Source organism: Punica granatum, chromosome 6, assembly GCF_007655135.1.
Source record: "Punica granatum isolate Tunisia-2019 chromosome 6, ASM765513v2, whole genome shotgun sequence".
In the NCBI taxonomy this organism is placed as follows: Eukaryota; Viridiplantae; Streptophyta; class Magnoliopsida; order Myrtales; family Lythraceae; genus Punica; species Punica granatum.
In genome coordinates this window covers 21,526,594-21,583,110 of record NC_045132.1, presented here as the reverse complement: position 1 = coordinate 21,583,110, position 56,517 = coordinate 21,526,594, and the positions used below count along the sequence as shown (strand labels likewise).

General features: G+C 40.0%; 6 protein-coding genes and 1 pseudogene across 8 annotated transcripts; 1 reads left to right on the top strand and 6 right to left on the bottom strand.

Moving 5' to 3' along the window:
• Nucleotides 1-211: 211 nt before the first annotated feature.
• LOC116212250 lies at nucleotides 212-1,659 on the bottom strand (annotated as a pseudogene).
• A 537-nt stretch (nucleotides 1,660-2,196) lies between these two features.
• Nucleotides 2,197-4,289, bottom strand: LOC116212379 ((R)-mandelonitrile lyase-like). The gene is made up of 3 exons (XM_031546959.1): nucleotides 4,157-4,289; nucleotides 3,407-4,051; nucleotides 2,197-3,259 (listed from the first exon to the last, which is right to left on the bottom strand). The coding sequence occupies exons 1-3, from the start codon at nucleotides 4,245-4,247 to the stop codon at nucleotides 2,409-2,411; spliced, it is 1,587 nt and encodes a 528-aa protein (XP_031402819.1). The 5' UTR covers nucleotides 4,248-4,289; the 3' UTR covers nucleotides 2,197-2,408.
• A 264-nt stretch (nucleotides 4,290-4,553) lies between these two features.
• Nucleotides 4,554-6,487, bottom strand: LOC116212380 (myb family transcription factor PHL8). Of its 2 annotated transcripts, none has more exons than XM_031546961.1 (6): nucleotides 6,073-6,487; nucleotides 5,892-5,968; nucleotides 5,726-5,816; nucleotides 5,551-5,629; nucleotides 5,390-5,459; nucleotides 4,554-5,297 (listed from the first exon to the last, which is right to left on the bottom strand). In XM_031546961.1, exons 1-6 carry the CDS (start codon nucleotides 6,206-6,208, stop codon nucleotides 4,704-4,706), a joined length of 1,047 nt encoding a protein of 348 aa, XP_031402821.1. In that variant the 5' UTR covers nucleotides 6,209-6,487; the 3' UTR covers nucleotides 4,554-4,703. The 2 variants fall into 2 exon arrangements, with proteins under 2 accessions (XP_031402821.1, XP_031402820.1); XM_031546960.1 differs by having other exon boundaries at nucleotides 5,551-5,632; nucleotides 6,073-6,479.
• An 11,260-nt stretch (nucleotides 6,488-17,747) lies between these two features.
• Nucleotides 17,748-19,687, top strand: LOC116212052 (cyclic dof factor 1-like). Its single transcript, XM_031546635.1, has 2 exons — nucleotides 17,748-18,217; nucleotides 18,617-19,687. The coding sequence occupies exons 1-2, from the start codon at nucleotides 18,044-18,046 to the stop codon at nucleotides 19,562-19,564; spliced, it is 1,122 nt and encodes a 373-aa protein (XP_031402495.1). The 5' UTR covers nucleotides 17,748-18,043; the 3' UTR covers nucleotides 19,565-19,687.
• A 2,758-nt stretch (nucleotides 19,688-22,445) lies between these two features.
• LOC116212050 (transcription factor MYB3R-3-like) lies at nucleotides 22,446-25,364 on the bottom strand. 2 transcript variants are annotated; one of them, XM_031546634.1, is made up of 3 exons: nucleotides 24,677-25,364; nucleotides 23,237-23,758; nucleotides 22,446-23,026 (listed from the first exon to the last, which is right to left on the bottom strand). In XM_031546634.1, exons 1-3 carry the CDS (start codon nucleotides 25,041-25,043, stop codon nucleotides 22,839-22,841), a joined length of 1,077 nt encoding a protein of 358 aa, XP_031402494.1. In that variant the 5' UTR covers nucleotides 25,044-25,364; the 3' UTR covers nucleotides 22,446-22,838. The 2 variants fall into 2 exon arrangements, with proteins under 2 accessions (XP_031402494.1, XP_031402493.1); XM_031546633.1 differs by having other exon boundaries at nucleotides 23,186-23,758; nucleotides 24,677-25,359.
• A 13,259-nt stretch (nucleotides 25,365-38,623) lies between these two features.
• On the bottom strand, nucleotides 38,624-39,848 carry LOC116211620 (transcription termination factor MTEF1, chloroplastic). The gene is made up of 2 exons (XM_031546078.1): nucleotides 39,384-39,848; nucleotides 38,624-39,224 (listed from the first exon to the last, which is right to left on the bottom strand). The coding sequence occupies exons 1-2, from the start codon at nucleotides 39,797-39,799 to the stop codon at nucleotides 38,744-38,746; spliced, it is 897 nt and encodes a 298-aa protein (XP_031401938.1). The 5' UTR covers nucleotides 39,800-39,848; the 3' UTR covers nucleotides 38,624-38,743.
• Nucleotides 39,849-47,894: 8,046 nt separating this feature from the next.
• Nucleotides 47,895-49,822, bottom strand: LOC116211347 (expansin-A15). Its single transcript, XM_031545686.1, has 4 exons — nucleotides 49,721-49,822; nucleotides 49,461-49,601; nucleotides 48,942-49,254; nucleotides 47,895-48,715 (listed from the first exon to the last, which is right to left on the bottom strand). Exons 2-4 carry the CDS (start codon nucleotides 49,585-49,587, stop codon nucleotides 48,409-48,411), a joined length of 747 nt encoding a protein of 248 aa, XP_031401546.1. The 5' UTR covers nucleotides 49,588-49,601; nucleotides 49,721-49,822; the 3' UTR covers nucleotides 47,895-48,408.
• Nucleotides 49,823-56,517: the final 6,695 nt, after the last annotated feature.

The following is a 56,517-nucleotide window of genomic DNA, read 5'->3' as shown; positions in this document are numbered from 1 at the left end:
CATTAATTTTTGGAAGTAATTTTGACTGGTTTTTCAAATGGATCAGCCTGGCTGTCTGCAGGTTCAGCATGCCTGCCGAAAACGAAGCAGAGAAGAAGAGAAGAGGAGAGAGGGGTCAAGAGTGAAATTTGTATCAGCTCTTTTTCAATTTTGGGAGCCAAGAGACTGATGAATCGAATGAGTATCGGAATGATTCAATCGCCGCAGTGCAGATTCAAGTTCAAGACCGGATCATGAAGTAGAGATCTAGCTCCAGTGTTCAATTTCCATGGCAATTTTTAGATTTTTATTCTTTTTCTTCGTTCCCTTTTTTTTTTTTTTCGCCTCTAGTGTTGCAAAATTTGAAGCTTTTAGGAGATTGACTATTAAAAGCTATGCTTTTTTCATTTCCATCTGAGTAACTGATAATTCGATTAGAACTTTGTACTAGAGAGCTAAAAGGATTTGGTTCGAGACAAGAACAGCAGATTGGAATCTAAGGGTAACATCGAAAATCAATTATAACATATCCTGAGCTTATATAAAACAGTTAATTCCAGCAAGTACTGAAAAGAGATAAACTAAGGAACCCTGAAATTGTTATGCGGAGTCCCTTTCCTGCAGAATTTTCATGCCCTGATACCTCCCAAGCATCATGAGAGTGGCCATCGGGTTCGTCCCTGGTGACTCCAGGAAAGTGGAGCCGTCAACGACCCGCAATCCGTTTACTCCATAGTCTATACACTCTGTAATCGCTGTCTATGACTGACCCAACGGAGCACCCATCATGATAGTGGTAGAATGTCCTCACATTCTTCTTGCATAAGCCTGGAAGGTCCTCCGAGCCCACCAGAACATCCTTTTTGTGTTCAGCCCCAAAGAAGGCTGTGACCGCCTGAGAGTTCACGACCCGTTGGAGCAGTTCTCCCATCTCCACACACTGCTTGAGGTCCTCTTCCTTGCTGAGGTAGTTGAACTTCACAGTAGGGTTCTCCCTCAGGTCCACGCTGTTCAACTTTAGCCTGCCCTTCGATTCCGGGTATGCGAGTTTGGCTGCTACTGGAAAGAGTGCGGAGTTGGCGCTTATGGGAAGGACTCCCGCCTCAATGATAAACTTGAGATCCTCGGATATTCCCGCAACTTGGGGAGTGTCGGCTGGGCAATTCAGTGGCCGAGAGTCAGCCATTAGGGAGATGCAGGGGTCATCCTTCATTTGCCGCCCAACATCTTTCAGGGCAACTACTATGGGAATGTCGAACTTCTTGAGATGTTTAGGAGGGCCGACACCACTTAGCAATAGGACTGCTGGACTTCCTATTGCCCCTGCAGCTAAGATAACGCCGCCCAATGGAGAACTTGAATCATTTGCCCCATTAAGGAAAGCTTCGAAGGTTTCAGGTCCCTAAAGAAAGGTTAGGAGCTAGAGACACCCTCGGTGCCGTTTCTTTTTCAGGTCCCTTGCGACACGTAAAATCATCAAAATCATCAAGCAATGGTTGGATTTCAATTTATTCCGCTGCGTAATATATTATTAATATACTTAAAATTAATCTTACAGTGGAAAGTCCACACATTCTTCCTGCAAAGGCCTGGAAGGTCCTCCTCACCTTCATTAATTTTTGGAGGTAATTTTGACTGGTTTTTCAAATGGATCGGCCTGCCTGTCCGCAGGTTCAGCATGCCTGTCGACAATGAAGCAGAGAAGAAGACGGAATAGGGGGGAGGGGTCGAGAGTGAAATTCGTTTCAGCTCTCTTTCAATTTTGGGAGCCAAGAGACTGATGAATCGAATGAGTATCAGAATGATTCATCTTTCAGTGCAGATTCAAGTTCAAGACCAGATCATGAAGTAGAGAGCTAGCTCCAGGGTTCAATTTCCATGGCAATTTTTATTCTTTTTCTTCGTTCTTTTTTTTCTTGGTATATTGCATCATATAGCCTAACGTTGATAGATATTCTTAGATCTATCCCAACGTTGATTTTTTGCCTAAGGCATTCCAACGTTGCTAATTTGATGTCACTATCTAACCCCAGGAGATAGTTGGTGAAACAAAACTAGCAACATTGGGATACCTTAGGTAAAAAAATTACGTTGTGATAGATCTAAGAATATCTGTCAACTACGCAACATTAGGCTATATAGTGCAATAAACCTTTTTTTTTTCGGGATCTAGTATTGCAAAATTTGAAGCTTTTAGGAGATTGACTATTAAAAGCTATACTTTTTCATTTCCATCTGAGTAACTGATAATTCGATTAGAACTATGTACTAGAGAGCTAAAAGGATTTGGTTCAGGACATGAACAGCAGATTGGAATCACGGGGTAACATCGAAAATCAGTTATCACATACATGTCTTCCTGAGCTTATATAAAACGGTTAAATTCCAGCAACTACTGAAAAGAGATAAACCAAGGAACCCTGAAATTGTTATGTGGAATCCCTTTCCTGCAGAATTTTCATGCCTTGATACCTCCCAAGCATCATGAGAGTGGCCATCGGGTTCGTCCCTGGCGACTCCAGGAAAGTGGAGCCATCAACGACCCGCAATCCCTTTACTCCATACACTCTGTAATCGCTGTCTACGACTGACCCGACGGAGCACCCACCATGATAGTGGTAGAATGTCCTCACATTCTTCTGGCATAATCCTGGAAGGTCCTCCGAGCCCACCAGAACATCCTTTTTGTGTTCAGCCCCTAGGAAGACTGTGACTGCCTGAGAGCTCACGACCCGTTGGAGCATTTCTACCATCTCCACACACTGCTTGAGGTCCTCTTCCTTGCTGAGGTAGTTGAACTTCACAGTAGGGTTCTCCCTCGGGTCCATGCTGTTCAACTTTAGCCTGCCCTTCGATTTCGGGAATGCGAGTTTGGCTGCTACTGGAACGAGTGTGGAGTTAGCGCTTATGGGAAGGACTCCCGCCTCGATGATGAACTTGAGATCCTTGGCTATTCCCGCAACTTGGGGAGGGTCAGCTGGGCGATTCAGTGGCCGAGAATCAGCCATTAGGGAGATGCAGGGGTTATCCTTCAATTGCCGCCCAACATCTTTTAGGGCAACTACTATGGGAATGTCGAACTTCTTGAGATGCTTAGGAGGGCCGACCCCACTTAGCAATAGGATTGCTGGACTCCCCATTGCCCCTGCAGCTAAGATAACATCGCCCAATGGAGAACTTGAATCATTTGCCCCACTAAGGACAGCTTCGAAGGTTTCATCTGCGGTTCCATCACTTCTAATGAATGAGATTCCACTTGCGCAGGTCTCATTTTTATCACCTGCAACGGAATGTGGAAATCTTGTCTCAGTTCCTTCTCGTCAGCTCGGCATGCATTAGGTCATTACTTTGTTTTTGGGAACAAGAAAATGGAAATATGACACTTTCTAATGAAAAACAAAAGAAATAGATAGAAACGATCGCATACTATTGTTGTGAAATATGATGTTCTTTACGGTTGCATTCAGTAAGACTATGATATTCTCAGGATTCCCTCCCTGTAGAAGGTCTGCCGAGGTGTGTCGTGTCCCAAGCTGATCGAAAACTGTCCCTCCAATCTTTGTCCCCTCAACATGTTCCAGGGTATATCCATTGTAGGGCAGAATTCCTGCCTCGAGTAGCCCAAACTCAGCTGTAAACTGCCATGGAGTAAGCATGGGCGGGAAGACGACTCTCGATTCCACCCACTCATAAGCTTTTGCCACCATCTCTTCATTCCATCCAGCTTTTTTAACAAACTCCTTGCTCGCTCTGCTATAAAAGCCTCCATTGATAGCTGACGATCCTCCAAGGACCCGCCCTCTGAGGTTTCTGACCCCATCTACCGAAACAAAGCTCTGTGCGACCGATGAGAACTCGTCGGTTTCAAAAAGTGAGTAGCCGTAGTATTTCTTCTCCATTACCAAAGGGTTCTCGAAAGGAGACCCACCCCGTTCAACCAACAGAACAGAGAATTTCTCAGAGAGAGTTGCAGCTAGTGGACAGCCTGCAGTGCCTCCCCCGACAATAATGTAATCGAACGACTTCCCTGAGACTTCCTCTACATCAGAAGTCATGTGTGGGAGATTTTTTCCTGATACAGGAGGAAGATTTTCATTCTTTCATGTCTTTCCATTCAAGTCGCATTTCTGACAACACAATGCGATTAATCATATTGAATAGGAGGAGATATACTTACTTTGAGGCGGCGAGAAAAGAAAAGATGACGAACCGTGGACCAAGAAGACAAACAAAATGAAGAGACGCACAATTTTATGTGGAGCAGTCATGTTGGCTACCTTTCCCAGCTCCGGTATTACGAGGAGACAACATCGAAGGGAATGGCATCGATTTTATTATCTCTACTGGTTGTTTCTGTATCATTACTTGGTTTCGAGTGCTTACCGGTACTAATTGAGTAGCACTTTCCTTTACTTCATATAATTTACCAAACGCATGGTCTTGACAAATGATTCATCCCAAATTCTTTGTCATTGTGGGTCAATGATTATACTGCAATTGCAAGTTTCCGAATTCTCTAATCACAGAGTCAAAAAGGATCGGCACACTCTATATCCACACAATAATAGATCGACTTCCGTTATAATGTACTTTACCACTTCTTTTTCATTCCCATTTTCGCCTTCTGGGTCCATGAACATACAAATTTACATAATCTATAAACAAACATTATCTCTAACATAACAAACTAAGTATGTTTTCCTGTATATAAGATTCCCATAGCATTAAAATTGTCCACTGGAGCAATGTTCTGTTCCCTGGCAGTTCAAGTCTATTGCTTTTGGATCCAAATCAAGCTCGTTCTGATACTGCCTGTTCAAATCAAGCCTCTCTGGCATTTCATACTTTCTTAGCTTAGAACTGTCATTCTCATGGGGGATCATGCTGCAGTTTCTCTTCCTCGAGTTATTAATGCGGGGCACTTCACTGGGATGAATGTTCATCAAAGAGAGCTCGATGGAATCCGTAAAACTTTGCTCTTGAGTGACGCGGTTCTCAATCTTTGGCTGCTTATCTTCTTCTTTCCTCCCAGAGCTTTCGGAAGAAGTCAATGAGCTCTCTACAGAACACATTCCTTTCAACTGTCGGTTCACTACATCGCTTAGCTCGGGACCACCCAGCTCAGTCAACTCGGAGAGGGAAGAGCTCGTGGGCCCGGAATTAACCAAGGACAGTAACTGGGAAAGCTCGGCTTTTGCAAGCTCTACACTGACAGGGGAAGAAGAGCAGTACCCAGCTAGTGTCTCCTGAGCTTTCTTTAGAACTGAATGCAAGTACTTCCCTTGAGCTTCTATTCGAAGCTGCAGATGTTTCTGCACCTGAAGAATCAACAAATTTGAGATCAACTAGGATTGCAAGAAAGTCGAAATGCTTTTGCTGTTTTCATTCAATTTGCGTATTCTAACTCTACCTCGATCTGCTCGTGGAGTTTCCTCTGCACTTCCATTTGCAGTTGAAGAGCCTGAGCTATCTGCAGGTTTCTGATGAACACAATTATAAGAGGACACTTTTAGCACCGTCTTCAATCAGAAATTTATCACAGAAAAGACATTGAGTATGCTAAGTAATTACTGATTTATCGGATTGGCTTGCGCTTCTGTATCTCTCACTTCCAGGGCGAAATGCTCATCTCTGCTTTGAATTTCTTTATCTTCTACAATAAAGTGATCAAAGCAACGGGATCAATATGATATGAGAAAAACAAGAGAATGAAAGACCATTCGTATTTGCCAAGATATAATCAAACCTTCGACTTCTTGCTTCTTCTTGTTGGTATTGTTGCTGCTATCCTCGGCGCACGATTCCACTGACTGTTGGCTCTTCCCAAGCCTATATTTCTGTAGACAAGAAATTCATCGGTACATGTCCTCTTCGAGAAATGTAAGTGTCCTAGTTGTAAATTGAATCCTTACCTGCAAATGGCTCTTCAGGTGGTACAGAGTCAGCCCGGGAATGCCCATCACTCTCATCAAGCTCTTCGGTGTCGCCTCTGCCCAATACACAATCACACGAAATAACATATAAGATCAGCATCCATTTCTCGTGTTTTTCCCGGCATGAGATGGGGTGTGTAAGGTTATGTAGCGACTCAACTGTCTGCGCCGCCCAAGTGGCAGACTGCTTCAACGAATCTCTGGTGTAGCTCGGGAGTCCACTTAAGCCTCGGCTTTGCATCAGTGGACAGGACCAAGTTCATGCTCTGGTGATTTTGCATTTTCTGCAGGCCCATTCCTGGTCTCTGACTGATGACACCACAGTTGTGGGAACAACAGGGGACTGGAACATAAAAATGAGGAAGATCAGCTTTGACCCTTTTCCGTTAGGTTTGCTGTACCAAGTGGGAAGCTATTGCTTGAATTTATAATTTTTGGGGGGGGGGATCATAGGAAGAACGGTTAAGGAAGGGCAATTGATTGAAGTACTATGTTCTCTCTCTCTTTCTATGTCACCAACACATACATACATACACTCCATATCAGGAAACATGAGTGGGGTAATGTTGAGGGAGGGAATATATTCCATGAGCTATGGCTTTTCTTCTCTTTGCTTTTCTCTCCCCTATCTATCTATCTCTCATTTCATACCATTACCAACTTTGTTTTTCCTTTTCCCTTTCCTTCTTTTTTTTTTTTTTTGGGTTGAATTGTTTTTGCTTCTTTGACTTGAAAGGGGGGGTGGGAGGGAAGGAGAGAATCTCTGTGATGCAGAGGAAAAACAGAGAAAGCAACACACTTGAAATTGGGGGGTCTCTCAAAAGGAGAGAAAAAGAAAAGAAAGTGTAGGGTTTGTTTTTTTTGTTGGCTGTTCTCTTCTCTCTCTTTCTCTATGGATTCCCTAATGAATTAGGATTGGCCCACAACCACTCCATGAGATTGAGATAGTGATGACCCCAATCTAAATGGTTTATTAACATAACCTCGTATTCATATATGAGATGAGAAGTATTAGGAAACCTGTACCTTGTAGAAAAACTTTGTTTTCTTTCTTGGCATTTGTTAGGAAGTACACAATCGAAGCTTCGATGGTCGGGTATTTTGTATTTACCTTTGCTGCAGGGAATTCCTTCAAGTAATATTTCATCTAGCTGATAATGACTTCAAGAAGTGTGGAGTCCCAGCATGTTAGAACCAATTTGCTTTCACAGTAAGGTTTTAGGACGCACAAGTTTTCTCCTAGGCATAGCAATGCCGTGCAATACTTCTGGACAATTCTCATGCCAATACAAACATTATTGTCGAGAGTAGAGTTCTGTCACTATGGCCTTTGTTGTTCTTCCAGATAACGAACACGTATTATTATCATTGCCTTGTAGTTCCACATCGACTGTATAAAGGGGAAGATCTAGAGTGATTGTCCCGTGTCATGACATATGATATCATAGTCGACCCAAAGTGTTAGTTGACCATGGCCCGAATAGGCTATGTTGGATGCTATCCACGAGCTCAAAAGTGTTAACTGGTAATGTGGTCATTAGACCTTATATTTGAATCCTAAATCTTCCTCTTACACATTGATGTGGAATTGGGAACGGCTTCAAGTCATCCAATCACTATCATATATAGGCGCCCAAACAGGGGACTTAGTTTGCCTAACTGTCACAAGATTGAAGTCATAATACTCAAACCATTCACTACATTAATTCACAAGGGCTTTCATTCTTGTGTATTCATGATTTTCTTTATTATGAATCCTTTGTTAGGAATTTTTCTGCTCATAGGAATTATTCACCCTCTGATGACGATCATCGTTATAATAGTCTGAGTATAGAGTTTGATAGCAAGGCTGTGGATTTTCATTCTCTCTGGGTTTTTCTTGTCCTTATTTCTTTTTGTGAATTCCATATATTCTTTGAGGGAAGGGGCTGTGCGGTGCTATTGTCAGATTCTATTTGTTGTTTGTAGGAGGGAAGGAATCAAAGGATCAATCCCTTCACATTTCTTTGTCATATATTTCTAACAAAGAAAAATACATTCAGGAAACAAACGAATCAAACTCCAATTTATCTTATCGAAATTGAATTTACCTTTTTATCTTCTTTCTCATCTTTTATCATTTTCATGTATTTTTCTTCCCTTTGGAAAAAGAAACCAAAAATACCCAGAAATAGAGGAATCTGACCTTAGGTTCTCCTTCTTCTTTTATAAAAAACTACAGGCTGTCAATGAGGGCATATTTATTGTATTTTCTTTCAATTCGGTCTTGAATTTTTCTATTTTTTCAGTTACAAATGGAAGCCGATGGATTCAATAAGGGATTAGAAATTAATGGAAAATAAAAGAGTACAAAAAGTCTCATCAATGAAAATGAAACTCAGTATCTATTGATTTTAGGTCGAAGGCGATTGCCGCTTTCTTCCTTATTTGCTCTTCATTATTTAAAAACGAAGACACATGCTACTCTTCTGTACCAAACATTGGCAACATCACCAGTCTATTTCTTGTCACAATTTCGACTCACACCATGGCCGTGTGGAGACTTCACACCCGTACCATAAAACCTAGAGGAATCACTTGCAATGGTCACCTAAGAATTATTCCGTATCTGCCGTCCATGGATTCTTCTTCTTTTTCTAACTTACAGGAATAATATGAAAATCATAAACCAGGTTGTATGCCACTTATTTTGTGTCCTTTTTCCGATATTCTTTTATCCCGAATCAATAGATGGAGTTGTGTAGAGCACATATAACTGATGAAACTACATCCCAGATTTCCTGTGACATATGTACGAAGTGAAAGCAAATCCTTGGTGAGTCGGTTTAAAATCATAACGAAAAATTTTGACTAGCTTCGCTTTCAACATTGTTCATTCATCGCATAACCGGTCATTATGGTCACTATAAGTTGCTTGTTATGCTATTTTTCTTATACTTTTCCAGGTTGATCACAAGGTTGTCTTGTTTTCAGCAAACCAAATCAAATTTGAAGTCTCGCAATATTATATTTGTGGAAGTGTCCAAACAGCCAATTTTTCTGGACATGTGTGTGATTAAGAAATCTATGATCTACATTGCCATGTCTACTCAAATGATTGATTAGAAATACATGATCGCAAGGGAAAACCCAAAAAAAAAAAGAAAAAACAAAAAGAAAAGTGGGAACGCTAAGGGGAAATGACAAAAAGGTCCACATCCATAAATTATATGACTTTCCACTTTTCCTTGAGTATGAAAGCAATCAATCAACAAAACACACCCACACTTACACTTCATAAAAGACCCCTACCCCCCCGCAACACGCATAAAAGAAACATATTCCAAAGGATAATATGTTGTTTTGCTTTAAAGCCTGTATTCCATATTCAAGTGCCCCCCAAGTTTATGAAGAAAGAAGAAGAAAATTCACCCATGAAAGAAAAAGAAAAGGCAAAGAAAGAAGACGGAGAAGGACACAAGGAAAAGAAAGCTATCGGGGTGGAGGTGGCTATATCAATGCCGAACATCAAATCGCGAAAAGGTTCAGCGATCTTCTTCGTTCGATACTATTACCTCGGGCTGCGGTTCAGTTTCTTGCTTTATTTATTTTCCTTCCTCGGGTTGGCATCGAAATCTAATGATTGTATTGCCAAAGCGCTGCCATCTCAGTGCCATACATTCACTTGGTCTGCTGAATATATTAGTATATCAACAAGTGTGTGTTCTCCAAGGATTAGATTTGGAAGGGTGCACACACATATTATTAGATGCCAAAGACTAATTAATTAATCAATTTAAAGTAAAGAAAAGCAAAACTATGAATTATAATTAAAGGGCAAAGATATCAACAACAGTAATAACCCATTGAATTAATTAAATAGTGGAACATATATGCATCATGAAAGACATGCACATGCATGGGGCGTGGTCTGAGAGAGAGGTTCTTATGTCTTTTTGAGTTGTGCCTTTGATCAATAGAAAGGTGCAGTCTCTGTTGACCCGTGAAATTTAGTACGAACTTACTTAGGGCATGTTGGACTGATCATAAGGATAAAATAGTAGCTAGGGAGGTCGTGTGAAGCTAAAATATTATATGCATCAGATGGAACCGGAGATTTCGCACGCATTATCATTAGGCTTTTCTGGCCTGTCCTGCGACATATCTGTTGCTGTCCGGGTAGTCCTTTTTTTTTTTAGGAATACATATATACTTCAAGACAGTACATGAGTCGATAATGAATGTTGATGGCGCATATATGCACTTAACACCATGAAAAAACTCACATAATTTCGAAGCAGAATTTGAAGAATTGTTGTCACCATTTTGTAAGAAACTTCATCAAGATGAAACCAATCATGGTGTTTGATATATAGTCATACTGCAACAATATAGGGATCATTTTAGCTCACAAAATCTTTATTTGCTGGCAGAAATTACAAGGGTTATGACCAAGATATAGAATGGACTGACAAGACGAGCGGATTGTGTTCACTGGATTCAATATGTAAATGAAGATTTTCTCATATAACTAATATTGTGCCACGATATCTGATATGTAATTGGATAAGGTGTCTGTTATTCTATCATTTGGAGCAAGCACATTTCAAAGGTCGTACTTTAGGACCCACGATGCAAACTAGTCCGATATATCAGAATCAAGAAGAGATCAGGAGCTCTTCCTGAGCAATATCATGCATGTTATAGTGGCAAATAATGTGTCGTGTTCCACACTTGAAAGAAAGGAATTTCCTTTTTCTCTCCTATTCTTTCTTTTTCTTTTCAAGATTGACAAGTTTCCTTGCAACAAGATGGTTCTGTGGCCAGAATAAGTTCGAAAAACTAGAAAGTAGAAATGAATAAAGATTACACGCTACCGATAAATATACCAGTGGCGCATTAGACAAAGAAAAGATTAGAGCATCATAGGTCATGCAAGATTCTCCTCCCTTTCGTATAATCCAACATAAACTCGTGACTAGATCGTCTGTTGTGGAGTAATTCATCAATATCTTCGTCTATATACTTCGGTATTAGTGAAAGTATTTGCTCTAATTAAGCAACACAAGCTAAAAAAATTTCTTATTGAAGAGGAGGAGAACATTTATTTGTGTCAATCTCTTTAAACTGGTGGTGCTGTACATGAAGGTTCCTTCTCCCTTTGCTTTAATATATTCCACAAGGGGTAAAGTAGATTCTAGGATGATGCCAAGGGGACCCACCTCTCCCTCCTAATATTTCTTTTTTTTTTTCCTTTTTCTTAAACAAAAACTTTCTTTTTTTATAATATAAGTCAGTATTGGAGGGGGGAGAAGGTATAGTGAACTAAAAGTCATATAATAGAAAAGAAATTAAAGGTGCCTTAGCTCAATCAATTATTATTCTCAAAAGGGGGACCCAATGCTGTAGTAGTATAAGTAGATCTCACAAATCCAAAGGACCAAAAGCATATGGAATGGAAAGAAGCTGAGAGAAGAATATGGCCTCAGGAATCAGGAAAAAAAGAGGAACAAAAAGGACCTGCAGTCACCATCCCAACCGAAAAAAAAAAAAGATCAAGGGAAAATAAAAGATGATTTGAGATTTTATTGCTTTTTAAAGTTGGAAACTTGTTGATCTTGCGCCAACCCACTTGATCATTACGCAAGCATTATGTCACTTTGTGTTATTTTAATTCGACAAACATTAAGATGGAAAATTTGTTTTTTTGACTGTTATAGATGCTTATGGTAGTTATACAAGAGGTGATGGAATGGAAGAAATCTATTTTGAAGACTAATAATAAGATGCAATCCCTAGATTAGGATAAAAAAAAGATGACCGCAGGGAGCCTCCAGCGATAAACGTCAATTTCGTGTAAAATTTTCATTTGACCTACAAGAGATTAGATTCATCTCCAACTAAAAACTCAAATAAATAGAATAGTGAATCGAAACATCTTTTTTATATGCAGAATTTTGTCTTTTGATTTTCCAATATGGAACACAATATACTAGGGACACATTCTTGGAAGCAGTATATAAGGTACAACAATAGGTCGTTTATTACAACATATATTACTTATGGTGGTTTTGACTGATAGCTAGAAAGTTCTTCACATTTCACATACTTAATTTAGCCGGATTAGAGGAATTCTCAAGAATTTGGGTATTACGACGAGTGCTGTGGCTGAGGTATCTGCCCTGCGACAAGGGCTGCTATTAGTGCTGGAGCTGGAAATTGATGAGATTCATGCTAGAGCTGGAAATTGATGAGATTCATGTAGAATTTGATTCTGTGCTGCTGATGGACTGGACTTGGGGAAAGGGGTCGACTAATTTGTCATTGAAACCTCTTACCGATGATTGCAGGATGCTGAGCAGCCGGTTCATGGAATTTAAGGCCACCCACACGTTTCGAATGGCTAATTGGATGTCCGGACCTTCTAGCCAAGAAGGGCCAGTGCCAACACGAACAATTGTCTACTTATTAGTTAGTTAAATCATTAATTTTTAACTTTCTCTAGAGATGTTACTACGGTTCTAACACCTCAATTTGCATCAAACCTTGATGCAACTTGAATGAATGAATGATATCCTCAAGCCCAAGCCAAAAAGCACACAACTAGGAAATGTTTTCGACAAATGCACTAGAAAGGATTTGAATTTTCGACCTTGAAATTACCAAATTACATGGGAGTAAACTTGTTGACCACTAGACCACTACCAGGTGGATCAAGTTGCATGTTATGCATCTAAAAACAAGTTGCAAAGCAATATGCTCCTTCACAAGGCCCCTTATCAAATTCGGTTGCTTGATCTCGTGCGTATTTTATTTCATTTGTTTACTAGTATCTCTGCAAAGGAATGATGGAATTTTCTGTCTAAGACATGTGAAGATAGGGCGATGATGCAATTATTCGAAATGTACGTAAACACTGTCCAATTGTGCATGTAAAACTTACCCTAACGGGTCATGTCTAATGTCGAGGAACCATGTAAAAAGGAAGAACACATGCATGATGGCTTTGCAAAGGCCCCACACATTCATATACATACAGCTTTGATACATGGGGACAAAATAGAATTATGCATGCATTCCCCCTTCCAATTATCTTACAGAAAACCCCCTCAATGTCAATTTGCTTATCATGTAAAGACAGTGAATGTATATATAGTCCAACATTAGATTCCTCTTGTTATATATAGCTGTTATCTCTTTGGGTGGGATGTGATGACATGACTCAACCAAGGAGAAAAAAGCATTTTATTCCAAGATTGCTGTTCAAACACACAATTCTCTGTTGGAATGCATACATGAAAACGATCGTCATCTTTGATCATAGCTCGATGTCTATAATTCGAACCGAGGGATCAGGGAGGAAGGATTTAAAGAAAAAGTATTCTCTTTCGAAATTGTTATGTTTAAACCGAAATTTTTCTCGTTTAATTCGTGAAGAATCACTTTTCTTTTGGATTTAGGCATAATAATCATCCTTCTATCCCTCCTCTTGGTTTCTCAAAACTTGTTCGGATACGGAATATTTGATCAATGAGAAGAAAAAGATCATGTACTTGTACCGGAGAATACTTTTGAGAAGATTCCTCACTTTTGGGCAGTAAAAACGAAAATATTTATACGACGACTGGGTTATTTCCTAATTACAAGTACGGTAGAGTCTGAGCTAACAAATAAACTTTTAAAATAATTTTTAGCACAATGTTTGGTTTTATCTGTCCGTTATTGGCACGCACATAATGCACATGGCATGGAAGCACTTGCGCAATACCTGTCAGGCTGTCACAACATAAGGTTCGAACTGTTCCTAATTATCATTAGCGTAATTACTGTTACGTCCAATCTGAATTTCAAACGAAAAAAAAAATCGATATTAGATAGAGTTTCACATCAGAGTACAAACAACTTTAAGTCAAGAAACTTAAAATATTCTTCAACGTGTACAAGCAAAGAGCACGAATGATGTAAGCGATATATTTTTTTTTCGATTACAATAGGAGATTTATTGCCTAGTACAAGTAAATGAAAAGGAAATCTAAATAAAAGAGTATAGATAGTCCCACTGATGAGAATCGAACCTGAAACCTCTAGGTTATCAGGTGAAAGTATTAGTCACTGCATTACACTCTATTTCTCTGTAAGCGATATAATTTGTAATGATGCCTGCCGAGTAAAAATGGATGGAAACTTCCTTCTTTTGGAGGGCAATGGTTATTTCTGGTTACGCTTTCGCACGTACGTGTGGGCTCACACAATTTCAAGTCTAATTTCGAGGCAACCAAATTGCGTCCCATCTTAGTATGGTCCAAATGTGGCCTCATTATCAATTATCCTCCCTCCTCTCACTCGAGGTGTAAGAAGAAGTTCATCTCGTGGTTAAATCTCGAGCACGGAAATCTAGTCCCGACTCGTAGTTAGTTCTTGAGGGTGGGTATTCAAGTTCACGTGACACGTGTAGGTGAAGTATCAAAGCCACATGTTATCACGTGAAGGCGGGTGTTAAAGATATATTGTCCCACACACTGAAAAACTAAAGAGAATTCAACAGATTTATAAGTGATTTGGTACTACAACTTATTACCTCGAGCGTTTGAGTTATAGATGGATCTAATCGCTTATAGGCCTAATGAATATTTTACAATATGTGTGCATGTAATGATGAGAAAACAAAGCAAAAACTGGAATGGAAGACAACCTCATCGACTCAACACAACAGAAAACAAGAAAAGGCCGTTGTTGGATCAGTCCACAAGTAAGGATTCGGCCCAACAACTGATATCATGAGCTCCACTCATATTCTTTTTATAAGTTCGCCCTGAAATTTTGGATGTCACATCGATCCGACACACTTTGGTAGCCAGTCAACTTGAATGAAATGCATAGGGCCGGAATCAGTCCGCTAGTTCCACGTCCATTTGCTACATATTTCTCTCTTCTACCCGGTTCGACTATCCAAAACTCGGCTCTGATCTGTCTTATATATGTTGATGTGAGAAGATCGGTTCGAATCTGCTTGTAAGTATCCTTCCATTTGTTCCTTTTCTTTTGATTTTGATTTTGATTTTTTTGTTAGTTTTGAAAATATTTTACTTTGAAAAATTAGAATTCGCCCTGGAAAATGCTCAGGCAGTACATTTTAAAAATAAATTGATAAGTAAGTCCGGGGGTCGGGGGAAATTTGCTTCGCTTATAAGTCAAATTTTCCTTCCTTTTGTATGTTTGAAGGTTATCCAAACCTCGATGTACCTTTTATGCATTAATATAACCCCTATCTTATTTATCAAAAAAATATCTCATCTTGAAAGGGCGGAACCACTTGTTCTGCCAGCACTAAGTTTATAATATGTATGGCCACTATAGAAGAAGCAATTGGGAATTCGTCTCCCTCTTTATTGCTCCTCTCTATTTTTTTCCATTTCATTGTTCTAAAGATGCATTATCATACGTACTTTGACAATGCAGATTGAATTCAACTCTGTCGTTAGTGCTTTCCTCTTCTTTTTTTGTAAAGTTCTGACCAAAATTTCTTACTCAAATGGGAGAAAATCGAAATTAAACCATTTTAATAATTTAATTAGTCTTAATCGACTTGATTCTAAGTACAAAAGAGCCCAGACTACATGGTAATCAAGCTATAAAGTTAACTCATAAATTCTTACGAGTCCATGAGTCTGCCAAATGTACACCAGTAGAATCTGTTCAAATTCTAAAATAGAAGTAGACTTTGCATGCTCTCGAGTGGCTCATCAAAGGGCTCGATATTAATCCACCGGAAAAAAATTGATATTATTTCATCATTTTGATTTAAACAACTATAATTGATTCCAGAAATCGTGACATGGCTTCTCCCACTTCGGAAAACATAAAAGTTTTATTTCCCCTTGATTTGCATAAGCATGTATTTCTCCATTATTCTAACCTATTTGACAATTCTTTTTATCGTAAAAGAAAAACATAGACATCGTATTATGGTACATGAGATTTTTCTACCGAATGTTTAGTTTTCAACAATATATAAATTGATTTCACTCACAATAAAAAGTGGTCCTTGTTGGTTTACTTGGTCGCATGGTCAATTTTTCATCGGTTGAACTTTTATAGTCCCGTAAGTCTCTCGAAAGAACGAAAGGGAAATACACTATCACATAATCACGATTCAAAAAAAAAATCACGCTAGGTAAATAAAATATTTAGATATATGAAGATGAATTTAATTTAATATATCTAATAATAATCTAATATAAAAGTAGTAAAGATCAAATATGTCTGCTTTCACTTTCGCTGGTAGGTTTAGAAAAATCAGAGCGGACACATTGGATAAGAGAAAATGATATGGTCCCTGCCTATCCCTTCCATCAGGGCGACACGTGTCAATGTACTAGATTCAATTGGGCAAACGACAGCCACAAGAAAATATAAAACAGGACAGCGTTTTATATTATCAATTGTTTATTATCGATTATGTCGTTCGTTAATTCGTTCGTTCCTCCTCAATAAGAAGTGACAGGAAGAACTGTTTTTCCCACATGGGGACACGTGTCCATCTTCTCCTGGCCTGCAACCGAACGGCTGGCATGTTGTCGGATGAACTTTTCACGCTTTTGGCAGGTGGGGCCCAGCAGAGTTCCTGGTGACGTGGCATCTGAGGCCCACGTGTTGAGTTCTTACAGCTGGCGCTGTCCGAGAAGCAAGAAACTCGGTCATGATGCATTGAGACGGAAGCTGATTGAGAATCCATGTTGTTTCTATTCTCTTACTAATGATCCATGTTAGCAGCGGAAACAAAGAAATCGAACTTGAGAACGGTGAAATAGGAAAAAGGGAGAGAAGAATGATGTGTTGAATTACATGGTAAAGCCTTCCCGATCAAGGTAACCAAAAAGGAAATATTTCCTGATAAAAGAAGAGATTCGATCTTCGTTAACGAATAAGAATCGGAATAGTACAAGTGGATAGATTAAAGAGGAATGTGGAAACCGAGCCCCAACATATAGGAGCTCTCTCTACTCACCTACCCCTCGATTTGAAAGCGGTCTTAGATATGTCAAGTGAAAGAGGCTATATATATATATATATATATATGCCCTTGAACAAAAACAAAAGGGCTAAAACAAAGCTACAGTCGGGTTCACCAAAACAGAGCACGACAATGTAGTCGACAGCAAGACTCTGTCTTTCTCGGTTAGTCATTCCTACGCTTTGTGTCGTGGACCAGGACTACCTTCGGATACTACGATCCGCTATCCACGCACTACAAGAAATCTAAATTATAGGGACGGACAAACGAAATTTATTCCATCTCAAATATAGACAGAATTTTAGTTAGATTTGGAATGAAAGTATTTGAGACAGAATTTTCCGTCTAAAAAAACTTTATATAAGGAAATTTTGGACGGAAAACAATCCAACTCTACGTTGAGAGGGAAAGATTCATTCATAATTCCATCTATATACTTATAGACCAAACAAATATGGGAAAATATTCCGTTTCTAACGAAGAGGCGGAAATGTCCATCCCGATAGCTGTCTATGCGGCTCAGACCTTGCTTTGACGAAAACTTGGAAAAGTCAAAATACGAGACATACTCGCAACAATCCGTATTAAACTGTCATCTTAATTGGAATGCCTCTAAACTACTATATCACTCATTTTTAAGTGGAGATTCTGCTTCGATGTGATTGGTCACGCCGACTCGCCCACTGTTGTGTGCCTTCTGGTTCATTGACAGACCATTGGAGGATGATCTGCGATTAATCGTAGTCGTAGCAGGTGGCAATTACTTTCGAGGTTAGAAAGAAAGAGGAGGTGACATGGAAGGGAAAAGTTAGGACAGGCAAGGAAGGAGAGCACTAGGCAACTTGCTTTATTGCGAAATGCGGGGGAATCGGACAGCAAGTAAATGATCCCAAATACGGTCCCACTCGACATTACACACTTTGGATTGTGTGGCTCTCAATCCCCCTCTTCATCAATTCCAGGCATCCCACCCCCCCAACCCAAACTCGAACTTTTTCTATTTGGATGTCATCGAACTCATCTCGGTCCTCTCGTTGATCGAATTGCTTCCTAGTATTCGTTGAACTCGAGTTGCTCGATTATAAAAGTCATGCCAGACTGAGAGAGAACAGGGAACAGAGAGGACGAGGATAGAGACATGTTGGCTGTGCTAAAGAATAAGGAGCCTGCTACTGCTGCCATAAAGCTGTTTGGGAAGACGATCAAGCTACCCTCAAATGCGGTTCCTGATGATAGGGGCTCCACTCCTGCTCGTGACTGTGTTCTTGATTCGGATGAGCGTCCTGAGGGAGAGCTGATCGAGGGGGATAAGGTACCGAGTTTTCATTTCTTGTCCATTGGTTCTTGCAAGCTTTTCATTGTAGTGGCCACATACAATATGGCAATTTGATTCGATTTTTTCCATAGCTTCACATGCTTTTCATGATGAATCGAACTAGCAAATGAAGGATAGGAATATGATCTCGGCACTCTGGGAAACACGATGGTATCATCGAGCCGCTCAAAAATTTGTTTGATGCCGAGAATGGATTTGAAAACTATTAAAAATGGATTCAGCTTCGAAATGATAGATACTGTTCGTATATTCTTAGTGAGATGGGATCAATCTTTTTCATTAAGGACATATTAATTTCATAGTAGATTGCTGCTTTTTGCGGAAACAAGCTCTGTTATGTCACTGAGCACTGAGACCTTTTCCCAAATACATCAGCCCTCAGAATGGGAAACTGCGGAAAATCAGCTAGAAGTTGGCGCCTCGGACTTGAAAGACCCGACACCGACAATGCCGGGCAAGAATTCTGAGAATGAAACGGATGAATCCCGAACAGATCAAAAACTTCTGAAAAAGCCTGACGAGAAAATCCCATGCCCACGGTGTGATAGCTCTAACACCAAGTTCTGTTACTACAACAACTACAACACAAACCAGCCCCGCCACTTCTGCAGGGGCTGCCAGCGGTACTGGACTGCTGGCGGGACCATGAGGAATGTCCCTGTTGGCTCAGGCCGCCGCAAAAGCAAGTGTTCCTCCTCATCACGGTGCTGTCCCAGTATCATGTTTGACGCTTCACAGATTCCCGACTGTAGGAACTATGGCACCATCCTCAGCTTCAGCTCGGGATTTCCTGTCCCGAATCTCGTGAAGAGAGCAGAAGGTTGCCTCGAGAATGGCATCCAGTCTCGAGGAGTAAATAATGGCGATGACTGCTCCAGTGTTTCTTCTTCAGTCACAACTTTGAGCTCATCCGAGAAGAGGATGGGATCCAAAGGCATAATGGACCAGAAGTCCAATCAAGGCTTCCAAAGTCAAGTTCCCTCCTTTCCAGTGTCGCATTTGAGATTTCCGGTATCATTTTACAGGGGGGAGTCAGATTGGGGTTGCGCTAAATTGACACTAGGGAAGCACTCGCGGGATGGAAAAACCACGAATTCTTCTTTGAGCAGTATGTGCACATCGTCAGAAGAGACTGGATTTAAAGACAGGAACAATCCCAAGAAAGGAAGTGCGGAAAATCTCAGTTCCATGAATAGCAAAGATCCCTTCAGAGGCTTCCAACCGAATGCCGCTGGTGTTGCTTACACTCCTAAGATGTCCTTGGTGTTGCAAACCAATCCAGCGGCATTGTCCCGGTCACTGGACTTCCAGGAGAGCAGCTGAAGAGAAGCTAGGAATTTGTCAGGAACGATATTCGAAGTGTCTGCTAGCAATGTACATTAAGTCTGTGAATCTTTCTTTTCTATAAGTTCTGCAATATATCACAAAATTCTCGCAGATATTCCACGATTTTCCCAAGTTTATCAACTACAATCTCCATCCAGCTACCAATCACATATGGAAAAACCGATTAACTGGAAGTCTCCGATAAAGAAATAAAATGAACACAAGGAAAGAAGCAAACTAAAAGCTCATAATTCCGCCAATTGTGGTCGAATGCTCTGTGGCAAACATCCACCAACACATTACATGTCACTGTCCTGATTCAAAACCTCTCATTGCAAATCAAGTAGTAATCTGCGCCCGAACATGGAACTCCACTGACGGGACATGGACACTGGTTTCGAGGGGGAGAAGAGTGTCCTAATCAACCGTGTGGACTAATTGTTAGTCCAATCTCTGTTCGCCCTTTCTGGCCTTCTTTCATCTTGCTTGCTCCCTTTCCTCCAATTCTTCCATCTTTCCTCCAATTCTTCGATTCCCGCACTGAATACTCTACACATTCCATGCGACAGCACGGCTTGAAATGATCAAACGACTCTGAAATGCATGGATCATTCTTGTTCCATCCATTAGTGATGCTGTTCAATCTCGTGAATGTGACTATAGCGGAAGAATTCCGCTTTCGAGGACTCGCAACCATATACTGATCAATCACGCCATAGAAGAGTATCCTTATGTCCATGTGAAATTAACTCCACATCCATTAGCAAGGCATTTGAAAGTGAAGAATACATATAATTACCCCCCCGAAAAAAGGCCAAAAAAGGCATTTGGGCTAGGAGGTCCAGAAAAAGGCCAGTGATGGGTCCGGCCCGGAGGTACACATTAGGCTCATCAGTTATATTGCACTCACTAGGAATCTCGCAACCTTATTAGCCATCACGAACGTGCTAGGCTCGTCGTAGATTTAATGCTTGAGTTGTTCCAGAGAGGAACTTGTTACATCCCGATCCTTACACCAAAAAAAAATAAAAATAGCGTGACGATTGTACCAACATAAACTAGCTGAGCAAATTAAGAACACGGAATCCGGTGCTACAGAAAGGATTTACCAAGGGAGAACAACAGTGCTACGGAGAGGTAACGTGTAGGGAAGATGGTACTATGTGTGTGTATATATATATATATATATATATGCAGATATACTTACATATAATACAAACATACAAATTGCACGGGGTTTCTTGTAACAGCAGATAAGATATTCGGACGACGATGATGATGATGATGATGATGATGATGAAGGGAAGTTTTGAACCATATCCACACACCATGCCGAGTGAATGCCTGCTACCTTGGGGAGACGCTTTCAAAGAGCAAAACCTCCTCCCTAGCTCCCATGTAGGTGGCATGACTTCCCACCATAACTAGATTACACCAACAACGCGAGATGTCTCGGAATCCAAATTGCATGAACCCCAGGTAACCGATATCATAATATCCTAATTAGAGATTACTCCAATCAAATAATCTCGGGTGAGTTCACAAATTTATCCACACTTGACTTTCTAGTCACTTTCTATCACATGCAATGCGCATATATATATATATATATATATAATGTGATTTTACACATAACGATTGACGGTAACATAGAAGTACATGCAATAGACGCAACAAACCAAAGATGACGTCACCCGATGTCAGTGATCATGGTGGGAGGTTGAAGTGCCTCCATCATGAATGCTGATATCTAGCTAGCATGGGGTGTGGGGAGGGATCGGGAGTGTGTTTCATCATGGGAATGTGTATTGCTAGATAACAAGAAAGAAATGGGGTGTTTGCCCTAGTTTTCTGGAGTAGAGGACCATGAGAAAGGGATGTTTCGTAACTGTTGCTAACCTCTCACTGTCTTCTGTTTAATGTTCTTCTCTCATCATCATCATCATAAGAAAAACATAAATTTTAAAAAAAATCATTTTCAGTCCTCACGGGGGCTGCTTATTAGTTATTCCCTTCCACTGTGTTTTTTTAATTTTCAGGACCTTCTCTACTGTTCCTTCTTGCACATATAATTTGTTCAGAGTACGTTTGTGCCAACAACTCACAAAGGATTAATTCAACGTAATCCAGTTCATTCAAACAGTGAGATATAGTGCAATTGACAATAGTACCGTCTCATGAAATTAAGACTTTTTGAGTTCGATTCTTATCCGTGGAACTTCTCGTACGCCTTTATGTCCCATTTTCTTATATTAGGCCGATGAACTCTCCTTTTATAACTAGGAGAATTATTTAGATAACTCAAAATCCTTCTCTAATTAGTCGAAAATCCAAAGCAGTTGTCTTCACTTCCCAATACGTTTCTTTTGGTAGTAACAGAAAACAAGTGAAGAATCAAAGTGTTTTTGTAAATGGAACAAACAAAAAGTTGAATAAACTACATTCCTTCGTCGCCGAGCATGCACGCCATACATATATGATCATGAACCTACGGCATGAAATTTTCTACTCATTTACAGCCTAACACTCATCAAATTTTTTGTTCAACCCAAGAACAGTTCCGTCACTTTAAATTTCTTTCACATTTGTCCGGAACTTTTCCAGCAGATCGCATATTTGCTCATCTTTGAAAAATCCTAACTCAAGCCTTCAATCCAATGTCCGTCCATTATTCGCCAAGGATGAAATTTTTTTCTCTTCTTTTGTCGTTCTAGTAATAACATGTATGAGATTATATATACCTATAGTTGAGTTGATGTCCTTCTTCCATAATCATTTGTTAATTGTCTTTGCACATCGGGCCATTTGGGAAATTAACCCAACGCGCTCGTGCATATATAAAAAGCTGCATCCTAGTCAATGAAAGGAGAGAATCAAAGGGAGAAAATCAAGAGGAACATTTCCATTTGGGCTTTTAACATGAATCCGAAGGACATGAAATTGGAAAAATCAAGGAAAGATTGGGAGAGAACTCCATGGAGAAACTGGCAAATAAAAGGATTGATTTGTGGATGAATGTCTTACCGCCACTGGGCAACCACCCAGAAGGAAAAGAAAGAACACTGGAAGTCAGAAACCAATCTGTGCCCCGTTCTCTCTCTCTGTTTTTTTTTTCTTTTTTTTTTTAGGGGTTTTATCATTTTTTTACCTCTAAAAAGGGGACTTTAGGTTATCTGGGATGACATCTACATTTAGCTCTGGAGCACCCACTCCACTTTTCAGCCTTTTCTGCTTTTTCCCCGGTATTCTCCTTCCCAAGTACTTCCTCATCTCATGTGGCCCCAACCCCAAGAAAATCAATAAATTTGGGTGATGAAGCTTCAGCCTGCGGTGAAATCGATGCCGTCGAGATCGAGTGCTGGTACGGGTCCTGGACCATCCGGTGAGGATCATAAGCAGGCTGGTCCCGAGACCTTGTGCGGCTGAACGTGCTCAACATCTCATTATTGCACTTTGGACCTGTATGGTCACACGAGCAACGGATTCCAGATTATGGACCAATGGAGGAACTAATCACAGTTAACGGAAAATTACATCTGCAATGAAATGTCACTATCTTATTCATCGACGGAATAAGCAAATCATATGGGAATAATTTGGCGATGTATTTATATATACCTTCGAAGAAATCGAAAGGCAGATTTTGTGGACAAAAATTACTTGAGCTACCTTCTTCCTCTATGCCATTGTTCATCATCATGTGATTAAAAGAACCATAACCATTGAACTGATCTCCGAAGGACAACTGAGAGAGACTGCCGATTATCCCTCCACTTTGACTGTCGAAGAAGTATGGTATTGTCGGAAATGCCGCCGGTTCTGCTCTTACAGCTGTAGAGGATGAAGAATGAGGAAAAGAATAATCTCGGCATAAAACAAACCCTTGAACTTGATTGTTGACGTTAGGGTTATTGCTCCCGCCTTGGTCCGATCTCCGGTATACTATGGACTGGCTCAGCTTCCTTCTCCGATAGGCACTCGACTGTTCCCGATATTTGCGGGCCATAATGACATGCCAGTGATTCTTGACCGCATTGTCCGTCCGGCCAGGAAACAACCTCGCTATCATAGCCCACTTGTTCCCATAGACCCGATGGGCCTGCATTAGCCTCTCCTCCTCCTCTTCTGTGAACGCTCTCCGGTTGATCCTCGGGTCCAGCTGGTTGAACCATCTAAGCCTGCAGCTCTTCCCTGTAAAAAAAAATATAGAGTTTATGGAATGCAGTGTCAGCTACCGAAAAATTGAATTGCAGCGGATTCACCATATTCTCGGACCTCCCATTCATTTTATAATTTGGTAATAAGCTGTCTACTGCCATGCTATCAATGCCTACGCTTAAACTCCTAATCGCCACTACATTATAGCCACGCCATACCTTCCGACCTCACTCGCGGGCTTGGGCTTAAAACCAAGCCGAGCTCACTCGCAGGGTCGGGCTAATTAAAAACTTGAGATCACTCGGTCACATTACAACGTTGGACTGAAGATTTAAAGAAAACCTAGCGCATTAAATTTAACTTCGAAAGTGGAAACCGGAACAGGCCGAGAGAAGAGTTGAAGAATGAAGCCTTAGAGAAGGCTTTCTTGGTATTCCGAGACCGACAAAACAATGTCCTAGAATGCTCCTCCAGGAATTTTGTTCTTTTCGAGGAAAACAAGGATAACTTTTAAATTTTTCTATGAAAGATCGAACAGATGATGGAAATAGACTCCCTTTCTCATGAGTAAAAGGAAAACTGAAACCGTTTTCTGATTCCCGAACCAAACCTTGACCTCTATCTCTCTCTCTCTCTCTCTCTCTCTCTCTCTCTCTCTGCGTTTTCTTTGAAAAGCTTGGGGAAGTGTGGAAGAAACTGTAAAAACCTGGAAAGCAAAGTGAGGAAACTTTTCAAAAAGGATACTTTGATTTACCTTTTCACAAGTCGATGCCTGAGCGAGAATTACCGAGCGAGAACTAACTTGCTAGTTGCTATTATGCTAAGAATAGCTTGTGATCCCATCCGAAAGAAAAGGGAATAAAAAAGGGAGGGGGTGGGGAAGGAAAAGTGTGTGACTTTCATTTTCATTTTTTATTGACTCTACTTTCCAATGAGAAGCATTGGCATCACCTGATCGGCCTTCGAGCTTCTCTGCGATAAGGTTCCAGTTCTGGGGGCCGTAGAGTGCCACGAGCTCCTTGAGCTTCATGTCCTCGGCGGGCCGCCAATGGCCCCTCGCACACAGCTTACTGCTATTACCCGACTGCCCGTTGCTCTGTTCACTCGCTGCCGGGCTCCTTTGCTGCTCCTCTTGCTGCTGACCGGCACCGCTCTTGGCGCACCTAAAGCCCCAGAAGCCGCCAATCGCTTCCGCGCGATCGCGGATCTTGGGGCTGAGAGAGAGGGACCCCAAACCCATGTCTGCCCCGAGCCCTAGCCCTTCTCTAGAAGAAGATGAAGAAGAAGAAGCAGAGCTAAGGCTACCATTGCTGGTCATGTTCAAACAGCTGATTGGCCTCAGTACTCTCACTCCATCCTTCCTTCACTCCGCACCCTTTTACACGGAGAGACAACCTAAGAGGATGGAGAAGACAGCAGTGGAAGGTGTGTTTATTGGTTACAGAAGGGGCACACAAGGCAAAACTTCAGGGTTTCTTTTTGTTTGTTTGTATGCATGTCTCACAGATGAGCAGCTTCAGATCAAATTGTTTGGGATTTTCAGGAGGTGGAAGTGAGTAAAGGGGGGGAAGAGAGAGGGTTTGGGGGGGACTTTTTATGTTGAAGGTCGTTAGGGAAGACCCCCACAACGTGACTGACTTGCCCTGACTTTAAGCCCCCCTTCATCAACTCTCTCTCTCTTGGGGTCCTACAAATAGGGGCAGCACCCAATCAGTTTAAGGTAAGTAATTTAAGAGCACACGATCTGAGATCTTCCTTTAATATTCTTTCAAGATCTTCATAATTGTAACTTCGGAACGATCACCCCTAAGAGGGTATGAGGAAATCGTTTTCGGTCAGTTACACTTACTGATGAAAAATTTCATGAGAATTATTTTCTCGCTAAAATGAGTGAATAAACATATTGTCACTGATACAGTATAGACTTACTACTAAGAGAGTGTATTGTCACTAAACAAGGATCTTAATTATTATAACTTTGGGACGATCACCCCTGTGAGGGTGTGAGGAAACTGTTTCCGATCAGTCACACTTACTAATGAAACTTTTAAAAGATATATTTTCTCATGAAAATGAGTAGAAAGATGTACTGTCATTAATACTGTATAGTCTGCTTTTATCTATATTTCCACTAATCTTAGGTATTCATTCCTAGAAAAGCTATTGTTGACAATTAAATCCAAAAGCTACGGCGTGGTCGAAGGAGCCAACCGAAGATGTTCATTTACCCGGATTTGATCTCGATCAAGGTGACTCAGTCCAACATTGTCAATATATGGAAAACACATGGTGAAGAGGAACGGTGCTGACCGGATGACTCGGGTCAGATTTGGCTGAGCACCGCCCATTGGCTCCAAAAGTCTTGATGTAATATATTGATGTTCATGGCACTCAATCTTGATGAGGTTTGCATTGCACCTTAAGATCAACAAACAACCACGTGTACTTAATCTTCTTAAAAAGACTCATTTGGATGCTTCCTTATTTATTTTTCCAAGTGAATGGAGTAATCAATTCAAGCGAAAAAGTCTGTAGAATGCTCAAGCGCTTAATTATATTCAACTCAGTTCTAGCATATTTTGAATTACTAATCAATTTTAATTTGAAGTAACATAAATCCAATATGATGGACATTTCACGTGAACAATCTTTCCATTAGAGATTACTATTGATAAGAAAATATTCCGATGTGATCAAACTGTAGGACTCCGACTTGACAAGATCTACAACCACCTAGCTAGGGTTTACCCCTAGTGCTGTTCCAACCATTTCAGTTAACAATCGCAAGGACACATCGACCCCACTATTGAAAGCGAGACAGAGAGAGAAAGAGAAGCCTCTTCTCTTTGTTTGAGGTTGCAACTCAACTAAAAAACCTTTGAATGTTTTTTTTTTTTTTTGAAGATGAGGCTGTCTTAACTGTTGATTGACAAGAAAGCCCCTCTCAAAATAAAAAAAAAATAGAAACACAAACAGTGATGAGGGTTTGCTATAAAGGGTTTAGGCAGGGACTTGACCCCCGCCTTTCTTTTCAATAGCAGCAAATTGAGAGCCTTTGCCCAACTACCCCTGTCATGTACCACTTAATAACTTAGGGCTCCACCACTTAGTGTATGTATGAAAAATCAGTCCAAAAAATGATAAACAATTTGGATGGAGGACATGTAATTCCATGGCACATATCCGATCGAGTAATTAATCCCAATTATCTATAATATCGATCCTTCTCCCACTTTAGTTTATGCCTTTTAAGTCGTCAAGTTTCCTGTACAAGCTTGCTCTATTGAGTCAAACCTAACGAAGTTTACTCAACAAGAATGTCGTCTTTAAAGAAAGGCAAAAACCTTAATTAGTACCAACAATACTGGTGCAGTGTCAAATTGCACTATATGATAGACTTTCTCTTCTTCTTCTTTTCTCAAAAAAAGAGGTCGAAGTCCTTATGTGTTGGATTTTTTCTGCATGCAGGGTACAAAACACATAAAAAAAAACTTTTTGATCAAGATTATGCACGCTCCCATCGAAATGAGAATCAATTTCAATAAAATACAAATCTTAATATCAATCCCTTATTACCTGTAATATCGATCCTTTTTTCACTTTAGCTTGTGCCTTTTTAAGTTCTCAAGTTTCCTATATAAGCTTGCTCTATTGAGTTAAACCTAATGAAGTTGACTCAACAAGAATGTCTTTAAAGAGGGGCAAAAACATTAATCAGGTTTTTACCGGTACCAACAATACTGGTGCAATTGCCAAATTGCATTTTATGTGACAGACTTTCTCTTCTTATTTTTTTCTAAAAATAAGAGGCCGAAATCCTTATGTGACGGTTTTTTTCTGCATGTAGGGCACAAAACTCTTAAAAACACTTTGTGATCAAGATTTTGCGCTCTACCATCCAAATGAGAATCAATTTCAATAAAATACAATCTTAATATCAATCCCTAATTACCTATAATATCGATCCTTTTTTCACTTTAGTTTGTGCTTTTGAAGTCCTCAAGTTTCCTATATAAGCTTGCTCTATTGAGTTAAACCTAATGAGGTTGACTCAACAAGAATGTCCATAAAAACCTTAACTAGTACCAACAATGCTGGTGCAGTTATTAAATTGCACTCTATGTGATAGATTTTCTCTTCTTCTTTTTTTGTTGAAATACGAGGCCGAAGTCCTTATGTGTTGGATTTTTTTCTGCATGCGGGGTACAAAACTCATAAAAACACTTTGTGATCAAGACTATGTGCACTACCACCCAAATGAGAATCAATTTCAATAAAATATAAATCTTAATATCAATTCCTAATTGCCTATAATATCGATCCTTTTTTCACTTTAGTTTGTGCATTTTAAATCCTCAAATTTCCTATATAAGCTTGCTCTATTGAGTTAAATCTAATGAAGTTGACTCAACAATAATGTCTATAAACATGGGCAAAAACCTTAACCAGTACCAACAATACTGGTGAAGTTGCTAAATTACACTCTATGTGACAGACTTTCTCTTCTTCTTATTTTCTCGAAATACGAGGCCGAAGTCCTTATGTGACAGATTTTTTATGCTCGCAGGGTATAAAACTCATAAAAACACTTTATAAAGGCATGTATCATTATGCTACACCATTTTTGATACTTTATGGACGATAATTGTCTTTTTTATAATAGTCACCAAATATTTTATCGCCTGTAGTTAAGTTCTAGCTCCCGTAATTAATGACATAAAGTTCCAAAAAGGTCCGCTAACAGCCTTCACGTCAACATTCCATACCCCACCACCTCACAAGCCCAGCCCCCCCACCACCCGCCTACTTTAAAATCTGTGACTCCCTTCCTATCAAACTCGATCATGAAAGGTAACAAACATCTCCTTCTTGCTGCTGCCACTCCTTAATAAGATGCCAACGACATTTGATAGCCATGTGAAAGCGAAAGAGTGGTCGCTGTCAACATCTAAGTTAATCTAACGCATTTATCGGGCTATATGTATCATTCGAGTTTTTTGAAGGAGACATGATATGAATTAGTAATACCAGGCGAACCATATATATCGTAGGATATCATACTTTGGACCAAGAGGACGACTGGTCAAAGTTGGATATTTCACGTCGGCATTCTTGGAAACCGACCTTGTCCATTACAGCATATTCAGCTCTTTCATGTTAAGTATCCAGCGTGCGGTAAAGGCTAGACATACTAGAAAGATATTTCGTATTCTAGATTTGTTCATCGCTCTCAAGACAACCAGATGTTCGGTCAGACATCACAACATTCTGCTCTCCAGCAAATTGCACCCATGACGTATCGAGGAAGAAATATCCGAGACATCGAGCTGTCTTATATGCAACATGTGATCGATCGCTGCAGTCCCGGCTTATATAGATTACACTGAAAAGAGTACACATTTGAACCAACCTGATAAATCAGCAAGCATGCTGTTTACGTGCTAGTAAGATTTAACGTTGGATGGAGGGGACCAGTGGGACTGCAAGAATCATCAGTCTCCTCTTCCCCACTGCGACAACTATCCATTCTGGCCTCATCACGCGCACGTGTGCAACTCACACGTGTGGATCCATGCCATGACCCAACCCCAGCAATTTTTGAACCAAAAAAGCTTTTTTTTTCCTTTTTGGGGACAAAATAAGTGAGAATTTTTTCGGTCTATATCATACTATTCAGAAGTTCAACGGGCCTAACTAATTCAGTTCAAGTCGGGTCAACCTACTAAAAAATAAAATTCCCCAAATCCAGAATTTTTCTCATTTTCAATACTCGAATATGAGAACTTGATTACGAGAAATAAATTTCGAATTAACTAATCTATTTGGTAAATAAGTGAAAGCTTTTGTTTGGAAACATAGGATGCCTAGCCCTTACATGGTGTTTGGTTTTGTCTACTTGCAATGCTCCCACCCTCCTGCAGCCGCGTGAGGGCACTCGCCGGAATTAGAAGCCTTCGTCCCACGTCCCACCTCTCAAGCTCAATCCAAGCTCATCACTTTTGAAGGCACTAAACTAGAAATTGCTAAAGAGGTGCCTAAAGTATCCATATCGCGTCACCGAGTTCGGTGTGACTGAAGTGGTAAGGTGAGTTCGACATGGATATACATGAGAAGGGCATGAACACTGTCCATTGTTCAAAACAAATAGTAGTCTTGCTATATGTTTCTACCATTAGGGTTGAAGATAACTATTCTACGATAGCTTTGTATAACCGTAGTATGTAAATAGATGAGAAAATTAAGAACCTTATGCTCGTGAAATTTGAAAGGAACCCTAACTCATGGAACTTTAATTTGTTTAAGAAGTTTCGAAGTGACTAAGTTATTTAGGTGGTGTTTGGTTTCATAGTAGGATTTTAAAATCAGATTTTGATTTTGATTTTGAATGGTATAAATGGGGCCCACCCTTTGACTTTGTATGAGTTATGTTATTTTGTTGTGGGAAAAAGTGATAAAAATGGGATCCACTCTTTGACTTTGTATGAGTTATTTTGTTTTGTAGTGAGTAGAATTAAGTTAGAATTGTGATTCTAAAATACAATTGCGAAACCAAACATGCCCTTAATTTGTAAGGAAATTCTAACATATTTGCAACTAACAAATGATCGAACAGGAATAAATACAAGAATGTTCTCATTGTTCTTTCCACGTCATTGTTCAAGAGCTTTTTCAGTCCCATCGGTTCATTATCAATTATGCAAGCATTTCAATTTTGCCAAAGAAACGAAGGGCATTCTAATGAAATAGTGTTGGACTATTACATCCGTCTTTTTCAACTAAATTGGTATTTCAAAAAAAAATCGGTATTTAAATACGAATAATCGGAAAAAAGAAAAAATTATCTGTAGTTTTACCTCGCCGCATATGCAAAGGAAGCATCAGCGAGTCTACTTGGAACGAGCGAATGAATGAATACGCCTTGATACGATAACATAGAAATAATTACCGCCTCTGTACTATAACCCTCCAAAACGAAGTACAATCAAATGAGAGAGTAGAGATGATTAATTATTGGAATCAAGAAAACAAGAAGTTTGATTAGTTAATATAGGGACGAGTGAGGATATTTCATTGAGGCTTCATAGCCATTAATAGCCGAAACACGATGTAAGAGTAAATCGTCTCCAATATAGGAACCGTTCGTTTTCCTTTTCGATCATCACTTCCATCATCGAGGCATCATGAGCGACCATGAAACCAGGATATAGGCAATCTAATTCATTATGATTTTAACAGTGAGCCAGCCTTGCAATGCTAAAGTACACGCAGTTCTCGTCTCGATTCGGGAAATTAATAGTAATAAGAAAAGAAATTCTAATTTAGCTTACTTAAATGTACACATGCATGTGGGGCATCGTCTGTTTCAAATAGAAGACAAAATGGAATGGAGCTCATGAAAGGCATAGACATAAACATACATTAGTACATATTTCTTCCGTACATTAGTTAAGAGAGCTTGATGTTTTTTGTTCATGTCATTGTCACCTACAATGAAACTTTGGGATACAAAATGTTGTTAGCAGGAACTAATGATGCAAAAGTTTGTGGCAACAATCAGTCGTATCCACGCCTCAAGTCCCTCCGGCTCGGAATCGGACATCAACAGTATGATGTAAGACCAGACGCGTCGTATTATGCCAGCGTTTAGATCGTATCACCAAGTTCTATCGGAGTAGATCGCGTGGCACGGAGATTGCCTCGCATAAGGAATCTCGAACACGATGAAGACAATTATTTGTGCAACAATGACGGGATAACTTCAAATTTGTCCCAATTATCTAGGTACCCCAATTCGAAAACACGAAAGGCGCTTAAGAGACAAATCAAAAGGGCTTCGGCGGAAATGTTGAACTGTGGATTCTCATTGTTTATCCAAGACAAAAACCACCCTTACTGATTTACCTCATGTAAGGGGGTGCCTGCCAGTGCCACCCTCCATTGATAAGCTCACCCAAGAAGAAGACAAAATCTGACTTCGAAATTCAAACACGTGAGCACTCAATATGAAAGGGAAATGGGATGGCAGTATGGTGCCAAAAATACAAGAACGCAAGCAGGGCTGCTTCTTGTTGTATAGAGAGAAAGGATGATCAGTATAGGGGAAAAAACCAGCAAACAAGTTGGATTTTATACATGTGAAGGCAGTTAACCCTGCCTGCACAGCCTAACGACACATCAACAACAACGAACAACAAAGACATGGTATCATACTTGATCGACAAGGATCGATATAAGATCTAAAAAGGTGAAATTTTGTTCTTCTTTAATCGAGCCTGTTAGCGAGCAAGCAGGAGAAATGCAAGCATAAATTCTGAAGAAACCCGACGCTACGCAACTCCGAGATAGATAATTAACAGACCGTAGAAGCGCTCAACAATTAATCTGCCTTCCCTATTGATCCGCACATGATTTTTTTTTTTTCTTTCAATAGCTATGGCACACATGATTTGCAGGATTGCCCTCTCTCAGCTCACTCTCGTCCAACTTCTACTAGGTTGCACGGAACTATCTGTTTTTCCATGTCGGGGGGGCATGCAATTTTCCGAAATCCAATCGAAGGCTAAGGTGTAAGTAACAGCTTTTTATTTTCTTCTTTTTCTTTTTCAGTTTACATGTCTGAATAACTTAACCTCCATGAAATTCAAGTGGCAAGTTGCTTACGATCTGATCAATCATCTCATGGTTTCTCTGAGGGACCCCCGGGACCTGAAAATGCAGCAGATAAATGTGTACACCTGCAAGACCAATATATAGCAATATGGTAAAAAGGACAGATGACCTAATAATGACGGACATCAGTTTGAGCATGAATGTTTTCCACAAACCCCACGACCCATGAAGCCGAGTCTGCCCAAAATACCCCCCATTCAACGGGCTACAGGAGGCTTTTTGCTGAGGAGAACATGGCCATTTATGCAACCAAATGCGTGGGGAGGGTACAAAATTGCCTGTTTGCATCATTACAGAAAGCTTTGGGTACATCAAAGGCAGAGCAAAGCACATTCACGCATTTTTCCTAGTACCATAAGTTTTACCACCAAAGATGAGAATGCGACTTCCTCTTCTTTAATATGGCTTCATTATGAGCTTTATCTACACATATTACATGAATACAAATAGTAATTGATGTACTGCCTTTTGAAGTAAATTCTAGTGTTGTTTTTCCGAAAGCAACTCACTTCAGGGGAAGGCTCTAGTGATAAGAGTAGTTGAGGGAACTGTCCTCTTCATTTACTGACTGTTGGGACATGTATGAATGTGACCCTCCGTTTTGCAATCTCATGAACAGTGCAGTGACCAACGCAGAGGAAATACATTAATTGCAGCAATCCATCAAGAAATTATAATCAAGGGTTTTCAGTCACTTACCAGGTAAGTGACTTACATCTTATTTGTTCTAATAATTGTGAGTAGGGAATTTATGTGAGGTGCAATTCATCAATAGGACAAAAGTCCGGTGAGGGTATTGATTAGGGCTAGTTTCATTCTGAATTTCCGATTTTCTATTTCCATTTGATAATAGGAGCATTTCGTGTGTAAAATCTCCAAGATTATGTTTTTCTGTTGTTTAACATATCTACCGTGTGAGTTCCCACATATAATTTCATTTTTTCTTCCCGTTTCAATATAGGGGATATCTAATATTTATCGCAAATCTTTTACAATAAAAGAAGGCCACACGTCAATGAGCAAACGCGTTGAAAATGAAGGGGAAAAATAAGAAAATATAGCTTTTGCAGAAGCTTCATCATTCATGTGTACAACTAGCAAGAAGCACTCATCATGGTCATAGGACAATAATGGGGGCTGGATAAATTATAGCAACATTTCCTTAACATGGTCAGATCGTGCGTACACATCACTTAACTATCGAAAACCAATATAATGCCGCTGCCAGGCTTGATAAAATACGCCAACAAGCAGGGACTGTCCCCTTACATGCCATACAAGGACGTACGCATCAAAGGGTAGAATTTTTTACTGCTTATTTGTGGTGAACACTATGGTAGATTATGTCCGGTGAAAATCATTCACTCGGCTCTATCGAATGTTTGCATGCTTTGGCTTTGATTTTGCCTACGTTCACTCATTCTGTTCAACACTAATAAGATCAAGAGTTTACTTAACAAGAAGAAAACGCGGTAAGGTAAATGTAACGGCCAAAGCAATGGTTAAAAGAAGAGGATAAAAAAGTTTGATTGATATTATATATAAAATAGTACTGCAAAGCTGGAAGCACTACGGGTAAAAAGCTCCAGCTTGCAGCTGAAGTCAGCAGGCTTAGGCTTCTGAGAGAGAGAGAGAGGGGGGGGAGGGGGAGAACCCTGAATAGGGTTACTGACAACACCATCTACTGTCCAAACAAGGGGCCTGGGATGTGTAAGGGCTTATGATACTACATATAGATTCAATAAAGGTAGGGAGTTAAACTGTCAAGACCCCTAACAGTCACTAATACACCAAAGGACAATTCCTTGGCTTAAAAAAGGCCATGAGCCTCGACTGATATTATTGTTCCCACTTTTGGCAAACACAATAAAGTCTAACCTTTGCCCTCCTCTACTGCTTTCACATGATTTGGGAGATGTTAACAACTCAGTGGAAATGGCAAAATAAGTGGGTTAGGACTTCAGGAGAGTGCAAGTCTCTCCAAATCCAAAACGTTTAGGAAGCAAGTCAGTGAAGAGAGAGAGAGAGAGAGAGAGAGGTAGAAGTAATGCTTCAATGGAAGAGAAAAGACACACCACCATTTCCATTTTCTTTGTTCTATTGATAAAGTAATGAGATTTTTAAGACTTAATATAAAATTAAAGGCTCCGTCTTAGTCTCCAATAAGATAAGATAAGATGTTATGACAGTAATCAGCAGTTCAGCATATTCAACAACCAGCACCAGACAATTTTCCAGAAGCAAACAACAAGCCATTTGGCATCTACACCATCCATCGCTTTAGATAGGCAATAACTGATCACTTGGTCTTACTCACCATCAGCACTAACGTAATACGTTCAGGTGCGCTACAGTAAATGGGGTAAAAGAAGACAAATCTATAGCCTCATGAATCCTAAGCGTACGGAAGACAGTAGCAACTCATAGGGGGCTAGTGGAAGAGTGGGGGAGAGGGTAAGGTCCGTTTGGTTTCATGATGTGATTTTAGAATCATGATTTTGATTTTAACTCTATCCACTACACAACAAAAATACACGTTTCCTAAGTCAAATTTATAATACCATCTCATTTGTCTTTTTCCACAATCAAAATCAAAATTAAAATCAAATTTAATTTAACTCTGAAACCAAACGCCTCCTAAGCTTTTGGATTCTGGTTACTCTCTTTGCATAGCATTTAATTTATAGAGCTGTGGTAAGAGGTTAATTAACTGTACGCAGGGGGGGGGCAGCAGAGAGAGAGCAGGTTACAGTGATTGATTTTGATTTTGTTTGAGATTTTCTTCCACACACCCTCTCTCTCTCTCTCTGCAGCAGAGACAGAGCTTTGCTAACATAGAGGAGGGTTAGTTCATACGCTGAAAGCATTTTTAATTAACAGTTTTGTTTTTCTGGAACGCAGAGCAATAAATTCTTTCATGTACAGTTTTTCAAACTTCTTTCTTATCTATTATTATCTTTCATATTTGTCCATATATTATTATCATTATCTTCTTCTCTTTCTGATCTAAAAGGCCAGCACAGGGGATTGTACCTGCCCACGTGCGTAGACCCGTGGTGCTGCTGTTCCAAGCCAAGCAAGCAGGCCCAACGGTTAAATGGTCCTTTCGAAAACACGTCTCTCTGGCCTCTGCCTCTATCACTATGTAGATGTAGCCGAGCTCTCTATTAATCTCCCTGCAAATCATCGACAAATGTATATATTACCAAACTAATAGCCACATTTAAAATCTTTGGAGGACCAAATTGACAGTCTACTCAAAGGGAAACCATAAAAAAAAAAAAAATCGATCTTTGTGTATAGTGATTGCACCAACACAAGAACCGGACATATAGCAAAATTCGCTTACGAGGCACCCAATTACCTGGCCAAGTCCATAGCCGAATTTCACATGGTCAACCAAGATCTCGAAGGAATATGAAATCTTCGCGAGGTTAATGTCTTCTGTTCTGTTTATTCATCACGTAATTAATTTAACCAAAAAATAGTAAATTTTGCAGAGGGGCTGGTAGCAAATGTACAAGCAAATATCATGTAAAAGACGTGCACGAACTGAGGTAAATGAGAGTGTGCCCTTTCCTTCTTCCGAGAGAGAGGGGGGACTAAATAGTTCACTTGTCAATGTCTCATCAGTGATGTTTTCCTGTAGGAAGACGATGTGACGTTGTGATGATTGATTGATGGATTGACAAATGACTGTTAAGCAAAGCCGAAAAATGGGTGGTGGGCCGTAAGGGGCAAAAGCATTTACTTGGGGCTTGTCTTGCCCCAGTTGAGTTGCAAGGGATTCATGCCCATTTCCCAGAAAGCCAAAACAAAATTCCTCCCCTCCTATCACAGGCATTTAGACGAACACCCCACAGACTGACCGGACACAGAGCTTTCGAGTGCTGTGGTTTACCTCTTGCGAGTCCCCATGACGGTGTGCGGAAACCGAGGTGAGATGAGATGTGATGTGATGTGATGAGAGGCGAAGGATGGAGAGAGATCCAACATTTACGCCGATCGTAACCACTAATAACAACTACTGCGTCAGAGCGAAGAAATCAAAACACAGTGACCTGATTCCGCTCTTCCCTCCCCCATCATTTCTGTACGGCGACGGTGGGAGACTGAGCTGCAGACGTTAAAAAACTTTTTCAGATTATTCCAACCATGTCCCCTTCCTCTCGTCCTTGTCTTCTTCCTCTCTGTGGAATGGATACAACCACGTCCCCGGGCTTGGACTGTTCACGGTGCGCCAACTCGGCAACTTATCGTGAACTGTGAAAAGATGGTGACGATGTAATGCATCGTTTCAGAAAATTTGTCACTGTGCAATTCGATTTTGAGGGTCAGTCTTATCTTTGCGATGAACATGTCACGTTGGATGCCAAGGGGGTGTTGAGAACGGAACGCCCTGTCGCATTATGTTTTTTTCTCTTGTAACAGGCTCAACTAACTTTCGCGTGTCGATTCATGCGGAGTAGTGGAGACATGCGTCCAAAAATGCCTCATCGCAGGACTTTGAATGTTGAGGCTCGTGCGAGACGAGATCTATTGGTCGGTGTTTTCACTTCACGTGATGGGTCAGTCCATATATTTCTTTTGTTTCACTCCTCATGTTCCATCGAAGTCTAACCAAAATAAGAGGATAAGAAGTTAATACCGCCAACTAAAACGTATAACAAACATTCGATTTAAGAGTGACAACGAGTCATGAGAGTGACTAGCTATAAATGACGAATGTATTTACGAAGGCATGAATTAACCAAATATCGGCCACATAACGTCGATTATGAGCTCAATGAGTTGAAGTGTTCTAAAAAGATACAGCATTTACCTTTAAAGATTTGATTATCAGTCTTCAAAAGCAGAACGTAGCACGGAGAGCACCAAGGTCATCCCGGCTCCGAACCAATAGGAGCTTCACAGTCTTTTCCACTTCACTGACATCCAATTGCAATGATTTCTCGATAAGTTTGCACTCTAATTAGTTAGTTCTAGATATTCGTATCACAGTTCGAAACATAAAGCACAAAGATTCGTGGAAATTTTCAGAGACCATATGGTTCGGAGAAACGCAGCGCGAATGGGGCAGAACTATCTCTCTCGTACCTAAAACCTTGGGTCGGGCTGAGCAGCGCTTCACTGATCTATCTCATAAGTTGGACTGGATTAGATTCTGACCCAGCCTGTTGTTTTCATAGTTGCATACTTATGCAAATTCAGAGAGATTAAACTCGACCAAATAGCTATATATCTTCTCCTGGCAAGAAGCCTAGCCGACCATCAAATGCAAAAACCTTGGGCTGAAGACATCAATGTAGCAGTATTGACCATGAATCAAAACGATAATCCGAAAGGAGATAGGAACATTTCCAGTGAGGCTGCAAGCCTTCCTATAGACTAGGACATAAACAAGAAGTTCTAGTGTCGGCCCAGTTTAACTTCACAGCACCCGATAAAAAAAATCTCAGCTGAGATAAATTGATAGGGAAGTCTAACCAAAGGCCCTAAAAACTAACAAAACAAATTCCACAGCCAATGCTCACTGGGATAAACAACTTGGCAGATGAGTAATGCCCGAATACCTCAATACAATATTAACTCTGGCTCCACCATTTCCGTGCACGGTTATTCCTCTTATACCACTTTCCCACGAACAGAATAAGCAAGACATATATGACGAAAGAAATGAACTTGATTGCAGACAAGTAATTGGTTTACCATAAAACAATTATTCTCAATGAATGCCAATAGCAAGAAGAAAGCCCATACCGTGCAATGACGCTGGCCTGACCATGTACACTGTACCTATAGCCAGCTGCTCTATGGAGTAAGCAAAAACGAAGCTTAGGAGTTGGACTGATGTCCTGAAAGAACATTATAAACCTATTAGTAATCTGTTTTTAACAAACTGGTAATTCTGCCAACTGATTGATGCCAACAATACTGCATAAGCACATACCATGGCTACTGCTGGAGCATCTATGTCACGAAATCGGCCCATCTACACAACCCGACTTTGCAAAGCCACCAGCTGTAACCTCGAGGCATACATCATCATACTACACAAATGCAATAAAGTTTTGCTTTTGTTGCTATAGTCATACTGCCGAACGATAGAATGCATTTCCATGTAAATTCATATTAAAATGACCATGATCAAGGATAAGCAGTTTTTCAAGAATAATAATCTGATCAGCACAATTCCCAACCATGAACGGCAATGATGCAATATCGATATAGACAGGGAGAGAACTCTATATCTGCTTTACAACATCAATAATCACACTTCTTGATATAATACACTGTATCTACACAGAAGCAAAAAAATGTACAACATTAGTATTGAACTCACGGGAATCATCTACCATTATCAACCATCTTTAACTGCATCTCGATCAACCTCTCATTGAACTCACCATCACTAACCCTCAACATTTCAGGCAAAGAGAGCCGGAATCCATGCCTGACCAACTGCCTATGTCGGGGCTTAATCTTCCCCTCCAAACTAAACGAGAAAAACTGTGGGAACCTCTTGAGCTCCGCCAAATCCCCTTTCATTTCACCCAAAAAGTAGTCCACCTTGGGCTTATAGTTATTCTCAATGCTAAACGTCAACAGGCCGGGGGACCTGATGACCATGTTCACGACGTCCCGATATTCAAACCCGAGACTTTGCAAGTACTCTATCTTAGGCAAAAGAGTGAACTTCACACTCGAAACAAGCAGCACAGTGGTCTGGCACGCGATGGCATGAGGGCCCACGAAACCGAAGCTCCGGAGGAAGGAGTGCGTCGGCCGGAGCTGGTCCGGGACGCTGCAGATCAAGATTCTTGGGCACCTGACGACAGAGGGCGATAGAGGAAGAATTGAGCTCGATCAGCAAGCAATAACCCCAAATTGAGCTAAAGTAGCAGCAACTTATGCGAAATCAATCGCCTCCGACAGCTGAAGCCAATTTGATAGAACAATGCCATGAAATGAACCGCCGATGCCTCACCTGGTGATCGATTTCTTGATATCGTGGAACGGTATACGGACCTCGTTGAGCAGGAAGTCAAAAACAGGGTAGAGGTCAGCGTAGGGCTCGGCCGTGAGGAGCTGAGGGTACATGTCGAGGATGCGGCCGAGGGAAGAGCGGGGGAGGCCGAAGGAGGACAGGCAGTCCTCGACGGAGTGGAGAGCGGAGAGGGGGCATGACCGGAAGTCTGGGTTTTCCCGGAGGGCCTTGTGGGGGTCGACGTTGAGGCTGGACAGGTAGGAGAGCTTCTCCCGGAACAGGAGGCCGGAGTCCGTGAGGGGAGGCGGCGAAGGGGGAGGAGAAAGGAGGACTTGGGGCTTCCTGGCGGTGGGTTTGAGGGCGGAGACGGGGAGCAGGAGGGGCTGTGGGTGGGGGTGCAGCCGGATTGTCGTCATCACCTTCACAATCTTCTTCCGCCGCTGCCGCGAAATGCATAGAGATTAGCTTCACAGTTCACTGGTGCTCTGCGTAGTGTTGACCGACTATGGGCTTTGACCTGATATTATGGGCCTCCGGACCGGTCCATTTTATGGTGGATCGTGAGAAATATTGGGCCCGTCGTTTTTGGGCTTCAGAAAATTAGCGCTGCATCATTCTTTAATATGTTACTTCATGAGAAAGATTTTCTTCTCTTTTATCTTTCGGTCCGAAGAATCTATTAGATATCAGTTGATCGACCCAATCCCTGAGAGCGATAGGTGAGTCAGCAAGTGGGATTTGAACCTTGGCGTAATTTGAACAAATGAGAGCGATAATGCCCCGTTTGAATTCAGAGTTAATTGATTTTAACTTTAACTTTAACTTTAACTCAACACATTACACAATAAAAATACACATTTCCCAATTCAAAAATTTTAACTTTAACTTTAACTCAACACACTACACAACAAAAACACACGTTTCCCAAGTCAAATTTATAATCACATCTCATTTGTCATTTTTCATAATCAAAATTAAAATCAAAATTAAAGTAACTTTAACTTTGAATCCAAACGGCCCCTTAGCTTCGAGAAATCCTCCCTCTATGCCTCGTTGTGTCTGGACCAAACATGTACTTGTTTGCGGAGTTCTTTAGCCCCCGACGAGGACTGGAAAATGGCCCAGTGAGGCCCACTACGGCCCGCAAGGGTTAGGAACGGAGAAGCAGGCCCTCGGCCGTGAGGCTTCATTGAAGTTTCTAAAGTGGCGTTTGGTTCGCTGGAATTGAATTGAAGGGGATTAAAATTGATAGAGAATAGAATTTGAGGGGAATAGAATTGAAATTCGAATTTTACATTTTGGTTTGACATGTATACCCCTGCCATTTTAAAAAAAAAATTTTAATTGATGTAAAATAATAAACAAGGTTCAGAAGATGAACGGTTTCCATGGGTCGATGCTAATGGAAGCCTCGGAAACAGTGCTAATTCGCCATGAGCTCATGAGCTCAGGGCAACCTCGACCCAATGAATCTCGAGCCATGACGAGGCTGATCGAGGATCAGTACCTCGTGGAAGCCCTTGTAATTGAAGTGGCTTCCGTGAGGTTGTTGGCACCCGACAAAGCCATTGGAGACACGGGCACCTGAGGACGAGCACACTTGAGCTCCCGACAACACCGTGAACCTCGTGGGCTAATGGTGAGCCTCGTCGTGGGTTGTACCGAGAGCTGGGGTTTCTGGTGGAGGGCGATGGACGGAGGTCCTCAGGTGGAGAGCCTGGTCTGATCTGCATACAAAAGCTGAACCTAGTTAATAGAAGAGTAGTTGTAGCTCAAGTGGCTAATGTTGTTGAAATGAGAGGGGGAGGAGTTGAATGCCGTGGGTTCGAATCTCTTTCCCCCACTTTTACTTTTGCTTAAGAGCAAACAATCAATAAACCCATAAGGTCCAATTCATTTGGGTTCTATGCGTTCACACGAAAACTGGCCGGTTCCATGGGTTCAACGGTCTCATACTGCATTTCGGTCCTCTGAATAGGACTGGATCAGGCAAGCCGACACGGTATCGGTTCTGGTTGAACCAGTCCGACCGATCAGTCATTTTAATCACACTGGGAGATGTTCTAAGGGCCCGCATGCAAAAAATATTGAGAGACATGTGAGGGGCACCTCTATGAAAGGTAAATCTGAGTTTCATTTGAGGCATGACACAAAATAAATAAATAAAGATTCTTTTAGTTTTAAACTTTCTCCCTTTGGCAAATTTATTCGGTTCAGTATTGTACCGTCCTGAAATAAAACACAATCGACTATAAAATACAACATAGTTGATTAAAGTTAAGTTTTTGAGGATGCAATCGATTTTATTCATTTGGACTCCTAGACGGTATAGACCGGGACTAGATGCCCTCCCTCCCTTTTAAGCAACTTTTGCTGACACCGAAGCCTAGGATTGGAGGACGGAGACCAACTTTGTCCCCATATCACTCCCAAAGAGGCATTTTGTATACCCCTTTATTGTCAGAAATATGTTAGGCTCATAAACTTTGGTTGTTCCTTGAATGGTCAATAAAGCTTGAATCTACAAGTCTTTCCCCGAGCAAATGGGCTTAGAATGTGGCAAGGATCGGAGATTCATTTACATTGCCCCAACTCCCATACTGGGCCTGTCATGGGTCATATGCAGAGTGCTGGAATTGTCGCGATGATAACACAGTTTTCTATTTATCAAAAACTTATCCTATTGCGACTGCATATAGCGAGCGTCTTTATTTCTCAATATGATCATACATATGGCATATGATTGTCAAACTTAGGTTTTGAATTTTTATGTAGAGACGAACAACATGAATAGACAGATCGATACAAATGGGTCCCCTGGTCCAAATTAAGAGATCTTATTTTCAATTTAGGCCCAAAGTGATTTAAACGGGCTGAAAGAGAGAGTGGAATGCTGATCCACAATTTGCAGTCCAAGGTACTCTAAATATATACATGTATATGTATATAATGAATTGTGATCCTAATTCATGAGAAGGAGCATATAATGTGAGACACATTCTTAACAATCGATGGTCCCATTCTGCCCCAAATTTATTTCTCTTAATCATCGAAGGGGCATCGTCTTCCAAGTTTCTCAAAGAAAATACATGACCGGTAGTTAATGTGGTGTTGAATTAAACTAGTCACGTCAAATGGGAGGTACTTGCAATGTATCGATTACTTCGAGTCATATTAATTACCAAGTATGAATGTAATGGCGTACTTCTAATCGGGATATAACACACGTGTGATAACGCAGTTAACCAATTCAGTGGTCCTTGTCCCACCGTATATAATCCAAGATGTGATTAACCTAAGTACGATAAGCATATTATAAATTCATATGAAAGGATGAACTTTTTGGTATTTAAAGCACGTCATTGGCAATATATCTAAATACAATGATTTGGACAACTAAAGAACAAATGCTACATGGTGAAGATTTTTAATGTTGGAGAAAGCAAATGCAGTGGCATGCGCTTTTATTTAAAAATAAGATATTTTAGTTTATTTTCATCAGTCGCCTCTTTAGTTAAATAGTTTTTTTTTCTTTACTTAAGTATTTAAGAAATAGATTTTCACTGCCATAATTAATTAATCCATGTAATGATAGCAAATGAATTAGTTTTTTTTAAGGAGGGATTTTCTATATTTCCAGAAGAAATACATCCCTTTTGTCTTTCTTTTTTTAACTATTCTGATTTTCTCTTTCGGTGCATATTGTCTTGTCATGTCTTGTCATTGGAGAGGACCTCCTCGTCTTTTCGTGGGAAAGTACGGTAATTTTAATTTTCACCAACTGTAACTAACGCTTTTCCGTTGGAACTCCAACTAACAACTGCTTCGGTAGTAATGACAAGTTAGACGTCTTTCGGGAAGAGGAGTTCACTGTAAATATAAGCCGGTTATGTCGATATAACGTCGGCCCATAGGTTTACTATACACTATTTACGTGTTGAGTTATATGTAAAGATGTACGTTATAAATTATGTCAGGCGACAAACGACCAAATAATTCAAACTTTCCACCTAATTAGCATGCAATTGTAATCGCATTGCATTGTGGCCTAGGCCTACCAGAGAGGAAATTAATCACGTTCCAAATCGTTGAATATCGATTTTCAATATCTCAAATTAATAAAGTTTGGAAAATTAACTAATTAATTAAGTCGGATTGAAAGAAAGGAAAAGGGCGTATATATATATATATTCTTGGGGGATCGTACGAAAGCGACGGAAGGCGGAAGGAGGGAAAGAGACAAAGGAAGGTGAGCGAAATGCGCGGCGGAGCACATGGATGGGGCAGCACCGCAGCAGTCTGCGGCAAGTAGTGGCGTGCCGCGCCCCAACGATACATTACATGTACTCTCGATACCTGCAGCCCATTAAAATTAATTAATTATATTCATTCATTTGTTAATAAAGAAAATTTCTAAAATCAATTTCAGTAGCAGAATGGGGGATGAGAAATCGCAAATTTTGAATATATTCAAATATTTTTTTAAAATTTTAAAAATTAGCAAAAATTTAAAAATAAACAAAAAAAAAGTAGAAAGCTTTGACTAGAGCAATAAAAAGGAAAGGGCTGCAGTGGTTGCTACCGACCGCCACAACCCCTCGGAGATGTCGTTGAAGGATGCCGGAGACTTTGCTTAAGTCGGTGGTGGTAGGTGGCGAACCACCACCACCACTTCTGTTTCGCATCTCTAATCGAAGAGAAAGGGTAATGGACTCTTGAGAAAGGAAGGGCGGTAGTGGCCTACATTTGGCCGACATTGTCTCCGATGAGGTTGATAGTACCTTTAGAAGCTGCGACAACCTCGTATGCGACGGTAATGACTAGCAATAGTTTATCTTCACTATCTCTCAAGAGAGAAACACATAGAGAGAGAGAAAGGGTCAATAGTCATTTGTTGTCGCTGACTCTCAAGCAATGTAGTCGAAGGCCCTTTTCCTCTCTTCGACCAACTTTTATTTTCCTTATTTTTATTTTTTTTTCTAAAGAAAAGAATAAGGAATGCTTTATACGAATATTTTCTTTAGTGGCTTGACCTTATTCAGTAATTGGCTTCAATAGGAAAGAAAACATAAAAATTATGACCCCGATTGGTATTTTTTTAAAAAAAATAAAGATTTAGTCAAGACGGTCAATCAAGAGTAAATGCCTTTTTTTTTAATTTTCATTTTTTCACATTTCAAGGAATTTATTTAGAGAATAGAAATATATGAAAGATTACATAAGGAAAACTCATTTTTTTGTTTTTTCGATCAATAAAGAGGGCAAAGCCCTATGGAAAACTCTTTCTCTAATGACCAAATAAACATTATTAAGATATATTATACAAAAACCAGTTTTCCCCACCAACAAAGCTGATTTTCCGTTAAGTTTTTTTTTTTTTTTACTTTAGGGATTTTAATGGCGCATATCACATAGTTTGTCTCTTTTTTCAAATCTATTTCATGCTTAAAAAATTAACCAAAAAGACTCATCATTTGTATGTTATTCCACATCTATCATAGCGTTAAGTTTTTCGTCAATTTTTATCAGTGTTAGTGATGTTAGCTCATTTTACGTTTAACGGTGCCTATGTGAATAATTGACACGTTAACAACAGAAAACTTGACGTCGGGATATAATTAGAACAACATATAAACTATAAATTTTTTGAATAATTTTTAAATCATGATATAAATTTAAAAAAAAGAACCAACTATGGAAAACATGACGTTAAAGCCTCTTTATTTTATAATAATGATTCTTCTGTAAAAATTAATTCCAACAAATAATGCACGGCCTAGCTTAGCTTAGCTCTGCCCAACAAAACAAAAGCTCGTCTGACCCATAGCTCCACTCACCTAACCTTTCGAGTTAACTACTTTTCCGTTTTTCCCTTTTGAATTCATTTCCCGATTTATCGGATCAGAACGTATCCATGGTCTAATTCATGTTCCAGCGTCAACTTAATCCGACTCTGAAATACTTTAAATAGACTTCAGATCTCTCTGTACTCTATGTAACGTCCACAAACAGTTGTGCGTTTAAAATAACATCCACAAACAATGTAATTTGCCAAATATATCGTATCTCATGATTCTCAACTAATTAATTATTTGCTTAAATTTTTAGCTCCATTTCTTGTACCTAAGAGGGGAGAGAAATAACCTAAGGGATTTGACCCAGCGGTTAAAGTGTGTCTAAGTTTGCACCCGATTCCAAGTTCGAATCCCCTTTGCGTTATCGGAGCGTCTTTGGCATGATTACCCGCTCTGTGCACCGCTCGGGATTCACAGAGGTCCGGGAATTAGTCGGGCGAAATCTGAACACCCCGGGTTAGCCAAAAAAAAAAAAAGAGGGGAGAGAAATTTCCCAGAAATTTCCGTGTTATCTTCTGATCTTCTCATGCAAGGGGAAAGCCGCAAAAATTGCAAGAAAAAGGGAAAAACAAAAAATAAATAAAAATTGATCGCCAAAAAGAAAATCCAACGTGTAGTTATCATTAGCTTTCTTAATCTCTCCCAATCAATTTAGGGTCTTAATCGTGTTTTAATTAAGCACCACCTGTCTAAACAAGACAGCTTAGAAGAGACAGCGACACATTGAATAATTAGGAGAAAGTCTGATGAAGTGACCCTCGTGACAATGTCCGAAAGCAAATATATGCTCGGACACGTATGACCGATATATTACATTTAAGGAGAATTGACCACGTCGACGTTGCTTTCTTATGATTTTCGTAATTTCTTAACCGTTCTTTCTTTCTTTCTTTCTTTCTTTTTCATTGTTTGTTTTTTCCACTCTGCTTGAGGAGAAATTATAAGAAACAAAATATGAAACATGGTCGAGATTTAGTTCTTTTCATGCGAGCTGTGTGTGTTTGAAAGACACATGAAGTGAAGAAGGCAAGAAGGGGACGAGTCATATCGAGATTACAGAAATTCTAAAGTGACGTTGAGTTATCAAAATACGTCTGAAACTCTAATTTAAATGTTAGTCATTCGGTTCAATTATTTAGTATTTTCTATAATTCATGATAAAGAACGTAAAATACTAAGCATTTGAATTAAGCATTAGAACTAAAATATTTGGTGCGTTTGGTTTTAGAGTTAAGTAGAGTTGAGTTTTCATTTTAATTGGGTTATAATGATTGTGTTGTTAAATTATGAAAAAAAAAGTGTGAAAAAATAATGAATAGTTAAGTGAATTTAGTATTAAAAATTGAATCGAATTGTTAAAAAATTTAAGAAAAAGGAAAAAGTAATAAAAATATTGTTGATTTTTATTATTTAATGAGTTGAGTTAAAGTTAAAGTTAAAATTTTAAAAATTTAATTGCAAAACCAAACCGGCCGTAAATATATTTGCACAAAATGTGTTATCGCGACTCACTGGATACCTAATGATGAGAAATTTCTTGTTGAACTGACAAGGGAGACAACCAAAGCAGGGAAAGGATCCTTTCTGTGTGTGATTCCCTCCTACAAGAAAATTTCGTGGGACCATGTCATGTGCCCATATCCAGCTTGTTGTAAAATGTTTGTGTTAATTAATTGAGCATACTACACGTTGCAATTTCGACCGAAAGTTTTTCTTTCCATCGGAATATATATATTATCTTTGCCCGTCGAGAATTACCATTCATTACGCGCGGATTGAAATATTTCCGGGACTTCAACTTATGTTCATGTTCTTCTGGGATACGTACTGTGCATGGACAAGTGCCATTTCGGTTGTCAGACTTTGCTTCGCGTGGGATGAAAAGTATCAGGAAATTTTCATTTGGACATCGAATGTATATGTAATTATAATTAATATGTATTGGCTAGACTTGTGTAAAGGTTATTAGGTGAAGTAGGTCATAACTCATGCATTCTTATGACTCAACCATCAGTATGTCCATTGACAGTTGACCCATTGCCTTTTTTACTCTCTTATATTTTTGGCTTAGCAGACTTTAGTCTTGATGGCTCCTGAGAGTCGGTTGGTGTAAAAGTTTGAGAGTGAATTCTCTCAAAGCTTTATTATTATCAGAACAATAATTTATGCTAATTACTGCTAATATATATACAACAATTTTCATTACTCTTAGATAGAATTTAGGTAGTAACTAAATCTATCATCAGAGCTCAACAAAGAGCTCGGAAATGATGTGGTAAGAAAATATTGACATACCCTATTTCATTTTACAAGTTCTTCGGCAAATGCACTTCTAACAAGCTTATTAATCCCGTCTGTGTAGTGCTTGCTCATGTCACTTGTCGAGATAAGATTGCCGAGGACTTCATTACAACTTGCTATATGTTTAAAACAGCATTTTTTTTTTTGAAATATCCGATATGCCCCAATTGGAAGTAGGTTAGATTAGAATGATGAAAGGCCCAATGCTGAACAAGTTGAATCCAATAAATTTTTGCAGCCCTTTAATATGGAAAAGCCCAATATCTGCTACTCTTTTTCCTTTTCTTTTGCTATAAAAACTAATTACTATAATAATAATAATAATAATAATTAAAATTAAAACTAAAACAAAAGGTATTGCTAAATCATCACTCACTTTACTCAATACATTGCAAAGATGAAACTTACAACTTAGTACTCGCAGCCATACGGTACGTAAATTGCAACTCATGATATAATAATCAGCCCAATTAATAAGCTGATTTACAATGACCAACCTCGGCAAAAGTTTTGCCCAATAAAAACAAACAAACAAACAAACTACTTCAAATTACTACGGCGGGTGGTAAGTAAGAGTCCACCACTGCCTAACTCTGCATTTACTGCAGCAGTAAAAAAGGGCAAAAAGGGTAAAATACGACGAACCCAACAAATTTAAGGGTTGCCCTTAAATTTTACGAACCCTAGCGATCCTCCAATGGGGTCGGAACGAGAAAAAGAGCCATTATAAAAGTAGCCCTCTCCTTATCTTTCCGACCCATCATGGTCCTTCCAATATGTACCCTAACATTAATTGTATATGTATTTTATATATTAGTCATCTAATTATATTATAATTCTACCCTTAACTGACCCTGGGTTCAAGGCCTCTAGCGGAACTGCCCTCCGGTGAAGGTCTGCCCGAAGGACCATCCGGCGGGGGCTACGTTGTTGGACACGACGGTCTGGCCGTCGCTCGTGGTGACCTTGAAGGACAGGCTCTGCCCGTTGAGGTTGTTGTTGTTCTGCCAGTTCTGGCCCCAGTTCCGGGACATGGGCTGCCACCCGGTACGGGACCCCTTGACGGCCACGGAGTGGACATCCCCGGCACCGCCGACGTTGGTGATGAGGACCAGGTTGAAGTAGGAGTGGCCGTTGATGGTGAACCTCATGCCCCCCTTTCTCCTGCAGGGCACCCTGACAAAAATCCCCACAGAAGTCAATCAATTACTGTTTATTGCTGGTAAATGGCAGTAAGAACAATTTACTACGTAGGGTAAAAGGACAGGTGAATTTTTTTTAAAAAAAAAATTCCGAAAATGGACACGGTCAATAGGCAGGAGCCATTCATACTGAGTCGTGGTCCGTTAGGTGAAAAAGGTCATTTGAACCGTTAGCATTTATAAGGCAGCTCCATTGGTACCTGCGGTATGAGACTGGGACGATGCCGGCGCGGTACTGGGCGATGCGCTGGAACACGACCTGGGAGAGGTCGAAGTGCTCGAGGGGAGGGTTGCACCAGCCGCCGGCATTGTTCGGGAGGGCATTGTTGGGCGGGCAGAAGTTAGTGGCCGTCACGGTGATGGACCCCGGCAGGCACCACTTCCCGTCGTTCTGGCACCGGATCTCGTAGCACGACCCGCAGCTCAGCCCGTTGTTGAAGAGCGCCGTGCTCAGCGCCGCGGTGTTTGTCCCGTAACCCTGGCTGTAGAGGTTGCCGTACCCGCACGCCCCGCCTGCAATGTACGCATACATTGCGGGTGGACCCCGCACAAAATGAGTTAGCATATCTTACAGTGATAGACCCCGACCAATCATCTAACGGCTTAAGCTTTTTTACCGATTTAATTAACAACGGACTGAGTATGAGTTCTACAGTCCAAACTCGTAAGTTCGGTCCAATACTGTTCCGGGTATTTACTGTTGAGTTCGGGGACATTACCCATTGTGCCGGAAGCATCACTGCCTCCATAGAATGTGGCATGTGCATTAGTCCATCCGCCGCCGTAGCCCTCGGCAGATGCCGCCATTGCAAGGAAACCCACTATAATCAGCCCGATGAGAGCCATTGTCTTGTCCTTCCCTGCAGAGAGACGAAAACGAGCCCCGATATTAACATGAAAGCTGAACTTTCTCAAAATTAGAGCATTCCTTGCATCTCTTTTTTATTCAAGAGGAAGACCAAGAAAATGAAGTAATTACCGCAAAATTTTGGAGCTTTTGTGGAGAAAATGAGTGGGAAGTGGTAAGGAATTGAGTGAGAGTGAGTGAAGAAAAATGGGGAGGGAGGGAGCTCAATTTATAGAACTTCGACGGCGGGCGGTGGTTTGGGCCGGAGGAGACTACGGGCCGGGCCTGGGCCTGGGCCTGGGCCCATATTCGGGGGAGCAGTGAGCCAGGAACCGGGTTCACGTGGCTGACGTAAGCGGTTTTCGGGACTAAACCGTGTGGTTTTGTAGCTTTCCGAAGTGGGCCACAGCGGTTTTCGCCTCTGACAGTTTGCTCGAAGGCCTCGTTTGCCTGTATGCGTTGCCTATTTGCCGCACAGAACCCATCTTCTTACTTTTTCCATGTAAAATGTCATCCCTGTCCCTATTAGCCAAACGTAATCTATATTTTCATCCCAAGCTTTTCCTTCTTTTTTTTTGCCCTGCATTTCTAATTAACTTTTTTTTGGGTTAAAATACGGGGATTTCTAATAAACTTTTTTTTTTCAATAATTTGGATTTCTAATAAGCTTTTTTATAATGTGTGTATGTAGTATTACTCATGGATAATAAATATTTCTTTTCGGGGATTAGGAGCTTGCTTTTGTTCTTTTATTTAGCCAAATCTCTAAAACAAGTGATGTCATAATCCAACTCATGATGTGCCTTATTTTTTTTGAGTAAAACACGAAGCATATAAATCCAACAAATCTAACAGAAATATCAAGAATATTGTAAAGGTATTGCAACTCCCTAATACCTAAAAAATAATTGCTCTAACAGCATTATAATATTAGGCTTTGTTTGGGAATGAGTAATTTTTTTTACTCTATTCCACTTAATTCCACCTATCTTCAATTCAATAACACAATTATTACTTTTTCCTTTCTTTTTTTTAATTTTTTTTATCTTAACTACCATTCAATTCAATATTTAATATTAAATTCTCTAAACCATTTATTACTTTTTCTCACTTTTTTTTCATAATTAAACAACACAGTTATTACAACCATAAATAAATATAATTGTTTATATTTAGAACGTCCGCTCCATTCCCAAACAAAAGCTTAAGTTCCCTTTTTCATTGAATAATGGTATGTACATCTTTTGATATATATTATGTGTTGTATAGTATAATAAGTATGGGATAGTATCCCATTAAGTAATGTCTCGAGTTCGAATCTTGTGAATATGAAAAATTTATGATGAGAGAGGTTTACTTTTTAATGGGCCGAACATGCTCGATTGGATTAGTTAGGATTCAATTGGGTTTCTGGATATCATGATTTATACTCAAAAAAAAGTATTGTATAGAATAACAAATTTTGTGCAAATTGTAAGTAAAAATACCAGAAATTGTTGTCTGTGGTACTATGCGTAGAAGCAAATACCGATCCTCACTATATAAAAACATAACCATTTGAAGGTATTAATTAAATGGGAGCTTGAAGGTTGAAATAGCATAACATGTATACTCATACAGACATATTTAATTATATAAAAAAATATTTGAGAATATCTAAAATACATGCATAGATACTCGGCCATGTACAAGAGTCAAATGAATGAATAGACTTATTTATAATGGTGGATAGCTCATATCCGAAGCAAAATCATTAATTATGATTTGCCTTAAAGAGTAGAAAATTAAGGACTAAGATAATTTATTGCGAAATGGGACGGATGATATGATAAGAATCTGCATGGAAAACGATCACGGATCGGCATATTGACAAATAACAGAACCGCGATTCCCGGTATTAAGCGTATCGCCCAGCTATCTAATTAAACTAATCGGACAGGAAAACTGAAGTAGAAGCCATTTATTTATTAGGCCCACCGACGTCCACAAATACATAAAATAAAATATAAAATCAAAATAAAAAATAAAATGTCACGTTAATAAAATATATTAAGATCTGATCAGTGCTAAATCAATATTGTTGCCCAAAGCAGCAGTCTCCACAATATTCGGGCAATAAAGGAAGAGTGCTCTGCTCCTCATTGAAAATGAAGGCGTGATCGATCACTCTGATGTGTTCGGGCCACTTATACGGTTCTTCGGGCTAACATCGGGAAAATGTTCGTGCCAACAGATTGATTGGTGTTGTTGATTCTGGTCGCGATCGACCTGATGCGGGGAGTGATGTATTACTATTCCATAAGATTAATCAACAATTACGGGCCATAATCCTCCTCTTCCAATTAGTCGTGATAGTAAGTAGATTTTTGGCGGTGAATTTTGAAAAAGTTTATTAGAGAAATAAAAAAAAAAAAGGGTCAAAGGGTCAAAAACACTGCGCATGGGACTGTCCCCCCGAATTCCAAGTCATACTCGTGGCAATGTCCACAGCATTCCCAAGGGGGTCAAACCCAAAATGCAGCCAGAGAAAGGAGAGGGCACATCGTTCATGGCCCGCGAAAAGCCGCTTCTCATGCGTTGCTGAAGTGATTTGCCCTCCGTTTCGATTCGATTTTAAAATATTATTTTAATTAATTTTCTTTATAATAAAATAAAATAATTCATAAAAAATTAAAGAGTAGATCACATTTATATCACTTTCTTTCAAAATTAAAGTCACATAACTCATAAAACCTAACTTGAGCTTTCTCTCGCGTATAATGGAGGTGTGGTATTTCATTGGTAAGAGGTAATTTAATGAGGTTGTTATGCAATCACTTATATCTTGTTTGGTTTCAAGTGTGATTTTAAAATCACACTTTAATTTAATTCTACCAACAACAAAACAAAGTAATTCATAAAAAGTTAAATGGCGAGTCCCATTTATAACACTCTTTTTTTTCACAACAAAACAAAATAATTCATACAAAGTCAAAGGGTGAGTCACATACATAACCATTTATACTACTTTTTTTAAAATTAAAATCTAATTTTAAAATACTACTTTGAATTCAAACATAGCATAAATATCATTAAAAGCGTTTTGATTTGCGAGATACATACATAAAAACACACACGCACGCAACTCTTTACGCACCAATTGCTCGTGGCAATTCAATCCCCATATTTTTTCACCTAAAAGGAAGCCCTCGAAATTCAATTCGAGGGATCTCCCTGCCTTCTGTTGCCGTTACCACTCTCAAATAAAGCTATCAGACATCATTAAAGACGCAAATTCTGAATCCATGCCTGTCCCCCTTCTGGCAATTTCCTGCGCAAAAGTTATGCAAATTGGCAACCAACATAAATTCTCCCTCCAATCCTCTATCTCAGAAGCCATAAATTCTACGTCCTCGCGAGTCGTGTGATCGAGTAATGATCGCTTTAAGTGATTTCTTAATTATACGAAGGCCGATATCTATATTGGCCGGTCTTATTTGAGTTAGTTGTCCGAGCGAATTCGTGTTGATGAGTCAGATAATCTCCCATTTGGTTTGACAGCTCTTTTACTTACTAGTACCTTAACTAATCATCCATCTCTCCTAGGCTTCAAAAGACAAACCAGTATCCAATTAGTAAACTAAGGGGATGCACGACAACAAATCCATCCATTTAACCACCGGGCGGAATCTCAGAATGTCTGACCTCATTATATTACGGGTTGCATGTGGTTGACTCCACATGAAAGACAACTTATAACTAGGTTCGTTTTTTCAGTTGCTATTACAAAAAAAATTCAAGGACCTATTAAAGAGAACGGGGAATGAAAAATGAAGAAGGACAAAAAATTCATACGATAATTAAATATTTTAATATCTTGACTTATAGGTGATGTTAGGATCTTTTTCGCGTGGGACAATTCTTAACTCTCAATACCCGCGCGCTCTCAGGTGGTAACGCGTAGTCCATCACGTGTTACGTGCTCCTAAATATCCGTCCTCAACAATTGATCAAGAGCCAAACATCCTCTTTCCGTGTTCGGACGAGGGGAGACAAATTAAACTAAAGACAAGTTCCACACTCGGGCCGACTAATATGAGATGCACTTTTGATTGCCTTGAAACTGAACCAGGTGACACTCGGGTCAACACGAGCACACTTTGTTTGCCCTCACAAAGAAATATTCAACTTGGTGTGGTGTGAGTTCACACGGAAGCACGTAATACCTATAAAATTTTACTGGACCTATAAACGAATTAGTTCATCTTAAACCAAAAAACTTAAGATGATATGTTATGGAATCCGATCTCTTATAAACTTATAGTCTACCATTCTTGTGGTCTGCTATTTAATTTTTTTTCCATGTGGGACAATTCTTAACTCTTAACAGTTCGAGCAAGGGGTGTGCCAACCACATGTTCACGGGTAAATGAGGCTTTGCCGATTTTTCTTTTACTATGAGCGATCAAACCGCAGAGAACAAAGTGTTTTCAAAACCTCGATCACAATGTTTTCTCTAATCACTCACCTAATACTCTCACCTCTTATGTGATTTACCACCAGCACGGTGGTTTACCGGTTAAGTATCAAGCGCTCCACTTGAACATCACGAGTTCGAACCTCACTGAGGATGTAGAGCTCGCCACTATGTGGGTGTATTATGGGATGGCGGTGGTCGGCTTATAGTACTTGATCCAGTGGACCTTGAACTTAATTTACTAGTATGTTGGTGGGGCTGCGGTAATCAAGTTGGACTAAAGTCTCAGCGAACTATGGCGAAAGGAACATTCCGTGGCGGTTAAGTTGGGGTAGTCACAGCGGACTAATAACCCGACTTAGCCTTTTTATTCCAAAAAAAAAAAAAACTCTTATGTGATTTTATACAAAGAGAAGGGAATCAGGGATATAAATCCATACATGAAAGAAATCAGCTGAATAAAAAAATATAAAAGCTAGCCGAATATGCTTCTGTTTATGTTAGATATCGCTTAGGAATTTTGCAATCTTTTACAGCACGTGCTACTGTAGTCGAATGTTTATATGGTTTCTGTCCTCTTCTAGTGTTAGCGGTACTGTCTTCGACTGTTTGCAATCTTTCTCTTTACTATTGCCCTTCCGTAAAGTCTGAGGGTGAGAATTCGAGCCACAATCAATAGACAAGACGCGTGTCGCATTTAAAATCGACCATGAAATTTCTTTACTGTCTTTAGATTCGCTTTCTTAGCTAGTAGTTAACCGAGGAATGGCAATTTTTTTTTCTTTATGCTGAAACTTGAAAGCGATGTTGGGATTTTCCATCTTTTTAAAATTTTTAATTTTGGGGATACGGCGAGAGGGAGAGAGAGGAACAGCTGCACATGCAACCGATTTGGTTCCATCCATCTCTCTCGTTCGTTTGGTTATTTGAAAGTTCAAAACCCATTTGGCTTCTTCCTCTCTCTCTTTCTTTTTTACTATCAACAGAGTGTGTCAGATTCTTCTCCAACGTAGAATCCCACGAGGAAATACCACGGGAAAAGGACAACAAACTGTGCCAAAACAAAAGCATTCCGTGTTTGAATATCGACTTATCTGGACCAAGAGTGCTTCTAATGGGTTCAAATTCATCGTATATAAAGTTTATTTATAAAACAACGTAATCAATCAATTGCACTATATTTCTTGATTTGTACGTATAATTTCTTTCTTTATAGTTCTCGGTTAGTAATTTTTGGGGTCCACGCACATTTAATGTTGGTCCTTGGGCAATAAATTCGTCTAGTTGGGAAACAATTCTTTGGTTTGTGTTGAATGTTGGTGCTTCCGTTTTCCTATTCCCCCTTGCTTCCTTTCCTTTGATCTTTGCAAGGACAGAGGCGTATCTCTGATCAACATGTTGGCATCTAAATTGGCACTAGAGTTGTTCGCTCGTCAAACATCTCTTTTGGTACTTCTTCCGTTGGTAGATACGTCGGGGGAGCCGACCCGGGTTAGAATATTTAATACTTAATATAACCTTAATCCAAGTCGGACAATGAAATGCCAGTGTTTTAACCTTTTTTTCCGGTTGGAGATACTTTACTTCCCCATTCAAGCATATTCCACGCAAATCCAAAACAAAGAACACACTGTACATTAGCCATTGTATTTCTTAAATTTTCATTTCGGTTTATACGGGTTTGGATTCAACTTTCAACGTAAAAACTCGAGCTCACGTGGCACCGTGTAGTCTTTCTCATGATTTTACCTAGACATGTCACGTGAACCTTAACTGCCCGCCCTCAACAACTTACCTCAAGCCGGTCTCTCCTAACTTCTGGACTCAAGCTTTAACTACCTTGAGCTAGACTTCTTCTTCCACACTCGGGTGAGGGGGGTCAATGACTATGAGCCGAACTTCTACTTTCGAACTCGAACTTCACTGGCGTGGTGTGGGTTCCTGCGCATACGCGCCCCCAGGATCATTACCATGGGCTCTGATACCATCTTAAATTTTCATTTGGATTTATACGGATTTGGACTCAACTTTCAACTTAAAAGCTCGAGCCGATAAGTTGTGAGGCCCAATCCCATATAAACCATTCTATTTTCTTTTATACTTTCGATGTGGAATTAACTTTTTATATTCTCAACAATATTGTTGAGGTGGAGAGATATATAATTCACATAAAGTTCCCATGTAACATACGCGATCGATAAATTATACCGATGAAGCTGGGCTTCATGGTGTGTGCAAGCAGGCTATGACTCTCGAGGTATCATATAAAACGCACAACGACAAAGAACACATCCATCGAATCTGACTAAAATCCTAGAGTATTCCGTAAGTTCTCATGTAACATACGCGATCGATAAATTATACCGATGAAGCTGGGCTTCATGGTGCGTGCAGGCAAGCTATGACTCTCAAGGTATCATATAAAACGCACAATGACAAAGAGCACATCCATCGAATCCGACTAAAATCCTAG

What these genes read in the sequence shown, in the direction of transcription:
- LOC116212052 (XM_031546635.1), top strand. Translation starts at nt 18,044, where the DNA reads ATGTTGGCTGTGCTAAAGAATAAGGAGCCTGCTACTGCTGCCATAAAG. An exon ending in AGCTGATCGAGGGGGATAAG is followed by an intron (nt 18,218 to 18,616) that starts GTACCGAGTTTT and finishes CAAATACATCAG; the next exon opens with CCCTCAGAATGGGAAACTGC.
- LOC116212380 (XM_031546960.1), bottom strand. Translation starts at nt 6,208, where the DNA reads ATGGGCCTGCAGAAAATGCAAAATCACCAGAGCATGAACTTGGTCCTG. An exon ending in GAAGAAGCAAGAAGTCGAAG is followed by an intron (nt 5,633 to 5,725) that starts GTTTGATTATAT and finishes ACTTTATTGTAG; the next exon opens with AAGATAAAGAAATTCAAAGC. An exon ending in CAAGCCAATCCGATAAATCA is followed by an intron (nt 5,460 to 5,550) that starts GTAATTACTTAG and finishes TGTGTTCATCAG; the next exon opens with AAACCTGCAGATAGCTCAGG.
- LOC116212379 (XM_031546959.1), bottom strand. Translation starts at nt 4,247, where the DNA reads ATGACTGCTCCACATAAAATTGTGCGTCTCTTCATTTTGTTTGTCTTC. An exon ending in TCTTTTCTCGCCGCCTCAAA is followed by an intron (nt 4,052 to 4,156) that starts GTAAGTATATCT and finishes CTCCTGTATCAG; the next exon opens with GAAAAAATCTCCCACACATG. An exon ending in CATCATATTTCACAACAATA is followed by an intron (nt 3,260 to 3,406) that starts GTATGCGATCGT and finishes ATTCCGTTGCAG; the next exon opens with GTGATAAAAATGAGACCTGC.
- LOC116211620 (XM_031546078.1), bottom strand. Translation starts at nt 39,799, where the DNA reads ATGACGACAATCCGGCTGCACCCCCACCCACAGCCCCTCCTGCTCCCC. An exon ending in ATCAAGAAATCGATCACCAG is followed by an intron (nt 39,225 to 39,383) that starts GTGAGGCATCGG and finishes CTCTGTCGTCAG; the next exon opens with GTGCCCAAGAATCTTGATCT.
- LOC116212050 (XM_031546633.1), bottom strand. Translation starts at nt 25,043, where the DNA reads ATGACCAGCAATGGTAGCCTTAGCTCTGCTTCTTCTTCTTCATCTTCT. An exon ending in GAAGCTCGAAGGCCGATCAG is followed by an intron (nt 23,759 to 24,676) that starts GTGATGCCAATG and finishes TTTTTTTTACAG; the next exon opens with GGAAGAGCTGCAGGCTTAGA. An exon ending in GCCTTTCGATTTCTTCGAAG is followed by an intron (nt 23,027 to 23,185) that starts GTATATATAAAT and finishes GTGACCATACAG; the next exon opens with GTCCAAAGTGCAATAATGAG.
- LOC116211347 (XM_031545686.1), bottom strand. Translation starts at nt 49,587, where the DNA reads ATGGCTCTCATCGGGCTGATTATAGTGGGTTTCCTTGCAATGGCGGCA. An exon ending in TGATGCTTCCGGCACAATGG is followed by an intron (nt 49,255 to 49,460) that starts GTAATGTCCCCG and finishes CGTACATTGCAG; the next exon opens with GCGGGGCGTGCGGGTACGGC. An exon ending in GTCCCAGTCTCATACCGCAG is followed by an intron (nt 48,716 to 48,941) that starts GTACCAATGGAG and finishes GATTTTTGTCAG; the next exon opens with GGTGCCCTGCAGGAGAAAGG.